Raw genomic sequence first — 72,089 nt, 5'->3', positions numbered from 1 at the left:
GGGTTTGGTGACACTGTTGTGAGAACAGCATAACGTCTCTCCATGCCACTGTTCATTAAACAGTGATCTTCAATTTTGATTTATCCCTTATACTTTTTGTGGGATATAATTTTTATATTTTATTTCCTTTTCTTTTTCTCTATTATGCTTTGAATTTGTGTTTTTCTCTTTTACTTTTTTTTGCCTTTATCACTTTATTAACATAATCTTTCACCTAATTCATTAACTAATATAGTTTTGCACATTAATAAAAGAATTAGTTGCAATGATAAATTTATTAATTCATTTAAATTTAACACTTTTATGATTATTGCTGATTTTGCTACTTTATATGTAATCTTTCACTTTTTTAATTTTTTAAATTAACAATTAAGTGTGAATTGTGAATTATACTAATAAATTTTGATTGGATAAACATTTTAATACTTATATTAATTAACCTATAGTTCAAAGCTTAAATGATGTGAACCAATTTAGAAAAAGAACATCTATGATCAAGTTAGTATTGAAATTATAAACATTTCTAAACTAAAATTTCATGCATTTTAAGAAAAAACTTTTTATTTAGTAATATCCACTTGTAAGTCAACAAGATATTTGTTACTTCAATCTTATTTCAATAATTGCAATTTATTACAATTAATTAACCAAAAAAAAGTTTACTTGCCACTGCTAGTGCAGCAAACCTAAGCTTGTTTAAACTAAATTATGTGCCACTACTTGTTATATTGGTGCAATAGATGACCTGCTGTTGTTTTTATCTGAATTGATCAGATTACTTTTTTCTTTTTTCCTGATTAGCTGACTGCAGGTCAGATGTCAGAATAATTCAAGGTGCCATTTAAGGTTGGTAACCCAAGACCCAACCTGACCCCAACCATTTGGGCCAGGCTCTTGGTTCCTTTTTTTTTTTGGATCCAATTAAGGGGGAAAGAATGGAAAAAAGAAGAAAAACTACTTTTTTTTTTTTGTTTTTGTGGAACTAAGAGCCAATCCAATCTGACTGCCTTGTTCTGAAGGAAATTAAATCCAATCTTGGCCCAAACATCTTTTGATCCGAATTTTATCCAGCCCAGTCCAACAAACTTTGTACGATAATTATCCTTCATCCACCAATATCTCATAATATATATAATTGCATTGATGCTAGGGTTTTAGGTTGATTCTTTCAAACAAACATGAAGTGCCCTCTTCTGTTTTATTCGCATATAAGCTTTCCGCTACTTATGATTTGTTGGTTATATCATAATGCATAAACTGAAGAGAAATCATCAAATCATTCCAAGTGAAACATGCACTTTAATTAATAGCCCTTTAAGTGAACTGCTTAATTTTTTAAAATTAAAGTTCACAATTTCCTTAGTGAAATATTCAAGGTGAAGAGAGGACTTAATACTGAATTAGGTCATATTTTATTAGAGGTTATTTCTATGTTAAAAGCTTTTAGGCATGGATGATATTACCCCTTAAGGTTGTTATAATTTCCTTTCCTCATGTTCTGTTAGTAGTACTAAGAAAAAGATCCTCATTGAACAGTTTTTAAATTCAAGATTGCTAATTACCAAATAATTTAATTAAATTGGTTATTTGTTTTATTAATTCATTGCTTATTGGTATTTGGAGCAGATGATTCTGTACTTAATTTTTAATACTAAATTAGTTTGATGTATATTGTCATGTAACTATGTTTCATGTTTGGATTATATTCTGATTTCTTATTTAGAAGTTATGTGGCTTTTTAGACGGGGAAATCTTGCTTCTACACACGAAAGTTGATCTTGTGATAACTCTTGGTGGTGATGGAACTGTTCTATGGGTATGTTGTTTCAGTTTAATCGAGCCCATATTTTTAAATGAAATGTCAAACTTTTGAGAATATCAAATTATCACTTTGGTTGGTGCAATTGACTTTTTGTGTTGGAACAAATGAAATTTACATTTATTTTTTTCTATTATATCTTTATGAAGGATGTTAAACTTTGTTAAATGTTTGTGCCCTATGCCTGTATTTTGAAGCTTGTGATATACCATCCTAACTGTGAATCCCCTTTAGAGCGTAATGAAAACATGAGAAGAGACAGGTAGTTTAGAAAGCCTATGCATTAGTGCAAGTGGAAATTAGTAAAATTAACTTTGACTGCAGTACGCAGTTGATTGTAAGATATCTTATTCATAAATTGGGACGTTGGTTTGCTAGAAAATATGAAGAACCAGTGTCTCTCTGCTTCTCTTGTTATTTCAACTGACATATCCTTGAAATACATTCTCAGTTTGACTGTTACTTACGTTGGTTGTTTTCATATTTATTTTGGATTTCTTCTGAATTCATGATTAGCATCATTTATCATCTAATTGTTCTTTTCAGGCAGCATCAATGTTCAAGGGACCTGTTCCTCCGATCGTTCCATTTTCTTTAGGGTCTTTGGGCTTTATGACTCCTTTTCGTATCCTTCCATCTTTTTGAAGTATATCTTTAATGAAAGATGATTAAATTGATGATTGAATATGGTTATTTTGAACATTGTTTTTGGATTGTAATTGAGAATGCTTGTTAAGTCTCATATCAGAATTAAAAAGAAAATTCTTTGACTTGTTCTAGATAGTGAACATTTCAAAGAATGCCTTGATTCTGTCCTGAGGGGACCCATCAATATAACATTACGACACCGCTTGCTATGCCGTGTTGTTAGAGATGCAGCTAAAAATGAGTATGAAACCGAAGAACCTATTCTTGTTCTGAATGAGGTTACAATTGACCGTGGAATATCATCATACCTCACTAATCTGGAATGCTATTGCGACAATTCTTTTGTCACATGCGTGCAAGGGGATGGTTTGATTTTATCAACTACATCTGGTAGCACTGCATATTCATTGGCAGCTGGAGGATCAATGGTCCACCCTCAGGTACATTCTGAAATCACCATAACTGCCAATAAATCTGAAAAAATCATGCTTTACCAAATATAATAAGAACATGTTAGATGACAAAAATTTCTAAGACATTATGATTTATTGCTTCCATTTAGATTGGTTTCACAAAAGATAATATTATATTCAAACAAAGAATAAGATTTATACTAGTAATATTTTTCTAACCTGTCAATGCTGCCTTGCTTTCTTGAAACACTGTTTCAGATGAACGGTTAGTTTTAAGCTATAGTTTAAAAGCTAATGAGCTATTAATATGTGATGAAGGCATTAAGTTGTTCAAAGGAAATTAGAAGAGTATATTCTCTGTGAACTCAGACTTCTGGACCTGATATTTTTCCTTTTTACAGAAACGTACAGCTGTCTTCTCTGTTTGTACTGTAGAGAAGTAAGGACGTGGAAAATTTTCTGACTACATAATATTTTTATATGACCATTCATTTGAAATGCAACTTCCATTTTGTTACATAAGGATATCCATTAGGTCTTGTATTTCATAACTCCCCCCTTGCTCTTGTTTGCTCCTATCAGTTTGAACTTAAGACCTCAAAGTCTCAAGATCGAACCATTGGGCTGGGGTGAAATTTAACTTTAAACCAGGTAATGGTGCTCATCCATTAATAGAACTTTGATAACGATGACAATAGCACTGTCCACAAGAACAGTATTTAAGTATGCTTTGTAGGTTGTACAATAATGATAACTACATTAGTAAGAAAAAGTGAACATCAACAATAAAAAATAATTTGTCATGTTCTGCAAATTATAATCTTTGCCCCCTTGCTCTTGTTTGCTCCTATCAGTTTCAACTTAAGACCTCAAAGTCTCAAGATCAAACAATTGGGCTGGGGTGAAATTTAACTTTAAACCAGGTAATGGTGCTCATCCATTAATAGAACTTTGATAACGATGACAATAGCACTGTCCACAAGAACAGTATTTAAGTATGCTTTGTAGGTTGTACAATAATGATAACTACATTAGTAAGAAAAAGTGAACATCAACAATAAAAAATAATTTGTCATGTTCTGCAAATTATAATCTTTGCCCCCTTGCTCTTGTTTGCTCCTATCAGTTTGAACTTAAGACCTCAAAGTCTCAAGATCGAACCATTGGGCTGGGGTGAAATTTTAACTTTAAACCAGGTAATGGTGCTCATCCATTAATAGAACTTTGATAACGATGACAATAGCACTGTCCACAAGAACAGTATTTAAGTATGCTTTGTAGGTTGTACAATAATGATAACTACATTAGTAAGAAAAAGTGAACATCAACAATAAAAAATAATTTGTCATGTTCTGCAAATTATAATCTTTGGTTACATTGCAGACTTTGGGAGGGGATGGATGCTCATGGAATTCCCTTATGAAAAATAAAACCATGATGAAGTCCTTTTTATCATTCATGATGCATGTGTATGACCATGGTTCGAATGTGTTTCAGATTTGGTTATCCGTTGTGGTATAGTATCTTTTGAGGAATTCCAGATGTTTTGACTGAGAAGTAACAATTTAAGGGATGTAAGGCTGATACACATGCTTCATGGACTCTCTTGGAGTAACAGACTAGCAAGTTAAGGACTCATTGTAACTGCAAGATTAACAAATTAAAGAAGCATTTTTTAGTATTTGGTTGACAAGTTTTCTCTTTCAGAGCATCAATAATTCATGATGCAGATTGGTTTTTAACCAAGTTAGATGTCTAGGAAATGAATATTTGAAATGACAGTTACGTTGAATGCCTGGCAATACTAAGAAGCATTTTGGTGACATATTTGAAATGCACATTTGGCAACATATCACTCGGGAATTTATCCTAGTTGTTGTTTCATAATGTTGTTTCATTGCCACTTGTTTTTTTGTTGACTTTCAGAATGCAATCATGATCGTTTAACTGAAAAATATATTACTGGTACGCTTGTGTAATTGCAGGTCCCTGGTATCTTATTCACACCAATTTGTCCACATTCATTATCCTTTCGACCTCTGATATTGCCTGAGCATGTAACAGTGCGAATAATGGTGCCTTTTAATAGTAGAAGCCCTGCTTGGGCATCATTTGATGGCAAGGACAGAAAACAGTTGGCCGCTGGGGATGCTCTTTTGTGCAGCATGGCACCTTGGCCAGTGCCTACAGCATGTCAAGTTGATTCTACTAATGATTTTTTACGCAGCATCCACGATGGTCTCCATTGGAATCTGAGAAAGACCCAGTCGTTTGATGGCCCTCGTGATTTATAGGACATTTATCCCAACTTCAGTTCAGCATTTCTAGTTGGAATTTAACTTATATAACATTCTTCAGTCATTGTAGGAAAGGGGAAAGCAAATTCAAAAACTGAAATGTCTAGTTCTTATCATGTATTATAAGGAACAGTACTCTATTTGTCCTTCTGCTGATGAAAACGAAAATTGTAGTCGAACAGTGTCTATGTTAATCATGAAATAAATAGATGGTTGGTTAAGTGACAAAAAAAGGGTATTTTTTTTTGTTGTTGTTTGGGTTAGAATTTGTTGAGAGGTTGTAGGAAGGTAATTTTTTTTTATAAATCGTCATGCCTATCGTGCTTAACATGAAAAAGCTTGCTTGGATTGATTCAAAAAGGAAATGTAATGGGTAAAATTCAAGAATTATTGCATTGGATTTGTCTGAAGAAGAGATCTACAGAGTAAAATTCAAAAGTTATTTGCCGTTTAATAGGAAATAATAAAAAAGCATTTTACAGTCAGAAGACCAGCTGAAGATTGGTTATACAAGATTGTGTAAAAGGACAAGGCCCAAAACATCAAGAAATTTGCATAGAGCACCAAGAGAGATTATCTAATTTTTTGCTGCATTGGACTGAAGTTGATAGTACTCGCAAAGAGATTATGAAAAGATTAAAGAAGAGGTTGATGAAGGTGACGAGAAATATTTGCATTTGAAGTAACTAAAGATTGATTTTAGAAATGGTTTATAAAGCATTAAAGCCATTTTCGTTGGTGCTTAATCATGTGAATTAAACTCGTTTTTATTATTATGAAATTGTAAAGATAGGGAGCGGTTTTGTTCGTTCAACTCATGATAAGGACAGTGGTTAAAGTGAGTGTGAAGTTTAGCATTTTTATTTGGAGGTGCCCACGCTATCAAGCGAGGAGCTTGAACATTGACCTCGTGAAAGGTTAGAAGGAAAATAAATGGCTAAAATACTAAATAAGTCCCTAGACTTTCTCGACTTTTTCAAATAAAGACATGTATCTGTATTCAAGGAAACCTACCGTGGGAGCCAAGCTTCCCTTCCCTGAACTATGATACCAGCAGACCTCCTTCCAACCTTGGGATATTTAACCAACATAAATCACTCCAATGCAGCGTTCTCCTCGTGAGCCTTCTGAATACCCACCAAGCGAGCGTAATCCACCCACCTATAAATGCAAATTGGAAATTGTGATAAGTGAGCAGCTGCGGGTGACAAAATGACTATCCTAGCAAGTAAAATATTTGCAGATTGATATCAAATCTTACAATAGCGAACCCAAGTACGTGTTGCCTGTTCGAACAGCAAAGCATATTGCACTCAACATAAGCTTGTGCTGGTGTAGCAAAGGCTCCAAAATCCGCTGTTCGATTACACCAGCCAGCATTTGGTACCTATTAAAACCAAACAATATCCTTAACAAAACATGCCAAAATGTTACTACTCTCAATTCTGAATATTTGCTGATCATGGGATTTGTATTTCAAACATGTTTGTTTAACAGGTATGAATCTGGAAATAGACAATACCAACTTCAAACATCAAAACTGCTTCTCTACATGCAGAGAACCATACTAAAGAATGAAATGACAAAGGCACCCTTATTGTACCACGTATTGACGACTTGCTCATAAAAATTTCAGCAGCTGTGGCTGCTGAAATAAAAACCATCCTTCTATTTATATCAATGACTGCATATATCAGTACAACGCAGGCTTGAAACTCTGCCTTTGAGATACATCCCTACTGGTTTAGTTTACCAAAATGCCACAATTCCAATGAAGCATACTACATTTTCTGTAAGGAGAATATCCACCTAAGATCTTTCAATATGCATACTTAAAAAGTCTCTTATAATAGCTAAATTTTATGGCTAAATAATTCAGTAGCTAGATATAGAGCTAGACACATACTCAGAGGAATCTCCCAAAAGAGCTGGTTTTCCTTCCTCTTTCTACTAAGCATATAACTGTATATTATCATGTTTCCTGAAAAATATCTTATAGTATCAATACATTCTTGCTACCTGTTAGCCTGATATGATGTTAGAAGCTAATGCTCCAACAAGACTTCAGACTTCAATAATACATTTATATGATTTTATTTGATAAATCAGCAATTCAGCATCAGCCCCCAAGAGGACACCCCAGTGGTTAGAAATTGAGATTCCAACTTGGAGGTTTACAATTTGAAGCTTAGAATCGGAGAGTTGGGGGATTATGGGATGGGCGAGGGCCACCTAACATTGTATAGCCCGGCGTTATGTCATATTATCAGAATGGAACACTTTAATGATAATAGTAAAAGCAATTCCATTAACAATAGCAAAATCCATGCCGTAAGAACTAATATTCACTAAAAAATTAAATCTACATACCTGAGGTTGCTAGAGACTGCCATATATACACCATAACCAACACTGGTGGCTAGTATGGGAACATTTTCAACTTCAGCTGCTGAAGACTTTTCAACAGCCTTTCTTGCATTAATTAAGGCATTTGTGACAGCTGTGCCAACCTACAAGAAACCAACTTTCATTAAATGCCAGCAAATCCAGATTTGGGTTTTCAGTTTGATAAATAAATTTGCAAAAAGCAATGATATTCTTCATAGAAATGGAAATTGAAAAGGGAAAATAAGCTTTATTACTGTATAGGATAGATTGCAGATAATCTTCTCAACAACTTGACAGAGATACCGGGGGAAAAAGAGTAAAAGCTGCCAAAAACTTACCAGCGAAGAAGTGGTGCCTACTGCAAAAAGCTTTGCCCCATTACGCTGCAGAGCACATACAATTAAAACACAATATGATGGTTTATTCTTACCTCAGATATTCGGATATCTTAAATTGTAAAAGTTCGGAAGACATGAAAGATCTCCTTACCATTACAGCACCTAATCTCTGCAAAAATGAATACGAAGTCCCAGGGAGAGCAACCTGCAGACAGAATTTCATGACCGTAAAACATTTGTATTTTAGAATCTTAGAAAGAATCTTTGCAAAATCTCCATGCAACTTCATCAGCAAAGATAAAAATAGAAACCTGAAAAGCGTTATCAGGGCAGCTATAGAAGAACTTGGAAATAGCTCCAGCGCCGATAGCAAGAGGAGGCCGCAGAGAGATGGTAGGAGCAGGAAGATAAACAAGCATGAAATCTGCAATTATGGCCATTGCCTAGGAAAATGAATTGGAAAGTTAAAATGATAGAAATAACAGAGTTGGACATGTAATTCACAATAATCTATATTTTATGTGCTAATTGATCTTCAGGGTCAAGGAAATATGAATTATACAGCCACAATTTCTTAAGCTAAAAAAATACAAATTTTCCAAAGAAGCCTCATTGCTCTTCAAAATATCAATTTCTGTAGATTATAAATATTGCTCACAAGAAAGTATCTATCTGCAATTAATTATATTGCTCAAAAACAAATGTAGAATATAATAATTGGTGCTAAAACCTGACATATTTTTAATTCTGAGAAAAGAAACAGATGACAAAAATATAAAAAAAAAAACAGGGTAGAGAAGGATCTTTCTTGATGTTACTTATTAACCAACAGCCTTCACTAAATCAACATAACAAATCATCACCTATTATATTAGTTCATACTGTTTCACAGTCAAATGAAATACTAGAATCTGCAGCTGTTTGATGTTGCAAATTTTAATCACTAGAAACGCATGACATGTTCACTTGGGACAAATTCCTAGATCCTCTTACTGTAAAGGCAAAAATCTGTCTTCTATTACTACATTGTGTCATTTAGTGAGTTGATAAAACTAAACTCAACAAGATCTGAATTCTCAATTCTCAAGAACCAATTTCTCTGACAAAACCTTAACTGTAATACAATCATATTATTTTCCCCTTCATCATTCAATAAAACTCCATCTCTAATCTGTATCAGATGATTGTTTAGCAGCCTAGTAGAGGATGAGCAAGCAAAACAACAGAAAGGTTTGGTTTAGTGTTAAAAGCTTAATACTATGGTTTGATTGCTAGGACGTGCATATGTGGAGTCATATGTTGGTTACTGGGGAGAATGAGACTCATTCATTCCCATTAGTATTGAACTACCAACTTTTTTACCACTATGCCCTAAATGGGCTTGGAGGGCAAGCTATGACTCAATCCCCTCGATGAATGGCATAGAGCATCTGCACCAAGAGCCAAGGTCTACAAGCTGTATGTTTTAAGGCCCCTCCTAGCATTGCTTCCCAAGTGGATAGGGGCTACCATACTCAAACCAAAACCAAATTAAGGCCGCCATGACTGATAAGTGGCAAATCCATCTATCTTTTTTTCTTGTTAGCAAAAATTATATATAACGCTTGAGCTGTGAATTCAGCATGTTCATCCAATTACACGAATGATGACAAATTTTTTATGTATTTATAATTACCAAAGCCTCATTTTGAACTATTTTAGTTAAGGTCATAACCAAAGAGAAATTTAAGCAGCTCATATAATTCATGTAACAATGATAAGTCAGCTGGCTTCTTATCTTTTATGGAAATCAGAGCATTAAATGGATGATAACAGATTTATTTAAGTCATGATAAGAAATTTTTGTTTTTGATTTTAAGATTGAAAAGCAATAGTTTGTCAATCAATAAATTCCAAAGGACAAAATAACAGCCTCAAAGTGGCATCAAAATTCAGCATCACCATGAAATCAATATGTTTGCACAAAGACATCCTCAAATTTATTCTTTGAATTTGACCAAACAAGTTATTATAAAAGAAGGCTGAGAAAGTGCATATTTAAAAGAACTAGTTATGAGGTAAACAACCATACCACATCTGCAAAAACAACTTCGAGCTCGTTGAAAAAGTTTTCTCTGCGACGTTCATATTCTGCAGCAGTCTGGAAAACAGAAAATAAACATAAGTAGGTAAAACTGAATGAGCCAAGCAGAATGGAGAAATAAAAGAGAGACAGATGTCATTACAGAAAACAATCCTTTAAAAGTAGGACACTGGACACTGCACAAGAGCAAATTTTAGATCATACATAATCATGGCTCTTGTAGGTTCAGTTGCTTAGGCTAAGACTTAACTAAGTTGTTTTACTAGCTTGCCCAGGCTGAGTTGCCAATTCGCCGTGACTCACAGCTGACAGAATCAGGAACATGTAATCCTAAAAAACTCATATACGTACACAAGCAAGACAGATGGACTTCAGCACGGATAAAACCTTCCAGCTCAATCAATTCAAGCACATATGCATTCCATAAGCCCTTATTTAGGCAGTTTTCTTCCTAATATACGTTCTATTTTATTGATGATTCCATCTAATTTTGACTTAAAATTCAAAGCCAACATAAATCACAGTACCCCCAAAATTTGGCTAAGATTCATCCTACAGGCAAAGATCACAAGAAAAAGTAACTTCAATAAATCATAGGTTCAAAAAAAGAAATCAAGTTTTTCTTCATCACTTATCCAAAATCTACCTATAATTGCTACAAAATACCCATGATATATACACCAAAGTACACTTTTACTTATTTCTTAATAAATCACCCATGAAAAACACCTTAGAATTAATTAATAAATGAAACCCGCATTATAAATTGTCATAGCAATAAAATGATGAAGTGAAAAAGAACAAAAAGAAAATCTTTGACAAATTCAAGCCCAATTACAAAAAAAAGGAACAAATCTAAACCATCCATTTATATCATCAATAGATTCTATACTAAATACGGAAAAACCAAAAACACCAAAACCCAAAAGGCAAAAGTAAAAAAGAAAAAACGAAAAAATCAAATGAACCTTGGTGAAGATCCCAACACCACACTCGATGCCAACTTTAGCTAAGAAAAGATCATCAGCCAAAAGCCTTTCTTTAAACCCACCAAACTGCATCAACCACCGCATAAGCCCCGACTTTTCAAGCCCCAAGAACCTCTCTATAACCGAGCCAGGAATCCTCCCAGCTTGGATCGCCGCCACCAAGTCCTTCGGCAAACTCTCCATTGATCTCCTCGCCTCCGCCAGTACAATCATCGCCTCTTTCCTGTTCTTATCACCCGCATTATCATCACCACCCTTGCCTTTTCCATTGTCATTGTTTCCACCGCCACCACCTGAGTTGTTGTTGCTGTTAATGTCGCCACCATCACTGCCGAGAAGGGTGGAGAAGATTAAGAACGGGGAAATTTGGCGTTGACGGTGGCGGAGACGGGTGGTGGAAGTGTAGGAGGACAGGCGGAGTTGGAGGTGGAGAGGGAAAGTGGTGGAGAACTTTGGGGTGGTAGGATTGAATGATTGGGATGAGGATGGGGATGGAGAAAGAGTGAAAAGGCAAGTGGCGATGGACATTGGTGGCGGTGGAGATGGTGATTGGTTGTTTCAGAGTTTGGAGTATTGTTTCTGCTTGCGCTGTTTTCGAAGTAGTGTGTTATGGTTCGTAGTTGTCTTGGCGGGCGTTGGTTAGTAGTAATGATTACCAAAAGTTGAGGGAGGATTTAATCAGACGACGGGCGGGCTTTCTAAAGGGGTTTTTGTCTGGGGTTAAAATTCTTTCCTACTTTATTTTTCTAGCATGTGAAACACACGCTCCTCCTTTATTCACCATTTTATCAATAAAACAAAATTATTTCCTATACTTTTATTTCAAGAAAATAATATTGTGCTGGTATTATTTTCTTTGTTACATACGGGACCAAACATTTAGAGCATATTATATAATTTTATATAAGATAAAAAATATTAATGTAATATGATTTAAAATTTTAATAAAAATTTTATATAAATTTAAAAAAATGAAAAATATTTTGTATTTTATATGAAATAAATATATAAATTATTATGATTAATTTAAATTTAACTTTTCGAAATTTGAAATGAGCATTCTTCTAACCAAAAAGAAGAAGAAAAGTACGAGAAGTCTGATGTAATTGCCAACAACTTAGGAAGTCTCAGTCAATTAAGGTCAAATGAGCTGTTGGTTACTGGTTGCCATCCAAGACGACAACTGTCCACGCTCTGGTCCTCATATTCTTGACAATATTTGGTTTTATTTAAAAAAAAAAAAAAAAAAACAATTTGACTATAACAAAACCTAATTCAAAATTTTTAACTGAAATTTGTGAATTTTTTAAAAATAATTTAATAAAAAATTTTGAATTAAAAAATTAAAAAATTATTATTTATAATTTAAATTTAATTTATGCTTATTCAATAATAAATATTAAAAATTTTATAGTTATTTTTGTTGCCTTAATTATACTTTTATGTCTGATAATTTTCTTTATCTATTTTTTTAGTGAAATATCTCAAAGTAAAGTTTTATTTTTATTTTTAATATTTATTTTGCTTTTAATATTTTAATTTTAAATTATATAATGTTATTTATCTTTTGATATTAAAAACCTTAAATAAAAATATTATTGAAAATTTTTAAATTTCAATATAAAATACTCTAAATTCAAAACGTTTTACCTTAATTTTCTTAAAAGTCAAAAACACGTTTCTTTTCATAAATTCACTACTGTTCTCTTTGAAAAAAAAAAAAAAGAGTCTCATTTTATATACATGCATACATACATTATATATATATATATATATATATGCTTTTAGTAAACTTATCCAGCAAATTCTTAAAATGACTTTTCTGGCAAATCATCAAATGTATAGACCACGCTATACGTTCTGAAAATTAGGCCCATGTAACATAATATCCAAAAATTAAATTTGCCTAAAACCCAAAAAATATTAATAAGGGTTTGAATTATCCATTTAAGAATGGGCTTTGATAGCACAGAAAAGAACAGACTTTGTCTATGGAGTATTAACTTTTGAGCATGGACAATTGTCTTCTGAGTTCTTTAAATATTTTTTAAAATTTTAATTTGTTTTTAAATATTCTAATTTTATATTTATTTAGTTGAATAAAATATTACGTATATAAATTTTCTTAAATCAATACTTTTTACATACTAACTTCAATGACATACAACTGATATAAAATGTTGATTGATAGATTGGACTACCTTTTGATGAGTCATTGATGAATTACATGACTATTTATATTTTAAAATAGAAAAGCAAAAAACTAAAGAATAAAAAATCTAGTAATTGAAAATTTGAAAAAAAAAAATTAAAAATTAAGAAAAAAAAAAGAAAAAGGGAAGGGAAGGAAAAAGTAATAAAAAAAAAAAATGAAAGGGAAGGTAGTTGGGCTACCAATCTAGCGGCCTAAGCTAAATCAACTACAAATAACTCAAGCTAACAACATTGGTGACCACCCAACCTTCATTTTTCTCCTACCCTAGCCTTTTTCCTTTTTACCTTCTCTCTCTCTCTCTCTCTCTCTCTCTCTCTCTAATTCCAAGCCTTTTCCAATTTCATTAATTACAAATCACCAATCTACTTTGGACCAACCAAATAAATGGTAGACTAGGCTTTCTCCCATTTTTTTGTTTGCGTATTTTTTTCTTTCATCATTTTCCTTCATTCTCTCTCATCGATTTTTTTTTAATTTTTAATCTTTTTTTACTTTTTTTTTTTATTTTCAAATGTCATATTATTTTATTATTTTGTTTTTTTTTTAGATTGTTTTATTTCAAGTGTTTTAATTTATAAATAAAAAAATAAAAAAATAAAATTTAAGTTTTGCTAACATGGATAGACCTCACTTATTAAGAGGTGGCCTGTGCTAGTTGACGATTCTTTATTGGCTGAAAAAGCCATATTAGTGTTTTATTAATGATGTTAGTCTTTTGGAGTGATCCATTTCTTTATCTTACCATGTTTTTATTCTTTAGGTAGCAAATTATGAAAAGTATTGTGATACAAAAGACAAATGTATATGTAATCTTTTTATTTTTATTATTTGTTTTTGTAAATAATTTTTTAACAAAAAATAAAAAAAATTATATATACAATAATAATAAAGTTCTAAAATTTTACAAGTAATTTATTATATAGTGTTGCCACTTGTCTTTTAGGCAATAACTAAAAAATTTTGAAAATTAGCATCATTATTTTTTATAAAAAAAATTAACATCATTATTAAATAAGCTTAACAATCTTATAAATTTATTTGCATACCAACAATACATAATAGGATGATAATCTAAAGATAAATAATAAAGTAACAATTCAACAAAATTTTTAGAGCAAATCTCACCTCTTAAGACTAAAAAGTAGGAAAATGGCATTTTGGCTTTTGTCCAATCTTGTACCTTTCAAAAATCATGAAAATTTCAAAGTTTATTGACCTTTTAGCTTGGATTGAACATTAGTCCATTCATTTGCACTCATAATTAAATATAATCATGTACAATTTCCCATCTCAACTTGACTTCAACAAAAGAAAAAAAAAAAAAAAACCTATACGGCATTACCACATCAAAGTAAATGAAAATTACAAAAATAAAGATGATTTTTACCGTTGCATTATGAGTCAATATTGAATTTTGGTGTAATACTTTAATCTATACCTTAATATAAAAGCTATCCTCTTAAAGAAGACAGCTCAGCGATGTAAAAACAAATGGATTTAGGGTAATTTTGAGTCAATTTTTTTTTTAGAAGCTTCATAGAAAAATATTCATAGCCGAGATCTAATCCCTCTTCTTTTCCTACTTTTCCCTTATTTCTTTTCTTATCTTTTCCCTTGCTTTTTCGCTAGTTAAATTTTAGCTCAAACAATCCAAATCTTTCATTGTTCGACTGAAACTTTTTATTTTTTTATTATTTATTATTTTTTGGATTCCTCACAATTTGTGAAGACTACGATTTTTGCTTTTTTTTGTGTTTTTTTGTGATACGTGGTAAATTGGAGTATTTTGAGTATTCTAGAGACTAAAAAATTAATCTTGATTGGGTGTATGCATCCTAATCAGCATGCATTTTGACATTGGTGAAGGGTGACGGTTGAGAAAATTAAAAAAAAAAAAAGAGAAAGAAAATCAAATAGGCTCTCTCCTCTATCAAGTCTCTTTTTTTTTTTCCATTTTGTTTTATTTTACAGAGGTTGGTTTTTTACCAAAAAAAGAACTAGGATTATTGAAATAGTATCGTTGGCATCTGTTGTATCAAACTCAACCTCTTCACTTTTGGATAATAAGAAAAATAGCAAGAATCTTATTATCGTTATTGACAATTATGATAGTTTCAACTACAATATTTGCCAGGTTTTGATTGCATGTATAAATTTTTGTGTTCTTGGTCCAATTTTTTGCTTTTTCTAAATTTCCTTATGGTTTATGGCTTGATTCTAGAATGTTATTTGATTGCCTACAAATCTTTAGGAGAAAAAAATAAAAATACTATTGTTTGGCTCATTGAATTTTATTATACTTTGTATCTAAGAGAATATATGTTGATTGTTAGGGAAGACTTGATAATTTAATTAAAGTTGAGAAATCCAATTAAAACTAGTATAATAGGAAAAAAAACAAATTGGTTAGATTGGTTTCTTCTTCTAAGAATTTAGATAAGATACATACACATGTAAGTATAACTAAAAATTTATTATTGCATGATTATTAGTTTTTAGTGTTTCATTTCATTTTCATTTTTAATTGTTTGTGGCCTTTGGTGGTTAAATTAGAGAATAATGAAATATGTCTAATAATGTGAAAAAAGGCATCTATTACTTATAATAAAAAAAAGTTCCTAACTCTAATTTTCAATACACCTATTAAATGTCTTTAAAAAAAATTAGAGGATAGATTTGGGTCATCAAATATTCTTTACAACTATTTCCCTAACCCTTTAATAAGAAGCTTTTATGGCAAAAACTTTGATGTGGGTACTAAGGCTAAAGTTCAAAGTAAGAGAAAACTCCTTACTCTTTCATTAGTCTTTTACCCACTGATTCCAAGCACCCGAACCAAAAAAATTTCAAAAGAAAACTCTTTTTTTTCTATGTATTACTTGTATGATTAGATGTTTCATCTTTGGGTTGTTGGAAGCTTTTTTGATATTCATTTTATGATTTGTTTTTGCATGATTTGATTTGATTTTTCTTTGATTATGTTTTGGTGATTTAATGGGCTTTATCTTTAATCAAATTTAGGCTTTTTTTGTCCATCAATTACCTTTGAAAATGAAAATTCAATACATTCATTATGCTCAACTATCCATTTTTTTATCGGAGCCGCCCACTATAATCCCACATGCCAAGTATCCAAAATCAAAATTCAATTAGGAATTTTGCAATAGCCTTTTTGATATTTAATTCTCTGCAAATGAGTAATTTTTTTCACCTTTTTTATTTTATTTGCATGTTTTATGTACTTTTTTTTTATTTGCTTTGCATGCAATTCTATATGCTAAAAAATATTGACTTCTACTCAAAATGTTCCAACTAAAGTAATAATCAGGTTCCATTTTACAAACACATAGTTGATCTTTTTGGTAAAACCTACTCAATCATTCTTGTCCTTACCTCCATAGTTATCATTGGCAAAAAACAATTTGAAAATTGTTTGCTTATTCAATTAAATAACCATCTTCTTTAGGTTTAAATTCTAAATATTTGCATTTAGTATTTTGTGAATGATTTTCTTGATATTCCATTAAAAGCATCTTGGAACATCCACAATCAAAGCATTTTTTTTTATTTTGATCCGTCAATTAGTATTTTTATGATATTCTTTTTTCATACGTTCATTTATATCATCCTTTGAACATTGGCTTACTTTTTATAATATAATTTTTACTTTAAAAGGTGTCATTACGCTTATGTTGTATATATGTTTATCTTTAAACTTTAATTAGATTAATTTGCAACTATAGCTATCGTGGCATTGGAAGTCGAAAAGCCATCGATGATTGAAGAGGTGGAGGTGGCACTACCACAGGCAATGGAGGTTTATTTGAAGATCTTCTTTTCCTCTTTCTGCCACACTGATGTTTACTTTTAGAAAGCTAAAGTACCTACCCTCTTAATGATTCATTGGCATTGTAAAATAATATTCACTAATCAGTAGTCATAGGAAAGAGACATTTTAAGCGTTAGAGAATTGTTTTGAGTAATGAAAATGAAAGATATCTTGCAAAAAGTGAAAATCAAAACATTAGAGCATGATTTCTTCCGATCTAGGCATCTGGTAGATAGATGCCTTTCTTGGACAGTCTGTTGTCATGGTTATAATAAGCTTTTTAGAACATAAAATAAAAAGCACTTATGCAACTGAATGCTTTATCCTTTTATAAGCTTCTGTTTTAGAAAATATCTTAGGTAGTTGGATGCCAAATACAGGCAATTGAATGCCTTAATACTTTTTGCTTTTTTTTTTTTAAATTGCCCATTAAGCAGTAGCAAGGTAGCTGTAAGGCAGTCGAATACCATAACAATATATTTTCTTTCTTCATCTTTTTCCAATTGCTTCTCCAAATAAATTTTACTTGATTAAACAATCTTCAATGATTATTCCTCTAGATCTTTGATCATTGGCTTTAATTTCAAGATGAACATCATCCACATTATGCTTCAAAGTAATTCCAACATCTTGCAACATTCAATTAAAAACTATTTTCATCTATTAGATTAGCCTTTCATAAATACTTGATTAAACTTAATCTTTAATGAAGTAGGATTTTCCTTAGAGTTTTTTTAAGCTTGTAAATGTGCCTTTTAGATTTAGTTTCATTTGTTTTTTTTTTTTTTTTTGGTTGTTCTTAGGAGCTTCAAGCTCCACTTTTTATTAGTGTTTACTGGTTTAAAAGATGAAAAAATAGGAGGTCTAGAACAAAAAAAAAAGGTTGGCAGCACACAAAAAAAAGGAAAAAGAAAGACCAAAAAATATAAGAAAATACAAAAAAAATAAGGTTTGAAAAGAAAGGAAAAAATTTTTTTCCTAGAAAGCTTAACGAAGGGGTTGTTCATAAGGTTTAGGACTCCTTTTATTCTTGTTATCTATCTTTAAATGCAGGAAAGTAGGTAGCAAGAAAGTGACTCCTTGGAAAAAAAAAAAATCTTTTGGTGAAAAAAGCTAAAGTAGCTTTTTTTTTATGCATTCTTCATTTTTTTATCATACAATTTTATTTTTCATACAAGTAGTTCTTGCTTTTCTTGGTCTTTGTGTTTTGATGTATTTGTGGTTATTGGTTTTCATGTTTTTTATGTGTTTGTGATGCTTGATATCTTGTGTTTAAATGCTTTTCCATCTTGTATTTTTTTTATGGATTTTGGTGGATTAAATGGTTTTCATTTAGGATGTTTGTTTTGTGTTTGATAAATGTTTTTGTTAATAAAAATGATTTTCTAAATATGCTTTTTAAGTGTTTGATAAAAAGTTTTCAAATAAAAAGAAGTATGTAGGAATTTTTTAAGTATTTGATTAAATGAAAATGTAGTGATTTACTATGCTTTTCAAAGTAATTTACTACGTTTTTCAAGTGTTTGTGAAAATACCATAGTATTGTCATGATAGTTTAATTTCATTCATCACTTGTAATACTTTAATTTCATATTTAGCATTTAATTGTCATAAGTATTGTCATGCATTAAGCATTCACTTACACATTAAAATGATAATTAAACAAGATTGAAAATCATGGTTTTCTAGCTTACTTTAAAAGTCCACATAAATGTTAAAGATTTTTTGAAAAGTTCATAAAAATCATAAAACCCCCTCAAACAAACCTCAAATCCTAAAACAAACCCCAAACCCTAAATCTAACCCATAAACCCAGTCGAAACCCTAAAACCGAAATCTTAAACCCTAAAACCCTAAACCAACCCCCTAAACATTAAACCTAAGACTAAACCTTAGACCCCAAAACCAAAACCCTAAATTATAAAATCAACTCCAAACCCCAAAATTAATCCTAAACCTTAAACCAAAGCCCTAAACCTTAAACCAACTTCAAGCCCTAAACCAACCTCAAACTCTAAAACTAAAAACCTTAAACCCAACCCCAAACCATAAACCAAACCCTAGACCCTAAACCTAGCCTTTAACCATAAATTTGACCTAAGTCCTAAATCTAACCCATAATCCCAAATTATTTAGACCTTAAAACTATTCAAACCCTTGATTTATACTAAAGCCATCCCAAAATTCAAAGAATTCATATGAAAACCTCATATAAAGTAATATATTCTAGAATACCGCCTAGAGGATAAGGTAATTAGGAAATTTTGTTTCATTAGATTTTTTGTACAATTCCTTAACCCAAAATATTAATAAGATTAAAGCAAAAAATAATAATAATAAAGATATGGTTTTAGATATAAATAATCACACTTAAACTCTGCTTAAAGATTAAAAAGTCTGAATAGTCTCTTTATATTTAAGGACTTGATCCCAAAATCGCATCTCATCAACATACACAACATCAATTTGTATTTATTCATATTTAAATTGTTGTTTGTATTCATTTTACATGTTTATATCTTTTGAATATCACTATTGATTTTTTGTTAATTATAGCATTATTATTTTTTAAAAAAAATACTTTTCATAGAAAATGTTATTTTAAAAGTATGGATTTTTTAAAAAATAAAACTAAAATAACATTTTAAGAAAAATAATTCTTTTTACTATACTTAGATGTTAGAGAAAGCCACAAACAATTATTTGTAAATAATATTATTTTTATTTTTAAGGAATGTAATAGTAAATTTTAGGCAAAAAAGTTATCTTTAAATTTTGTGAAGAATGTTAAAGTAATTTTTTAACCTAAAGATTTTCATAATATTCTTAAATAAAATTTTTTAATAAAATTTACTTTTTTTCAAAAAGTGAAATAATTATTATTAAATTTCAAATTAAAACTATTTTTATCCAATACCAAAGATAACGCATAATTAATTAGTACTATTTTTTAACGGGCGTTATAAGAGTGTTAATTCTTCTCCACATATAAACATACTCTCTTGAAGCCAGCTTTAATTTCAAAAACCAAAATGTCTTTTTAATAAACCTTAAATTTAATTTTGGTTTTTTTAAAAAGGTAAACTTTTTAAATAGCCAATTATGCCTAACGAAAAATATTGATGATAACTCTTTATTTTATTTATTTACAAATTTCTATGCCGTACGAACAGGTTCACGAATCCAGATGTTGCAACACATGTAGATTAAAGTTTAACATATATTTAAGTATTAGAATAATTAAAATCAAATTAACAAATATCTAATTGTGATTTTTTTTTCAACCAAACCTTTTTTCATATTATGTCCTTGAATTTTTTTTAAATTATTATATACCAAATTAATATTATATATTTAATATATTTATTTTATTATACACATATTTACATAACATATTTATAATTATAAATACTTCATCCAAACATAACTTAATTAATGTACATCTCAACGAGACTCGAAATTAAATTATTTGTTTTACTCCTAAGGTGAAAAAGATGGGCTTATAGAAGATAGTATGAATTAACTCTTTGTGTATATTTAAATTTATATATATATATATATAAAATCATTATTTCTTTTGATTAAAATGTCAATTAAATTATTATAACTTAATAAAATTAACTCTCTCCCATTCTCCCTCTATTCATTGTTGTTTTCGATTAATTGGACCTCATTAGTCAATTATTGCCAATAAAATATATATATATATATATATATGTTTTTTAAAGAAGAGAGTGAATTTGCAACATGATGCATTGTAATTGAGCCACATGTCCTACAAAGAAAGAACCAAATGTTAGTCAATAATTGAATGCTTTTAGGTTTTGTTAAATTATAAACTAGAGAAGTGAATATACGAGAAATGAAATAATTATATTTAATTGTGTTTCTAGTTCATATATACCAAAAATAAATTTAAAAAATAAAAAATATATTTTTAACCAAAAATAAATTAAAACAAATTAAATAAATATTTTTTAAACAGTGTAACTAACACATTGAGCCCTAAATTGATAACAAGTGTTTAATTTTTAAAAAATAAAATCACTAAATTTATATATAAAGAAATTTATATATATATATATGTATATTAATTACAAGTAAACTTATCCATGAGCCAAGCAACTCACTAGGTTTGTAAGTTTGACTCAACTTGAACAGTTACAACAATTTTTAATTTCACACTTAAAAAATATATTTTATAATTAAATATATAAACATATTAATATAAAATATTTTAATATTAATAATAAATTTAAAATAAATGAGATTATGTTGGTGAATTAGATCTTGAACAAATATCTAAAAAATTAATTCTATCTTAATCCCGCTCATAGAAACATATAGTCACTAGAGGAGTTGAATTAGATTTGTACCAGTGATCACCACAAGTTATTACTAGCCAAGTCCCAATATACATGATTATTTTGTTTAGGGTAAAGAAAAAAATCTAAAACTTATATAAGATTATAATTAAACATTTAAAAATAAATAAAAATAAAATATTTTAATTTTAATAGTTTTAGTATGATATAAATTTAAAATCTCTTAAAACAAATAATGTTTTTTTTTGAAATAATAGAAACAAAATTATCAAGTTTTTTTATTAATTATTTATATGTTTGATTTTAGTTAAAATTTTTCATCCAATACAATTTTTTTAAAAAAGGTTTTTGGTAAAAAATTTTTACTTCCTAGTAAAGTGATAATGTAAGCCGAATAAGAACTCGTGATCTTATAACCTAAATTGAAACTCAAGCCAACATTGATAACAACTATTTTGACTCATCTTGATATCTAATTTGTAACAGCTTGTTCTTCATTACTTAAACAAAGTCACGAATGAACTGTTACCTCCGAACAAGATTATAAAAGTTAACTTATACTGTCACAATTTTTGCCTCAGAATAAGATTATGAAAGTTAACTTGTATTGGCACGATCTTGAGAAATTTGCAGGTATTAGTGTGAAATAAGTTTTCTTAATTATATATTTTTATGATAGAGTTTAAAGTTTTCTATATTTCTTATTAAATAAATCTATTTTATAATTAAACATAAATAAATTTTCTTTATGATTTTATATTAATTGATGTGAAATTTAATTTGATTATATAAGTAATATGGAGAAAAAGAATGATATTTTTTCATTTTGAGAAGTAAAAAAAATGGAACACAACCTAATCGTGGAGTTAGTGATGGGATATTGGAAGGACAAAAAAATATCAAATTCATAGGTCATTTCTTCGGATGCGTTAAAAAATTGGTTTTTATATAGTTGGATCATTAATGGATATAGTCACCGAGTCACTTCCTTTACCGTGAAATGAAGGTACATATCCAAATTTTGATTTTTTTTTAATTACACTATTTTGGGTTTTATTATAAATTTATGAAATAAAAATTAATAAATATTTTTATTTATTGCAACTTATTTAAAATAATTTTGTTTTAAATTATTTTATTTTATTCTTATAGATTAATAATAAGTTTTTATTTTATTTATTAGGATGCATAAGAAAGTGAAAAAAATTATAAATCAAATAGAACTCAATGAAAGATGAAGCGTTATCTTTTAAAAAAAAAAAACTATGAATCAAATGTCTTTAGATTTGGATTACAACAGTGTTGTTAATTCAAAAATTGAATAATAATATTTGATAAATAATAAAATAAATAATAATTATTTAAAAAATTAATTATATTAATAATAAAATAAAGATAGTTATTTTAAAATATTAATTTTAAAATTAAAAATAATAATAATTTTGCATTAATTAAAAATGAATGCATTGATAATTTTAAAATTTTGTTTATAATTAAATATTAAAATAAAATATAAATTTACATTAATATTGTAATATTTTTAAAATTAAATTTAAACAAAAATAAGATTTTTATTAATAAAATAATAAATTAGATAGAGTCGAGCCATACAGCCTTAAAATTTCTTCTAAAGTCTAATCTGAGATAAAGGTGTAATCGATTGAATTCGAGTCGATATAGTATTAAATTTAAGCTCAAACTTGACTCAAAATTCAAAACTCGAAACTTGGTTCGAACTCAATCGAATTGTATTTTTTTAACTAAAGTTCGACTCGAAATAAAAATCGAACTATTTGAACTCACTCGATTAGAGTCTATTAACATGTAAAAATAAACTTAATTCTTATATTTGATAAAAACTTGACTATTTATACTCAAACTCAAACTCGATTTCAAGATATTTTATTAATTAACATAATTAAAATATATTAAAATATAAAAACTTAATTAGGCTCACGAATTACTCAAACTGGGTATAAGAATACTTGAATTCGACTCGATTGATAAGTCAAACTACTTTAGTTTGAGCTCAACTCGATAATAACCGAGTTGAATTCAAATTTTATTTGAATCGAATTCGAATAATTTATAAGTATCAATATATCAATTATATTTCTAGTCCGAGGGTTTGATAGACAGCTTAATCCAATTTTCGTTTTTTTTTTTTTTCTTTTGCTTAGTTTTTTCCCAATGATTCATAAAATTCAACCAATCCAAAAATACGCATCTTTTAGACAACAATAATAGAAAACTTATCATATTTAAAATTGTGTGAAGCTAATTTGGGATCCAATGCAAATGGCCTCTGTGACCTAATAAGCATAAAATTGGAGGAAATGGAATGAAATTAAAAGCTCATTTGGAAGGAAAAGATTTACTTGAAGTTTTTCAGATAAGTTTATAAAATTTTTTATTAAAATTAATTAAATAAAGATTTTGATTAAAAATTTTAGTATATAGATCTGCAAATTTTTAAAAAATTTTAATAAATTTTTTAAATAAATATTTTTAGTAAAAATTTTAACATAATATTTATTATTAAATAAGCACAGATAAAATTTAATTATGAACTGTATTTTCAATAATTATTTTTATATTATTAATTTTTTCATTGAATTCTAAATTTATCTGCTTAAAGTTTTTTATTAAAATTTCTATTAAATTATTTTTAATAAAAAAAAACATACACACGCACACACACACAAACTTAATTAAAAAATTTTATATAAATTCTTGCCCGTTTGGAAGCCTAATTGGGCACCAGGACTTTCCTTAATTAAAAAAAACAAATCCCAAGTAAACCTAAAACTCTTACCTATTCCTCTTGCCCTCGCCGCTCTCATAAAAAACCGCTAATTATCTTGTAAACACACGCCAAACAAAGAAAATAAACCAAAAGCAAAATGGCAGAAAGAGGCGGAGGAGAACGTGGCGCTTTCAGGCGTGGCTTCGGAGGAGGCCGTGGCAGATCGGACCGTGGGCCAAGAGGCAGGCGCCGTGGCCGCAAAGATGAAGAAGAGAAATGGGTACCCGTAACAAAGCTTGGGCGTTTGGTGAAATCCGGAAAAATAACTTCCCTGGAGCAAATCTACCTCCACTCTCTCCCCATCAAAGAGTACCAAATCGTCGACCAACTCGTTGGCCCTTCCTTGAAAGACGAGGTCATGAAGATCACTCCCGTCCAGAAACAAACACGTGCCGGCCAGCGCACCCGTTTCAAGGCCTTCGTCGTCGTTGGCGATGGAAATGGACACGTCGGATTGGGGGTGAAATGTAGCAAAGAAGTTGCGACGGCTATAAGAGGGGCGATAATATTGGCGAAATTGTCGGTGATACCGGTGAGGAGAGGGTATTGGGGGAATAAGATTGGAAAACCTCATACAGTGCCGTGCAAAGTTACTGGGAAATGTGGCTCTGTTACTGTCAGGATGGTGCCGGCTCCGAGAGGTGCGGGGATTGTGGCTGCTAGGGTGCCAAAGAAGGTGCTTCAGTTTGCTGGGATTGAGGATGTTTTTACTTCTTCCAGGGGTTCTACTAAGACTCTTGGTAACTTTGTCAAGGTATTCGCTTTTTTTAATATTATTCTTTTTACTTTTTTGGTTTTTGTTGTTATTTAAGATTGATTTTTTATTTGTTTTGATCTATGTGGAAATAGGTTGTTAATAGCGTTGGCAAATTTTTTACAATTCTGATTCTTCTATGTTGATAGTTGACTGTTTGTCCAAGTAGGCAAGTATCAGGATTCTTTTTGCTTTCTTTTTGATGAGCTATGGTATTCTTGATTTATTTGCATTAGACTTGGTACGTAGGTTATTGTCTTCTTGTAAGATGTATGGTGCTGGATTACTTGGATAGAAATTTTTTAGTGTTGTGCTTTTGGATAGTTGGTTACTGTTACATTTTTTAAATTTCTGGAAAGTTGGGTATTTTTTTGGTGTCCTTCCCCGTGTTACGGGATACTGGTTTAATAGAAGCATATTTCATCCTTTACTATTATGTTTTCACTATGTCATACCTGCCTGTGATTGTAATGGAATTGTTGAAGGCATCTTTTGTATGACATAAATTGGTAATTGATGTACGGTTGTGAATTTGGGATATTGTATGACTTGAATTTTTTAATTCTTTATGGGTATGGTTTCCACTGATGGTATTATTTTGTGTTTAAAGGTTTGATGATATGTCTATGGGGAGTGTGGGCATAGATGCTTGGCTTAGTTAAAACTGTGTGACATTTTTGAGGACAAATTCCCTAACATATATTGCTGTAGATTTTGTACTCATGGGTGACACCACCTCTGTAATTGAGGTTGAATGCATGTTTTTCCCAACTGATTATTTCAAGTCAATTTTTTGTTGCTAGTGGAAGTGTGGACTTGCTTGGCTATATGTTTGTAATTATTACCCAGTTCCTGAAATTATTTGTTCTTACTGAATGGAAAATCAGTGTACTTTGCTGCTAGATAGCTGTATATTTGCTGTATGATTTGTATTAGAGATGCTTTATTGAGTTATTTCTGATCTCTGATTATGTGTTGCTCTTGGAAATGTAAATTGCAGGCTACCTTCGAGTGTCTTTTGAAAACATACGGTTTCTTGACTCCTGATTTCTGGAGGGAGACTCGTTTCACAAAGTCTCCCTTCCAGGAGTATACTGATCTGTTGGGAAAGCCAGTGAAGACACTTGTACTTGAAGATGCAGAGAGGGTGGATGTTTGATGGTGATGAGCTATTATTTAAGACAGCGGCTTTAGTGCCTAGGGTAGTAATACGAAGTTCTTTTCACTCGTTTTAAGACAATTTCTATGTTTACGTTTTTTGCTTTTTGTCATCAGAAATTTAGCACTTGTTCACCAACTTAAGTTTTGTTTTGCTCAATCCAGATACTATATAAGCTAATGGTCATATGAGTTGTCTTCTTTTCCTAGTGCTGCTTGTGCCTTAAAGCATAGTTGCTTATGGGGCTGGTATTCATCGGCGATAGTTCGTTTTTCGGGTAGAGATGTTCATGACTTAACATTCAGTTTATTAGATCCCCAAGGAAATTTTGACCTAACAGAGTAAAATGAAATTGACATCCAGGACAGATTTAGCAGGCTGTACCTTGGGTAAAAGGTTTTTAGCTGCTTTACCACCGCCTATTTTCTTTGGCACTTTTAGTTTTATTGAAGTTTTACATTATTAATATTTTGAAATTTATAACTGATGTTGGGTATATTCATTTTTTTTCACGTCCATACCTTAGGCCTAGATTAACCCACACGCCGCAATGACCCATTTGCCCCAGCATTTCTGTGGGTAGGGAAATGGATGATGGATTACTGACACGCATTTCTCATGCTATTTCCATGACTAACTAATAATAATAATAATCAATTCCATCTCCTGAATCAGTAAAGAAACAGAACTTGCAGAAAATAGCAGTGCCCCTCCCCCCCACCCTCCCGACTAGACAGACATGGCTTCAACCAGCATGACAGCCTTTCACCTGCCTGGCTCAAGCTCAACTTTGACTAAACTTCCTTCCACGACTGCCCGCAGAGGGCAGATTGTGGCCAAGGCTGCAAGAGCCAATGAAGGAGAGAAGGCCAGCTGGGAGCTGAAGCAGGAGAGCAGCAATGGAAGGAGGGAGTTGATTTTTGCAGCTGCTGCTTGCTATGTTGCAAACAATGCCACGGTTGAAGAGCCAAAGGCTGGGACCCCGAAGCTAAAAAAGAGTATGCTCCTGTTTGTGTGACAATGCCTGCAGCTAGCATCTGCCTCAAGTGAGACTCTGATGTTCTCTAAATTTAATGTTGATTTTAACGTGAGATTCATGTAAAAGTTGAATGGGAATTCGTATCTTTTTATTGGAGAATACTTGTTATATTCCTCTTCTTCTCCTTCTACATTTACCAAATACTCATGATGTTAATCTCTAGCATCAGCTTGAAGCTCAACTACCCTAGTGGGTTAAAATTAATAATTCCAAAATGAAGGATTTGGAATTTGGAAATGTGGGAGTTCTGAGTCATATAGCCTGTATTCATTCTATGATGTTCTATCAAGTTCTTTATGTTCTATCAAGTTCTATCAAACTTGCCACTTTAAAGTTTTCTGGTACACGAGAAATTACTAGTGGTTTAGAAAATATATCTCTATTCTCCACAAGCAAATGATATAAGTTGCCAGAAAGCTTATGCAGCTAGATCCAATATAAGCTAAAACTATAACAAAACTTGAATATAAAATGATTCCAAAAACCCAAATTTCATTGGTTCCGGATGTTACCTAATAGAAACAAGTCCAAAGGAGACACCAACAATTCTGTCGGTGGATGCAGCAGCAGCAGCAGCAATTTCTCAAATGACTCGTTCTCTTTTCCCATTTTGCTGGGCAGCAACAAAATTGCGGATGACTTCTATTGCCAGCTGATGAGCATTCTTGTTCTGCAGCTTTGCAAGCTCATCCATGGCCTCATATGTCTCTTTATCAACAAATGGTTTTAGGTTATGCCTTCCTGGTGTTTGCACAGGACCTTCCCATTTGTCCACCAGCTCTTGAAGTTTTTCAAATCCCTGAGAGAAATCAACATCTTTATCAGTTGCAAGGCCATGAGTTCATTCGATCATAAAAGAATTTTTCAAAGAATGCAGAGAATAATTGAATAGGACTAGATTATTTCTCCACTAGGCCCAACGAGAATAAGAATGAAAAAATGCTAGTAGTTCAAGTACTTACCATGCGGGTTGTGAAGTGGCCAAATGATTCTTTGGGTTGTCTTTTTTGTTTCCAGCAGTAGAACAAAGGTTCAAAAATTTTTTCAAGATCCTGGACTTTGACTTTATTCATAAAACTTCTTGCTAATTGTGTTTGATTAGGTGTTCCTCCAAGCCAAATCTAATTTTAACAACAAAAACAAAATTACCATGTTATCCTAATACTTCCTTAAGATTTAAAGGCATCAAATCAAATAATTGAACTACCTGATAGCTGTTGGGACCATCACCAACCAGCCCAAGCTCAGCCATGTATGGTCTAGCACAACCATTAGGGCAGCCAGTTATCCTTATCACCACAGATTCATTGTACTTGAGACCAACCTGAAGTTAGGCAAGCACCTACATGTTTATTAGAGTTCCAAACCTGGTTTAAAATGAATTTATATAATAGATATGAAGGAGAATTGCACAACTGACTAGATATGAGAATTCTCACACATAAATGCATCTGGAAATTTGAAAATAAAATGAAAGACGTGCACAGTACATCTTTAAAAAAAAAATCATGGAGAAACATCCTCAAAATGAATTAAGTTAAATTTCAGCTTCCAAAGGAGTTGACAATTTCAGTTGAATGTGATGCTAACTTAGTTGTTGGGCCAGTCCTTTTGTCAGTAAATAAGGGGTAATTTACACTTAACAAAATTGTATTATTTAGAAAATATACCTTCTCAAAGACCGCTCGAACCCGCTTGAGGATGTCAGGTATGCCACGTTCAGCTTCAGTTATTGCCAGTGGGCAAAGTGGGAAAGCTGGGCAAGCCATAGCAGTTAAGTTCAGCGGTTCCACATATCTAGGATGCTGTTCACAGCGAAAACTAGTAAGCTATACATCAAATTGAAAGTATATACCATAACAATAACAAAAGAGAGTAAGGTGAACAAGTGCTGAGATATAGATCAAGAAGCAAAGGAAACAGTTCCAAAACAACCATAGAACATTATTGCAACCCAATGAATATTTTAGAAAAGAAGGAAAAAAAAAAAAAAACAAACAGCCTAAAGATTAATTGCAAACTAATTGATAGTAATTCCTGAAAAAGTTATTTACAGACAATGAAGCAATTGCTCCATGCTGTAACTTACAACAATCCAACGGTATATAAAACATGAGAATTTCTTGAGCAATTGATATAATTAATCAATCTGAAAAGACATTTTAAATATTAAGATTTTGTGTGATAAACCCACTCTTGCATTGTGGGGGTTTGTCTACAGTAAGGATACAATATATCGACTTTATTTTAATGTCATGAGATATCATTATATTTCATGATACATCATGATAAATTGTAAGAATAATATAATTAATAATAATAATAATAATAATAATTTTTTTATATTGTCAATTTAATTATTTACGTTAAAACAATATTTTTACGTTTATTCTTATATTTTATTACGTTTAGAATTATCACAATTCTTTCTTGAGATATTATGATAATTCTACCCTATTTTACACCAAATAATACTAAATTTACGACTATTTTCATCTTTTTATGTTACGATACTTTTAACACACTTTACGTTAAATTATACCAATTTTATGATTATTCTTATCATTTTACGTTAACATTCATTTTTAGATTTAAAACTATTTTTATTTATAACAATTTTTTATGTTTTTAATTTAATTATTTATGTTAATTACGCTTGTTTTTATATTTTATTATATTTAAAATTATTACAACCTTTTTTTAAGTATTACCACACTTCAAACATATTTTACACCAAATTATACTAATTTTACAATTATTTTAATCTTTTTATTTTCACACTTATTTTTTTTATTTAAAATTATTTTTATTTATAGTATTAATTTTTATACATTACAAATTTATTACGTTTCAATAATTTTTTTTTTATGTTTATTGTAACTTTTCATTACATTATTACAATTTTTTTTATTAAGGTGTAACATTACTTCAAACTATTTTACGTAAAATAATACCAATTTTACAATTATTCTCACCGTTTTATGTTTATTTTTATTTTTTGTTTAAAATTATTTTTTATTTGTAATAATAACTTTTTTTACATCACCAACTTAATTATTTAAGTTATAATAATATATATATTTACATTTGTTATTATCTTTCATTATGTTTAAGATTATCATAACTTTTTCTTCAAAGTGTTACAATCTTTCTAATTATTTTACGCCAAATGATATCAATTTTACGATTACTCTCACTTTTTTTTTATATTAACACTTATTTTTCAGTTTATAATTATTATTTATTTACAATAATAATTCTTTTATGTTGCAAAAAATATGATTTATATTACAATACTTTTTTTAATACTTATTCCTACTTTTTATTATATTTAGAATTATCATAACTTTTTATTAAAGTGTTATGATACTTTTAATCCAATTTATGCTAAATAACACCAATTTTACAACTATTCTTATCATTTTACATTACAACATTGTAAAATATTTTACACCAAATAATTTCAAATTTTCAATTATTCTCATATTTTTACGTTAACACGTATTTTTTTGTTTGTAATTATTATTTATTTATATTAATAGTTTTTTTATATTGTCAACTTATATTTATGTTACAATAAAATTTTTTACGCTTATTTTTATATTTTATTATGTTTAAAATTATCACAAGTCTTTCTTAAAGTATTACGATATTTTTAATATATTTTACGTCAAATGATACCAATTTTACGATTATTCTCACCTTTTTACGTTAATACTTATTTTTTATTGAATTATTTTTTTATTTATAATACTAATTTTTTTACGTTACCAATTTATTACATTTCAATAATATCTTTTTCATTTATTATTATATTTCATTATGTTTAGAATTATTACAATTTTTTTTTTAAGGTGTAACAATACTTCTAACTATTTTACATTAAATAATATCAATTTTACGATTATTCTCACCGTTAACTCTTAACGTTTTATTTAAAATTATTTTTTATTTATAATAATAGTTCTTTCTTATTGTCAACTTAATTATTTATGTTCTAATAATATCTTTTTACACTTATTCTTATCTTTTATTCTATTTAGAAGTTTTATAACTTTTATCTTAAAGGTGTTATGATGCTTCTAACTATTTTACGTGAAATAATACTAATTTTATGATTATTCTCACTCTTTTTATATTAACACTTATTTTTTTAGTTTAAAGTTATTAATTATTTGTAATATTAATTCTTTTACGTTATCAAAAATATTATTTATATTACAATAATTTTTGTACACTTGTTCTTACTATTTATTATGTTTAAATTTAGAATAACTCTTTGTTAGGGTGTTACCACAATTTTAATCAAATTTATGTCAAATGACATCAATTTTACAACTATTCTTACATTTTTACGTCACAATACTTCTAACACACTTTACGCTAAATGATTCCAATTTTACAATTACTTTCACTTTTTGTACATTAACACCTTTTTTTTTGTTTAGAATCACTTTTTATTTATAATAATAATTTTACAATTATTTTCATCTTTTTATTTTCACACTTATTTTTTTTATTTAAAATTATTTTTATTTATAATATTAATTTTTATACATTATAAATTTATTACATTTCAATAATTTTTTTTTTATGTTTATTGTTACTTTTCATTACGTTATTACAATTTTTTTTATTAAGGTGTAACATTACTTCAAACTATTTTACGTAAAATAATACAAATTTTACAATTATTCTCACCGTTTTATGTTTATTCTTATTTTTTGTTTAAAATTATTTTTTATTTGTAATAATAATTTTTTTTACATCACCAACTTAATTATTTAAGTTATAATAATAATATATATATATATTTACATTTATTATTATCTTTTATTATGTTTAAAATTATCATAACTTTTTTTTTAAAGTGTTACGATACTTCTAACAATTTTACGTCAAATGATATTAATTTTACGATTACTCTCACTTTATTTTATATTAACACTTATTTTTCAGTTTATAATTATTATTTATTTACAATAATAATTCTTTTATGTTGCCAAAAATATTATTTATATTACAATAATTTTTTTTATACTTATTCCTATTTTTTATTACATTTAAAATTATCATAACTTTTTATTAAAGTGTTACAATACTTCTAATCCAATTTATGCTAAATAACACCAATTTTACAACTATTCTTATCATTTTACATTACAACATTGTAAAATATTTTACACCAAATAATTTCAAATTTTCAGTTATTCTCATATTTTTACGTTAACACGTATTTTTTTGTTTGTAATTATTATTTATTTATATTAATAATTTTTTTATATTGTCAACTTATATTTATGTTACAATAAAATTTTTTACGCTTATTTTTATATTTTATTATGTTTAAAATTATCACAAGTCTTTCTTAAGGTATTACGACAATTTTAATATATTTTAAGTCAAATGATACTAATTTTATGATTATTCTCACCTTTTTACGTTAATACTTATTTTTTATTGAATTATTTCTTATTTATAATACTAATTTTTTTACATTACCAATTTATTACATTTCAATAATATCTTTTTCATTTATTATTATATTTCATTATGTTTAGAATTATTACAACTTTTTTTTTAAGGTATAACAATACTTCTAACTATTTTACATTAAATAATACCAATTTTACGATTATTCTCAACGTTTTATGTTAACTCTTAACTTTTTATTTAAAATTATTTTTTATTTATAATAATAGTTCTTTCTTATTGTCAACTTAATTATTTATGTTCTAATAATATCTTTTTACACTTATTCTTATCTTTTATTATGTTTAGAAGTATTATAACTTTTATCTTAAAGGTGTTAGGATGCTTCTAACTATTTTACGTCAAATAATACTAATTCTATGATTATTCTCACTCTTTTTTATATTAACACTTATTTTTTTAGTTTAAAATTATTAATTACTTGTAATATTAATTCTTTTACGTTATCAAAAATATTATTTATATTACAATAATTTTTGTACACTTGTTCTTACTATTTATTATGTTTAAATTTAGTATAACTCTTTGTTAGGGTGTTACCACAATTTTAATCTAATTTATGTCAAATGACATCAATTTTACAACTATTCTTACATTTTTACGTCACAATACTTCTAATACACTTTACGCTAAATGATTCCAATTTTACAATTACTTTCACTTTTTGTACATTAACACCTTTTTTTTTTTGTTTAGAATCACTTTTTATTTATAATAATAATTTTTTTATATTCTCAACTTAATTATTTATATTATAATAATATCTTTTTACGATTATTGTTATCTTTTTTTACGTTTAGAATTATCATTATTTTTTCTTAAAGGTGTTACAACACTTCTAACAATTTTACTTCAAAAAATACAAATTTTACGATTATTCTTATTTTTTTTACGTTAACACCTATTTTTTGGTGTAGGATTATTTTTTATTTATAATACTAATTTTTTTAACACTACCAATTTAATTATTTACAGTTTAATAGTATTTTTTATACTTATTACTTTTTATTACTTTTAAAATTAGTACAATATTTTATTAAGGTATAACAATATTTGTAACTATTTTACGTCAAATAATACTAATTTTACGATCATTCTCACTTTTTTACATTAATTTTTATTTTTTGGTTTAAAATTATTATTTTTATTTGTAATAATATTTATTTTACATTATCAACTTAATTATTTTTGTTACAACAATAATATCTTTTTATATCTATTGGTATTTTTTATTACTTTTATAATTATCACAACCCTTTGTTAGGGTGTTACTACATTATTAACTCATTTTATATTAAATTATATCAATTTTATGATTATTCTTATATTTTTACATTAATACTTATTTATTTGTTTAGAATTATTCTTTGAGTTTAAGGTAATAATTATTTTATATTGTCAACTTAGTTATTTATGTTACAATAATATTTTTTTACACTTATTCTTACCTTTATTACATTTAGAATTATCATGAATTCTCCCTTAGGATGTTACGACATTTCTAACACATTTTATGCCAAATGATACCAATTTTACAATAATTCTCAACTTTTCACAATAACCAATTTTTAATTAAATTTTTTTAAATATTACATTATCTTATCCTCTTTTTTAGGAATTTAAAATAGATTGTATTTATCTGTTAAAAATGTCTTTTATTTTATTTAATTAATAATATTTAATGTTAATTAATTAAAATTAAATTAATAGGTTAACAGGTAATTAATTATTTTTACAATTAAAAAAATCAATGGTTTATATTAATTTTTTATATTTAACGGTTATTATTCAATGACCTTATAATAAGGTCAAAAAATTTAAACTTATTGTAGAAGTTCCATGCATTGTGGTTTTGTAACTTAATTACTTAAGCATAGACCTGCAATAAATCCAAGGTTTTTAGAACTTTAATAGATTGACATCTTCAATTCTTTTAATCATTACTTTGTAGGGTTAAAATAATCATGCATGCAACTAATTGTCCTTCAGGCAATGATTGGGCAATACTTCACAGATCATATAAGAATTTTTTTGATAAACAATTATATTTAACATATTACAGCTAGATGAGACCAAGCACTGACAAGATATGGAGAAACCAAAATAACCTAGAAGGCTAGAACTTTTAAGCTATTATCAAAATAACCCGTGTGAGAGTGTGGACACATAACATAAGTTGTTAGTACTCGATCTGTTCCACCTCAAGGGATCAAAGAAGAAACATCAGAGTCATGAACCACGTATTAAGTGATGGAACTTGAAAGGCGACAAAATGGCAGCGTTTACGGATAGACTAGTAAAAGAAATTGATTGGAAGCCTGATAAGGATGTAGAAATAATGTGGGAAAATATTACAGTCGGAATTTAAAGGGTTGCTAAAAAGACACTTGAGGAATCTAGGAGTAAGGCACCATTAGGAAAGGAATCTTGGTGGTGGAACGAGGATGTGAAAAGGCAATTAAAGCTAAGCCCAGAGCATGATTCTCTTATTTGGTTTTTCATACAACCAACCCTAGAGCATGGGATATAAGACTTAATGTATTGTTGTTGTTGTTATAAAAGCTCTAACTGCCACTACTACTTCTATCGAGCCAGCATCCTAGTTAACCCACCTTGAAGTTTATTATTTGAAAGGGAAAAAGAAACTGAAAGATATAATAAACTGCAGCTTCATATCTGCTGTCCAATCCAGTGGCATAACTGGTTCTTATGATTCCAAATTACCAAACCAACTTGTCTAGCTACTAATATGCCATGAAATCATGTAACTTTCAAGTGAACTATCAATGCCAGCAGCTAATTCTTAATTAATCGATTTCATTATTTATTTAAAATCTGAATTACATGTCATATTGGCAACCAAACCCAACCAAATAGGCAAGGCAAATATTCTTAACCATTATATTAATATGCTCAACTCTAGAACTTTTGCAGAGATTGTAGACTGCAGATTCAGAAAATCAGATAGGTATAGTAATAAACATCTTACCAGCAGGCCTGCCTGAGCAAGAGCTGTGGTAATGGGACGCCTCCATGCACTATGAATATCACACAAAATAATGTTTTGGTTTGGGGTGATTCGCACATTTAAATTATACTTCTCTATTACTTCCCTCAATGTCTTCTTCATTTTCCCACCAACACGACCATTATCTACATGGAGCCCGCAAAATAAAACACCATCCCCCTGCCAAAAGTTTGTAACCAGTCAGAAATGTGACCAAGAAGATCAAATGCACAGGATTATAAGCTAAGGATCATGTTTGAGTTTAAAACAATACGATTGAGCACAATATCAAAAGATTACAACACAATGAGTTACTAAGCAATACAAAGTTAAGATCATAAGCTGAAACTAAAAAATCATGCATGCTATCTCCAAATTCAAAACACAAACCTGCTCGTGCCATCCCAAGTAACTCTTAAATTCCCACTCAGGCAACCCATGGAAAGGTTCAAATTTCTTTCCATAATATTGCTCAACAACACTTCTAAACTTTTCAATCCCCCAGGAGCTGATCAAATATTTCATTCTACTATATTTACGGTCATCTCTTCTGCCATGATCTCGTTGTGTAACAACAATAGCTTTAATAGCATACAAAATGTCCTCTTTTGGAACGTAACCCAATGGTTCTCCCAAACGTGGGAAAGTGGTCTCCAGCCTATGTGTTCTTCCCATGCCACCACCAACCTGCAATGCCAATTACAACAAATGGATGCTTTTATGTGTAAAAGTACATAAGAAAAAGATATAATTCTGTCATACGGTAGTCTTACATATATGTTGAACCCCTGAGGCTCCCCATTTTCATCAGAAACTACCACAACACCAATATCATTCGTGAGAATATCCACTGAGTTATCAGTGGGCACAGTTACAGCAATCTTAAATTTCCTTGGCAAGAACTGAGTCCCATATATCGGCTCAGGAGAATCAATGAAATTCGTTCCATGAGAATTGTCTTTCCTGGCTTTCACTACTTCTGGAGGTTCCGAAGTCATGAATCTCTCCCCATCGACCCACACATCATAGTAAAAACCTGACTGAGGAGTTAACAGTGCAGCAATGTTGTCAGCAGTTTCCTGTGCAAACAGGTACTCTTTTGTCATGAGAGGTGCAGCAGGAGCAAGCACATTCCTATTGAGATCCCCACACGCACCAAGAGTCGAACCCATGTTTCTAATAATGGTGCTCATTACGGTCTTGAGGTTCTTCTTCAAAACACCATGGAGCTGAAACGTTTGCCTTGTGGTCAACCGTAGTGTTCCGATACCAAACTGATCGGCAAGATCATCCATTGTCAAGTAGAGTTGGTTTGAGACTTTCCCACCGGGGTTTTTAGTACGAAGCATGAACGAGTAAGACCTTGTACCACGCTCATCTCTGTTATACTGTTGATAGCTCCCATGGAACTTAATTAATTGCGTTGCAGCCTCGTTTATATTGGGTGCATCCGTCAATATCTCCTCATTAAGAGGATATCTAATGAAATTGCTTTGTTCTTTGAATATCTCCACTTTACTTCGCTTTGTCTCTGTCGTAGTTTCAGGCTTCACTGGCTGAAACGGGATTCAACAAGTTATTCAAAAGAAAACCTTTTTACTTTTTGCAATTTTAGATTTAACTAGGAAAATTGCTAAAATTATTCCAGCATAAATATATGCATTGCAATGAATCTTATTTCACCGAGGAAAATATATCCATTTTAATAGAAAACACTTGTGCAATGCAAGCACCATTTTCTTTGTTTTTATTTTTTTAAAGATGGAAAATGAGATATCATTCAAATAAATAAAATTTAAAGAAAAAACAAAGGGAAAAATGGCTCAATTGATCATTTGATGCTAGCATTTTTCAAAAAGCAATAAATAATGAAACAAAAAAGCAATCTTTAAAGAAAACAAAAAGCTGAAAGAAAAGAAAATGAAAAGGCATATAAGTTGTAAGACGTTATAAAATTTTCTCAGGCTTTCTTAGCTTCCAAACAACAAGTAACGTTGAAAATGAAATTAAAAAAAAAATTTCTGAAAAAAATGAAGAAAAGCAGAATTAAACTGACCGTGGAGACGTCTCCAATGAGAGAAGGGGTGGAGATGGGAATCGAAAACACGCGAAGATTCCTCGATAAAACTATAGAATGCGAAGATTTCAACCCCGTCAGGCTCTGCACTCGATTCTTTGGATCGTTCGGTATCACGGTACCCGTTGCAATTCTAAACGACGTCATCATGGCTTCAAAGAAAAGCCAAAGCCTAACGCCCTTCAGCTAGGGTTTTTCAACCTTCTTTTCAAATGAAGAAGAAAAAAAACACAGTGGAACGTCAGTGAAGGAGGAAAAGCAGAGACTTTGATGTAGAAATGGAAATGGAATTTATTCGTTTTGGCTAAGGTGCGCCATCGCGTGCCTGACACGGGACTTTCTTTTATCAAATCTGGAATTTGATAACATGCCCACGCGCAATGTTCTAAGGTATATGATGTTGAATTGCAGTTTTTTGTTTTTTTTAAAGAGTTTAAATAAATCGAATTACTCCTTGATTTTTTAAATTTCCTACTCCAATACAGTCATACAAGTTAAGTTGACGTGAAAAAATGTTTTAAAACTCGATTCAACACATTAATCAAAATTTAATTTTTTAATTATTTTAAATAATAAAATATTAATATTTTTTATATATTATCTATTTTTTATTTTTTATTAAATTTTTATCGATTATGAAATATTGATATTTATTTATAAAAATAACATATTTATATTTATTATCTATTACTTCTCCGTATATCCTTCAAATGAAAACACATTTTGACGCATGCGTTATGAAAGTGGCAAAAGAAAGCGCGTGAAAGAGTTGTGAACAAAGATTTGGATTTTAGTGGTACATTGAACTTGGATGGAATTTCGTTGTACCCATTGCAACGGGGAAGGGCTGGCTGTTGAGGTAACGGCGTTCTGATTTAAAAATTAAAATTTAAAAGGAGGAAGGATTAAGCAAGTCGAGGTGTCATGATTCTCACTGGAAAATGAATAGGCTGATCTAAGATTTGTAGTTTATGAGTCTTTCTGTATAAAATATATATATATATATATATGCTTTGAGGTAAAACGTGAGTCCATGATATATGATATTAAAGTTTATTCAATTTTTTACTAATGCAAATTTTTTGAAAGATATCTATTACTAATGTAATAGGTAACAAGTCGTGTCACTTTTAAATCACATCAAGTTCCAGAGGTGGCTTTGTTGTTAATAGATCTGTCAGCCAGTTAAGGTCACAAAAATTTTTTTCTTTTTTTTTTGTTTTAACTCATTAACCTGACCAGCTCCTTGTTTGGGAACTTATCAAATTGGCAGACTGTAACATCAGCTAATACTAGTAACTGAGGGCAACAATGATTTAGTTCGCAAGACATAGAGCCAGCCTGTCTAGGAACATCTCTTCACGAAAGCTTTTATAGATGGCAATTGCTGCCGTTTTAGGAAAATGCAACTGATAAAAGTAAAAACAGACAAATTATTACATAAATATTTTTTTACCATGCACGTCATCTCTATGCAAGTATTAATGACATGCTATCTGTTCTATATTGATTGGTTATACTTAGAACAAAGGTGGTAAGAAAGTTGTATTTAATTGTTACACCTTAATGGCCAGGTAGTCAGCATCTAGATTGTCAGATTATTAATATTTACAAATAATCTCAAAGCAAACACGTGATCAACACCTTAAAGGTAAGTCATCAACACCCACATATGTTTTTAGGAGTTTTTTCTTAAACTAAAATAAATTAAAATCTTTATTTCAATAATAATATATTTTTATTTTTATTTTTTTGTGTAAGATATTTTAAGTCGATCAATGACATGTCATTTTTTACATGATAAAATTATGTTACGTGACAATTGAGTTTCGTTTCAAGTTCCTTTATATATATATATATATATATATATATATATATATATATCTATTTTATTTTTTTCTTTTAACAATATAGTTAGTCAAAAAAAAAAAATTCAACACAGTTGCTGACAAAACAAAGTCTCTTCCCTAGCACATAATAACTCAGTTAGGATATTAATCCTCTTGCTCGAGTTGTCTGAATAATTGTCAACTACGAAATCAAGCTTTGCACTAGTATGACTAGGATTTAACTTTCTCCTCCACATTTCAATAGTCCCTTTCCAGCATTTCAACTTCATTTTTCATCTTAGCCAACACAGCGTGACCTGGCAATCGTTTTCAGACTAGGAGACGTAGCCTTTGACATTCTAATTCTAGCTTAGCATTTAGCAATTTTCTTCACACTTTCTAAATATTGTTTTTGTGATGCTTCAGCTGTTCGACGATTGAATTCTCTTTCTTCATTCCTGACCTCAAGTTCCTTCTCAAGCACTCGAGCCTCATATTTCAGAGAAGCATTATCTTTTCTTATGGATTCTAATTTTGCCATTAGTGCACTAAAATCTATCTCCATTTTGAGCTTTTTGCTTGTTGAAACCATCAATCGCCTTTTCCTTTGCCAAGAAAGCCCTAGATTAGTATTCTTAACACCTAATTTGGCAAGCCTTTTGCTAGTCTCTGCCAATTGCTCCTCTAAAATCGTCTGCGATTTCTCAAACTTTTTTGAGGCCTTCATTATAGCATCATGAATCCTTAGTTCCTGCTCTTTTAAAACAATGCGTAGTTGCTACTGCATTTCTTGAAGACCGCATGTAAATGAGTTAACCTTTCTTCACATGTAACTTTCTTCTGCAAAGCTTCATCTAGTTCTTGCTTTAGAGAAAGTGAGAAACTGCTTCTGCTTCTGCTTCTTCCTTCTCCCTTCCTGCATATAACTTGTTGAAAAAACAAAATTAGCTAAATATAATCTATAGAATAAAAAAAAAAACTTAAAAAGCACGTAATTAACTTACAGCAAAATCTAAGAGGGAAACAAAACTATACCTGCAACAGCTTTCAATGCCATCTTCTCGTAAATTGCTTTTGTATCCCTCCTATAATACTTTTAATTCTACTGCAAGACCACGGGGGTATTCTTAGATTTCAAAATCCTCATTTGGACAGCAATAGAAAGGAATTAGGATGTGCGTATAGAGAGCCTATCTGTTTCGTTGTTTCTTTTGCTAGAAAAATTGTAAATGATTTTTAACTTTTTGAGTATATTTTCAGATTTTTGAGATTTCAAAATGCTATATTAATGTTCATTTGATCAACTGCTCTTAGCTATTGGTTTTCAATTTTCATTGCCTGTATAGAGCAGGTTTATGATTAATTATTAGTTCTTGTTATTTGCAATCATAAGATTATTAATGAATTCGATTACCCTAATATACATCTTTTAGGGCTTTTGAGATTATTGCCTGTTTAAAAGTTTATCAATTTAAATTGTTTCTGGGTAGTTTTTCTTCTTTGGTTTCATGTGGATGCTAAATGAATTTTTCAATTAGTTGATGGATATTTGAGGATGACACCAGATTGAAAATGTGTTTGTTTCTTGATAAAATTATCGGATAGATAAAAAGAAATTGAAAGAAAAAAAAAGAAATAATAAAAAATAAACTTAACTGTCATTTAATCAATATTGACCACATAAGCAATGATATGGCATTGGTTAGTTGAAAACACCTTAGTCAAGGAAAAAAGATTAAAACTACCCCTATTTAAGAATAAAGATTTTAATGTACTCTTTTTGTAGGAAAAAACTCATGTTTTTAGTATATACGATCATATGTTTGATTAATCACATTAGCACTTATAAGATATATAATTTTAAAATAGATAATTGTATATTTAATAATCATATCATCATATATAAAAAAATCAAATTAAACATGCAGTTATTCTTTACATTCTTTCTATTTTCTTGTACTTTTTTTCTTCTTTCTTTATCCTCAAACACATTATTCATTTAAAATTAAAATATTTAAAAAAAAACTCCAAACTATCAATTATTTTATTTTTTAATTAAATTTTTATATTTTTATTGTAATCAAATAATTTTTTATTTTTTATCTGTATCCAAATATATAAGTCTTTGTTTTAAACAAAAAATTGATTTATATTAAAAATTTATTTAAGTATAAATTAAAAATTAAGAGTTTATTTAGATATAAATTAAAAATTAAAAATTTATTTAAATATAAGTTAAAATTTCAAAAATTATTTGAATATAATAAAAATATAAAATTTTATTTAAATAAAGTAGTCAATTTTAAAATATTTTTGTTATTTTAACCTCGATTTAAGCATCAAAACATGTTTTTACCGACAAATTGATTAAAACATCGAAACATACTAATCACATCACCAGTCGTCATCATCTATTTGTATTATTAATTTTGCAAACTTTGACCTTACCAAGACCTTTCAAATGTCACTTTCTTTCTTTCTTTTGTCCTTTTCTTTTCCTTTCTTATTTCTTTTTTTTTTTTTATTTTTTCTCTTTTATTCTCTATATATTTAACAAATAATCTATTTTTATTTTTTAAAAATTTTAAGATTGTTCCATTTGATATTATTGATTAAAAATATTTTTTCATTTTTTCTATCTTTTAGTTTAAGCAATTTTTGCATTTTTAATTATTTATTTTAATATTTCTTAATTATGTATGAGATTTTGTATTGAATCATTTAATGTTATTAATTTAAAAAAATTTTCAATTATTTTTTCATTTTTTAAATTATATGATTTTGAGAAAAAAAAATCAATGATAATGTTAACGTGGTACTTGGATTTGGTTTTTAATTTTTTAGTTTTTTTTAGTTTTTTAAATTTATAATTAGAATTTTGTTAAAATAATTTGACCGATAAAATTGTCACCTCATAACTTCATTAGTTTTTTTTTGCTCTTTTTTTATTTAATTTTTTTAATGAGATAAATTTTGTTAAAAAAATGATAAATGAAGATAAGAATGATAAAATAATTTATTTTTAATTAGTTTCAACCCGCTTCAATCCAATAGAAACTTTTTTTAAATTGAGATTTGATAGGAGGCGAGGTGATTTTTTTTTTTAATTGTTGTTGACTCAAGTGGGTTCGGACATATACAAAAATATATTTTATTATTTAATTAATTTTATACATATAGATGTATTATATGAATAAATTTATTTTTAATATTTTAATTTTAAAAATATTATATTTATATATAATTAAAATATTATTTATATTAAAAATTATATTTTTATGTATATTATATTAAATTAAAATTATTGAATTAATTTCATATCAAGTTAAATTAAATTAGGTGCATATTAAACATATATGTTTTGGGTCAGAGTCAAATATAAAAAAAAATTAATGCTAAGTTAAATCGAAGTTAGATAAAATTATTAAAGAGTCGGGTCGATGTTGAGGCAAGCTTAAACCAACCACGGCCTAATCTGTTACCTTTTATAAATAGAAACCTGGTATCTCTATTTGATTTCATTTTTTTTTTTTTGCTTTGACTTTTTTCTTTTTTATTATTTATTTTAGTATTTTAATTTATGTTTGAAAAGATAAATTGTCAATAGAAATATTCACATGGCACCCTTATTTTACTTCATTTATTTTTTTAATTTTGGCATTTTCATTTTTCTAATTAGATAAATTTTATAAAAGTATATATTATTAGAAGTAAGGATGGCAAAATAATTAATATTTAATGGGTTTTAACCTACCTTGATCAAATAGATACTATTTTTTTCTTTTGAAAATTGGGATCAACCGTAATGAATTTTCTTTTTGAAAAATGTGGTCAAGTTGAAAATGCATTTAAAATGCTCTGTCTCAACCTTTCTCAAAATTTATAAATAATAACTCAATGTGATGTTTGAGTTAGAGTCTGAGTAGTGTTCGAAATGTGAAAAAATTCATTTTGATCCTATCCATAATCATGCCCAAGTATTATTGTCCATGTGGCACTCTAATTTGATTTTTTTTTGTCATCTGGTTTTTTTTTTTTAGTTTTAATTTTTTTAATTATTTATTTTAATATTTTTAATTATATTTAAAAAGGTAAATTTAAATTTTTTATATAAATTGTGATAATGAAATGAACAAATTATATATAAATTAATTGATAAATTTTCATTGATCATTATTTTTGTTAAAAAATTATAAACAAAACTATACTCATTTATTAAATTTATTAAATAAAAAATTTAAACCGCAACAAAACGCGCGGACCTATTTCTACTTGGATATAAAATGCTAAAAGCGGTTGATGGCAGCTGTCGAACAGATGCAATGCCAAGCAAACACTTTCGAACGAACATGACCTGTGAAGCCCAATTCACATATTTACAACTACAAATTGTCGACCGTAATGACCATCACTTAAAATTTCCACACTTCTCTGATTCTTTTTCTGATTCTTCTCAATTCAACTTCTGCTCAATTGGCTAATTGCAATGAACCATCCCTCATCAACTTCAAGCTTAGACTGTTGAATCTTTCCCGTGAATATTGTCTGGATGCTTTTCTCCAATCAGCACTAGCCTTCATCGTCGCAACAAACTCCTTGTAACTTATGCGTCCATCCTGCAACAGAATAATAAAGGCTTTAACTTCTTGTAGATGTTTTGGACCCTATCGTTTTAGGCTGAACCACATCAAGACTTGTATGCAAGCGCTAAACACAAGACATATAGGATTTGCATATATATAAAGTGAAAAGATGCACATAAGTTGCTGTTTCTATATCTAAATTCAATAATCTATAGCAGAAAACAAACCAACTTCAAAGGGATAGGGTTTGAAATTTCATGGCTTAACCATAAGATCAGCCCTTGCCATGGATATTTCGAGGAAAAAATGTTAAGATGAAGCTTTGTTAAGTTCAAATTAAATCCACCATTACAAAACATGAAATTATGTTTATGGCGGTAATCACCTTGTCAGTGTCAACATCACGCATAATGGCATTGATAACTTCCTCACTACTCGTGTCAACTTCATCATTTAAGGCATATCGCAGATCTTCTATCTCCAAATACCCACTTTTATTTAGATCAAAGAAAGCAAAAGCTTTATGTAAGTGCTCATCATTTGCCATTTTCTTTAGTGAACGAAACTGCTACAAACTCTCCATAATTCAGAGTTCCATCAGCATTAATATCAGCCTGTTAAAACCAGGTTGCTGTTATTCCATTGATGAAACAGGAAATTGTAAATATGAAACTTTAGTTATAGAACATCATACGGTCAAACTCTGGGAACTGACTTTCTCCCTCTTCAGGATTTAGAAGTGAGGAGCAGAACACAGAGTTTATCCAACAAGTGTTTCCCAAATGGAGAAGAATCAAGTAGGAGAATGTTAGAGAATAACGAAACCTCAGCTCTTCCCCCCCCCCCCCCCCCCAACCAAACATCAAATTCCATGTTCTCTTCTCTTTGGTTTTCCTCTCATGCAAAGTCAAATTAATTACAGATTTCAAATCTTTAAAGACAATATAAAAGTTTAAAGATATCAGTTGCATTAGTCGTATCATTTGTTCTTAGATCGAGGGATCAAAAATAAAATTTTGGTGTCAGGCACAAATAATCTTACAGCTTCCACAAGGATCTGCAAATCTGCATCAGGAATTTGTTGACCAAGCCTTTGCAACCCCATCCTGAGCTCCTCAAAGTTTATTTTGCCTCGTTTTCCAGTGTCCATCATTTCAAATGGCTTTGTTATGCCAGCTACTGCTTCCACTGACAAATGCTTAGCAATCACCTGGCAAACCAAGAAACCTCCACAGTATGGTGTTTAAAAAAGAAAGTAGAGGTGCATACAGCCAACAACGAGCCAGTTCCTAGGTAGCCCCAAAACATTGTATCATGTTAATGAAAAGTAGATAAACTGTAGAAAGAGATATTTGAATTATTACCCTTAGAGCTCTCTTCTTCAGCTTGTTCGTTACAGAAAACTGTTTAAGCCTAGCTTTCCAGTCTCACCCAATGGAACATTGGGAGCTTTCTTGGCATTTTGTAACCATGGATGTTCTACATACAATAGTTTAGATGATTTTTATATAAAGGCAATACATATCAACATAAATAAAGCACGTAAGATAGATTTACAGAGGGTTACCAAGCACTTCCTGAGCAGTAAGACGTTGCTTGGGATCAGGATTAAGCATCTTCTTTACAAGGTCCTTTGCATTGTCAGAAACCTTAGGCCATGGGTCCCTCTTAAAGTAAATAACAGAGCGAATAATTGACAGTGCCATCCCCTGCTCAGTCTCAGCATGAAAACACAACATATATTATTTACATCCATTTTTCTAAAAACATAAGAGTAGATAGAGAAAATGTAAGCAAAAGAATACATTAAACTCTTGATCACATAATAAACAGTTCTAAAAGAAAACTTTATCTTGATATCTCTCTTATCTTTGCCCATAGTCTCTGAAAGCACACATTGCCTCTACAGCTATCTTGAGCTCTAATCTTCATGAAGTTAAATGAACAAAACAAAATTCCTGGCAAAGTGAAATATAAAGGATAACTGTAGCACTCCAAACATCAACCTCTGGGCCATAATGAGGTTTAAGAACCTCTGGAGCCATATAATATGGACATCCCATGATCTCATTGAATCGCTCACCTGTTAAAAAAAGATACTCTCGAGGCAAACTTGAGCTGTCTGAGCATAATATAGAAAAGGGGATAACTAAAACAATCCAGATTTAACTTCCAAAGAAGGAAAAGGGGAAATACAATTATATAGCTCAAATGGTCAATAGTTAATATGCAATACCAGGTTTAAAAAAGACGGACAACCCAAAAAGGTTTCCTTCTTATTAGCAAACAGAAGATTCTCTGGTTTGAGATCACGATGCATGACTCCATGTTTATGACAAAACTACAACATAAATTGCATTAAGCATACTAGGTTATTTATCTTTATCTGAAATAAAAATGCTATCATCCAAATAGAGAAAAGAGAGAGTAATTGCATACAGGTATATAAACAGTGAAATGTGAAGGAAAAAGGTCAAAGTCCAAAAAAGTACAGAGTTCATTTTTTATCAACAGCAATTCCAGACAACAACAGGTGTAAGCTACTTTGAAACATCCTTATTACTTTGTTAGCTACCATGAGTTTATGCAAATAACTTTTAGAAACATCAAGAGAAGCAATCAGCAGAAATGCCTAAAATTGTCCAAACATGTGGGTTTTATACCAAATGACAAAATTCAGTCTACCAAACGGATTATTAAATGCAAAAGATAACATCCAGAAAGGTGAATTATACACGAAACCAAAAAAAATTCAACCAAGCAAATGGATTGAGTTTACCATTTGACTTCAGAGAGGTTAAAGTCAATCAGAAAATCTACTCATTTATCACTAACAAATATAACTAAATCAAAAGGCATAACTGAAGCTTCTTGTGCCTAATTCAATTGAGCTTAGAAACAAAACTGCAAGAACAGGACTGGGGCTCCTGTAATGCTGAAACCAATTTTTAAGCGAACATATGAGGAAAAACGGTATGGACCTCAAATAAGAACATAAACATGAAATGCAAGACTATATCAATTCAACAACAGAAAGGATCTTTCAGAATTCAACCTGAACAACTTGTACAATTGTCCTAATAACCTCAGCAGTTGCTCGTTCGGTGTAGTGTCCCCTAGTAATAATCCTATCAAACAACTCTCCTCCCTCACACAATTCCATTACAATGTGCAAAGCATTATCATTCTCAAAAGTATCCGTCAATGTAAGGATATTAGGATGCTTAGGCAAATGCTTCATTATTTGTACACCCCCCCCCCCCCTCTCACATCCTCGATATCAACTGCAGTCCTAAGTTTCTTCTTAGATATCGATTTACAAGCAAATTTATCACCTGAGTTCACATCAGTACATAAATATGTTACACCGAATTCACCATGCCCCAGCTTACGCCTAGATCATATTTAGTTGAAATATCATGCCCATTGGGTTCCTTCAAAACCCTTAGCTTGAATGTAGTAGCAGATCCATTGGTGATACCATAATCATCTCCATAAAATGTGTTAGCTTTATTCTTGGGTTTTCCCCTTTTTATTGTTCTCAACTAGAGAACCAGGGGTAGCAGAGCAATTTCCCATGAATCAAAAAATCCTGCAAAACAAGCCACAGCTTTCAACTTTCCAAAATTTTCTTAAAGGGCGTTTAGTTTATAAAATCTTAGATTCCGAGAGAAAACGTGATTTTAGAAAAGTATGAATTCTTAATAAGGATGATTCTTCATGATCCTAGTAAGAGTGACTTTTAATGGCACGAGATTGTTAAATTTTTGTGTTTGGTCTGGAAAAAGTCAGATTACTTAATTTTGTATTTTTATTATAATATCTTTCATTATATATCAAATATAACAATTTATCAATAAAAATAATTGATAATAAATGTATTTCAAATCTTAAAATCACAGTATTCAGTGATGAATTATCAAAATAAATAAATAATGAATTATTGCGCTAAATTCATCCAAAAAACGTAAAAAATAGTACATAATTACTGCATTACAAAATTTACAAACGTAATATCAAGTGGAATATAAAAAAAATTTCAAAATCAATTATGTAAATACAACAATTACTATATTTGAAAGGCTTGAAATGCAGTATTAGATTGCTCATTTTAAAATAAAAAAATGATAATAAACAATTATTACGTTTAACTTCAAAGAAATATAGTTATAGCCATATCCAAAATAAATACTCATTAAATCAAAAGCCATCAAATCAAACAGATGAAAAGAAAAAAAATGTCAAGTATTGCTTTTCTTTGAAAAGAAACACAGTAATTACAATATCCATAATAAATACTCATTAAATTAAAAACCATCAAGTCAAATAGATAAAAAAAATATTAAATACCAAATACCAAAATGTAGTAATTGTCATACCCATAACAACTATTTATTAAATAAAAAATCATTAAGCCAAACAAATGAAAAAAAATTAAATGCCAAATACTGTTGTAGACATCAATTTTGTCCCAAAAATAAATAAAATAAAATAAAAATAAGTGTTAATCAATTTAGATATTTTGATAAATCTAATTTAATTTTTTATTATTATTTTTCACTTGCCTTTCCTTTTTTCTTTTCTTTTTTCTTCTCCCAAAGTCATATATGCATTTATTGTATTGCTTACTAGTCGCTCTACTCTTGCCTAACTTGACAGTACAGAATCCGACCGTCGAAGTCCACTGATAACTTTGAAAAATTACCATAAACTTTTTAAAATTTGAGATCTCAATCCCATAAAATCTAGGATTTGAATCCTAAAAGCTCTATAAATAAAACTTTTCTCTACAAGTAATGAGAGAAAAAAAAAAAAAAAAAGAACTCACAGAAAGAGTTTTTACCCAAAAAAAAATTGTAAAAAAAAAATATAAAAACAATATACAAATACAAAAAAACATAACTCTTGGAATGGGAACCTAATGCCAAAAGGAAAAAAAAAATACACCATATTGGCCTAAACTTTAGGCCTTCATCTATGCCGATTGAGGCCATTTCTTACAAAACGGAAGTTGGATTCATGTTTAGAAGAAGAAAAAAATGGGTAGGGAATTTTTTTTTGAATTCTTTTGACCATTTTTGATAGTGATCGATTGTGGCACCAACTGTGGCACGATGTTGATCGGCTAGTTTCTAAGTTTTTTTTGGGTTTTTCAGTGGGATATTTTTATTTTAAAGAGAAAAGCTCTCTTTTTTATAAAAATAAAGCCTAAAGAGAAATGAAATATTTTTTTTGTTTACCTTTTATAGTTTAAAAAAAAAACCAAATTGACACTGTTTCAAGCTCAGAAGATCTACCCATGGACTTGGATTCAACTTAAAATCTATGCAACTTGACCTAGCTCCAATTCCATTCTTCAACTATAGACTGATCTGACTGAACGTAGGTGAACTGCTCCAGTTTTACCAAACAACAAATTAAACCACTAAAAACCAGGTTGAATCGTGAAAAACCCTTCAAAAACCATTTGAATTGGTCTAAACCATGACAAACCATTTACTAGCCTTTGACCAGCTATTTTGAGTAAGTTTTCTTCATTTTTAAAAACTTTTTTTAAAAAGTCAATTTATTTTTATTTATTTATGTTGAATATATGCATGTTTAAAATTTAAATTTTGATAGAGTATAGAAATTTTTTTATAAAAAATAGAATAAAATAAAAAATTTTAATAAAAAATTTTATTTACATAATAATAATTTTACCCTAAAATTTAATAAATCTTAAGAAAATTTTAAAAAATGATAAAAAGGAATAAATAAAAAAGAAATAAATATATATTTTTTTAAAAATAATAAATAAAAACAAAAAGTTGCGAATGCACAATTGATGAAAGAAAAACTTTTAAATTTTACCAAAATGATGGTAAATTTTAAAAGAAAATTCTAAATGTATTTATTTTGAAACAAAAATAAAAAATAAAATGAAAAATAAAAATTAAATTAAAAATAGGATAAAATCAACAATAAATTTTTTTAAAAATTACGAACAAGTCTTTTTCTAAAGAAGATTATTTTTGAATTTTACTAGAATAATAGAAAATTTTTAAAAAATAGAATAAAATAAAACAAAAAAGATAAAATAATAATAATAATAAAACAAAAAATTAAGCTTAGGAATAATGAAAATTGCATAAATCATGAAATTATATGAAATCACAAAAAAGTGATTTTTAAAGGTTCTTCTGAGTGAATATTTATCCAAATTTTATCAAAAAATTGAAAATTTTGAAGAAAAATTTTTAGATCGACGATTTACATTTATTCTTGAGTAAATAATAATAATAATAATAATGATGATGATGATAAACATTATAAAATTTCAATAAACCAAAATAAAGAAGAACGATCATATGATTCTAAAAAAAAATTATGAACGAGTAAATTTCTAAAAGATAAAGTAAAATAAAAATATTTTGATCTAAATTATTCTAGAATGATGGAAAATTTATGATATAAATCATTTTTTTAAAATAATAAAAAATCTTCATGAAATTCTAAAGATTACAAATGAGAAATCCTTAGAAGAATTTTTTAAAGAATAAAATATTTCTAAATTTTAGCAGAATGATGAAAATTTTAGAATAAATTTTTTTAAAAAAATAATAAATTATAAAAGTTTTTTATCAATTTGACAATAAAGCCTCTTCAAGAAAATGAATGAGTTTCTTGAAACTCTTGAGGTGAGAAAAATTTTCTAAAGATTTTACTAGAATGATGAAAAATCTTACGAAATTTTTTTTATATTTAAATAATTAAATTAGATAATAATTAAAAAAACAAAACAAAAGACCATTTAACCAATTTAGTGTAACACAGAGTTATTTAGTACCATATTTGAATGGGCATTGTGGGTATGCTAATCTTTCTCCACTAACTGTACTTCTGAACTTAGCTCTTCAATGTAGATCAAAACTTATCATTTTTACAAAATCTTAATTGAATTTAAGATTTCTTTAAAATGGGTAATTTTAACTTGGTAGTCAATCACATTTTAAAAAAAAGATTTGTGGTAACTTTTGATTTTTACATTTAGCGATCGAGTCCTTGGACCAATATGTTATGACAACTTGACGACTCTATCAGGGAATCATGGCCAGAAAGTCGAGCCAATGAGTAACTTTGTGTTGCCTTATGACTTATTTGATGGTCTAATTTGCTATTATTTTTTTTATCTTATTTAATTTTTCAAGTTATCTTATTTTACTAATGTTATTATTTTCTTATAGACTTATATTTATTATGGGAAAACTCAAATGTCTAATTTGGTTCACAAAACGATTACATATTCCTTCACACACACTACATGTTTATATGCATGCATAAGCTCTCAACCCAAACTCAATCTTTCTTAAAAGGAAGTAGAGTACTTACCACTTTTGTGAGGTAATAACCTCTACATTGGTTAACGAAATACTTTCACTTAGATTGAACTTTTTTCGGTTGTAACTTATAATGGGTGATGATCGAAGTGCCTTGCAAGTCCAGTATAGATGATAGTGAAGAATAATCTAAGAGCCTTTCAGATTGAATCTTTTTCGTTTATAACCTATAATGGGTGAGGATCGAAGTGCCTTACTAATCCAGCATAAAATGAAGGTGAGGAATAATTTAAAAGCTTTTTAGATTGAACCTTTTTAGTGGGATATTTTTATTTTAGAAAGAAAAGCTCTCTTTTTTAGAGAGAGAAAAAGTCCAAAAAGAAATGAAATAAATTTTTTTTGCCTTTTATAGTGATATAAAAAATTAAAAGATGTTGTTTCAAGCTTAGAGGATTCGCGAGTGGACCCAGATCTAACCTGAGATCCACTTAACCCAACTTAGCTCCAGTTTCATTCTTCAACTATTGATTGGTTTGACTAAATCGTAGGTGAATTGTCCCAGTTCGACCAAACCACAATTAAAACAGCCAAAATTTAGGCTAAACAATAAAAAACCACCAAAAATTGTCTGAATCGATATAAATCATAGTGAACCATTAACCAACCTTTAACTAGCTATTTTGAGTAAGTTTTCTTCATTTATTTTTTTTAAAGTTATTTTTATTTTTATTTATTTATATTGAATATATGCATGTTTAAAATTTAAATTTGTTAGAGTATAGAAATTAAAAAAAATAAAAAAAAAGAAAATTTAATAAAAAAAATTATTTACATTGTAATAATTTTATCGAAAAATTTAATAAATCTTAAAAAAATAAAAAAATAATAAATGGAATAAATAAAATAGAAATAAATATATTTAAAAAAATAATAACAATAAATAAAAACAAACAGTGGCTTATGAGCAATTGATAAAAGAAAATCTTTTAAATTTTACTAGAATGATGGTAAATTTAAAAGAAATTCTTAAAATATTTATTTTGAAAAAAAATTAAAAAATAAAATAAAAAATAACAATTAAATGAAAAATAGGATAAAATCAACAATAAAAAAATTTAGAAAAATTACAAACAAGTAATTTTCTATAGAAAATTATTTTTGAATTCTACTAGAATGATAGAAAATTAAAAAAAAAAGAATAGAATAAAATAAAACAACAAAGATAAAAAAATTAAAAATTAAACTTAGAAATAATGAAAATCGCCTTAATCATGAAATTATAAGAAATCACAAAATAGTGACTTTTAAAGGTTCTTATGTGTGAAAATTTATCCAAATTTTATCATAAAATTGAAATTTTTGAAGAAAAATTTTTACATTGATAGTTTACATTGATTCCTAAGTAAAAAAATAATAATAAAATATTATAAAATTTTAATAAATCAAAGTAAATAAGAATGATCATAGGATTCTAAAGAAAATTACGAACGAGTAATTTTTTAAAAAATAAAATATTTTGTTCTAAATTTTTCTAGAATAATGGATAATTTATTATATAAATATATTTTTTAAACAATAAAAAATCTTCATGAAATTCTAAAGATTACAAATGAGTAATTCTTAGAAAAATTTTTTAAAGAATAAAATATTTCTAAATTTTTCCAAAATGATGAAAAATTTAGGATAATTTTTTTTTAAAATAAAAAATTATAAATTATAAAAGTTTTTTATCAATCAAACAATGGAGCCTCTTTAAGGAAATGAACGGATTTTTTGAATATTCTTGAGGTAAAAAAATTTTTCTAGAGATTTAACCAAAATGATAGGAAAATCTTGCAATTTTTTTTTTATATTTAAGTAATTTAATTAAATAATAATAATAAAAAAAAACAAAACAAAAGACCATTTAATTAAAGACTAATTTAGTGCAACACAAAGTTATTTGGTATTATCTTTGGACAAGCGTTGTAGGGGTACTAATCTTTCTCTATATGTAACTGTACTCTCAAATTTAGCTTTACAACAGAGACCAAAATTTATCATTTTTACAAAATCTTAATTGAACTTAGGATTTCTTTAAAAGGGTAATTTTAACTTAGTAGCTAATCGCACCTAAAAAAAAAGATTGGTGACGACTTCTAATTTTTATGTCTAGCGATCAAATCCTCAGACCGATACACTATGACAATTGCATTTATGTTCGAAGAAATGCATTAAATAATCACAATTATTGTATTTTAAATCATACAAATGCAGTATTCAAGTGAAAAAATATAAAGAAAATTTACAAACAAAAGCAATCCATAATTACTTGATTTTCATATGTTGATTTTCATAAGGTAAAATAGAAAGAAAATATTTTTATTCAGGTTAAATGTCAGACAAAAATAACTTTCTCCTAGAATATTAGAAACTATAGAAAAAGATAAGTTTTTTATTTCAAGACTTTTGTGTACTGTTGAGAATCTCAAAAAACCTTAGAAATTAATTACCCTAGAAATCAAATACCCATGAACCAAACGTGAGAATCACATTCCCATAAGCAAGATTCGAGGAAAAAATCTCAAAATTTTCTAAACCAAACAGCCTCTTAGAATTCATAAAAAAAAAAAAATAAAGAAGGGGACTATTTGCATCCCAACATTTTCTCTTCTCACCTTAGCTTTTTTTAAAAAAAAATTTTGTAAATAAAATTACTTAATTATTCTTTTTATAACTTTTAAAAATCTTATAACTTTTCTAAAATGGATTTTTGAAAAGTTATAAACTTTTCAAGAAATGAATTTTTAAAAAGTCAGGATTTTCTGAAAATCTATTTTCAAAAAGTGATATAGTGAAAATTTAAGAAAAATTACAAAAAATTATAAATTTTTTTAAAAATTTTCACTATCTTACATTTTGAAAATGGATTTCCAGAAATTCATATTAAATTTTCACTATCTCACCTCCCGGATATGGATTTCTAAAAAGTCATGACTAGAAATGTAAAATATAATCCACAATTATTGTGTTTCAAAGCTTAAAAACAAAGTATTTGAGTGGGATATAAAAAAAATTTCAAAATCATTTAAACAAAATAAATATGATAATTACTATGTTTCAGAGCCTCGAAACGCATTATTGATTACTCATTTTAAAAAAATGAGAAAGAACAATTACTGCGTTTAGTTTCAAAGAAATGGAGTAATTGTCATACCCATAATAAATGCTCATTAAATCAAAAGCCATTTGAAAATAAGATAGAAAAAAAAATAAATGTCAAATACTATGTTTCTATTCAAAGAAATGCATTAATTGACATACCTATAATAAATGCTCATTAAATCAAAAGCCATCAAGTCAAACAGATGAAAAAAAATACGAGTTGTCAAATACTACATTTCATAGCCTACAAACGCAATATTCGAGTGGAAAAGTATTTAAAAAAAAGAGTACTCAATTAAAAAAATTTCAAAACAAAAGCAATCTACAATTACTTAATTTTTATATGTTGATTTTCATTGGAGTAAAGTAAAAAGAAAACATTTTTTATTCAAGTCAAATGTGTGACAAAAGTAACTTTTTTTTTTAGAATATTAAAAACCATAAGCAAAAGTGAGTTTATGATTCCAAGACTTTTAGGTACTGTTATGAATATAAGATTACTCCTGATAATCAGATACTTGTAAACCAAACATGGAAATCATATTCCCATAAACAAAATTTTAGAGAAAAATCTTAGATTCTTTAGAACCAAATGTCCTGTAAAGAGATTTCACATACAAACACAAACCTAAAAAAGTAATATTCTCTAGAAACAACCATTTTTAACAAAAAAAAAAAAAAAACCAAAAAATCTTCTTAAAAAATGGACCACCTTAAACAAAGACAAAAAACTTGTTTCAAAACAAAACAAAAAAAATTTACCAACCCACTTTTCTTCAAACAATTTTGTTACTCAAAAAAGACTTTAAGAAAAATCTAGAGGGGTTTATGAAATGAAACTTCTTTTAAGTGTTAAAGTAAAATGAAATGTGTAAGGAATGAGTTTCAATGTGTGAGAAAAAAAATAAATTGAACTTTTATATTTGAGTGAAATGTGAAAGGAATGAGATTCAATTTGTGAGAAAAGAATAAAAGAGATAATAAGAAAAAGAGAAAGGAAGAGTCAAAGCTCTTTTCTTGCAAAGAGCTTCTCTCGTTTTTTTCCTTTTTCATTTTTCTCTTGAATTCAACAATGGAAAAAAAAGGTAAGAGAAGAAACCTCTTGTCTTTTTTTTTTTTTTTCTTAAAATTATTTTCATTTAGAATTCCTAAACAAACTTCAAAATAATAAAAAAAGGTAAAAAACCAATTTTGTTTCTATTTTGGGTTTTTCTTTTATTTTATTGTTATTGGTAAATTATTAATAAAGCTTTTGAAACATATACAAAATTTTTTTAAAAATAGAAATGCATTTGCATGCATTTTGAACACAACATATAATGTACTTTTCAAAGATTTTATTTGAAAATTTTTTTTTCTTTTTTTTAAAGAAAATTTGGATTACTTTAAAGAAAACAAAAGATAGGTGATGCTTATGCACTTACCAGTTACCAAGCAAGTTGAAATTTGCAGGCTTACAGAGATTATTAGAGTTTAAAACTTTAACCAACATTTTTTAAGTAATAAAAAAAGTATGTTCTATTATAAAAATTATTTTTTATAAATTTATTTAGATTAATTTAAAAAAATGTAATGGACAGAGCTAAAAAATTTTTAATGCTAAAAAAAAAATTGAAAACTTTAAACTTATTATAATTGTGAATGATTAAATCACAATCAATACTTTAATAATGCAACATCTATATAACACTATATAAAACATATCCTGAATGGTATAAGAGTTTGACATGTGTATTATTATTATTATTATTATTATTTTTTGGCATTTTTTGTTGTGGGATAGTTTTAGGTTAGGCCTTAATAGATGTTGGAATTTTAGGTCCTAAATCATGTTTTTACATAGCAATAACCCCAACAATCCTACAAGTGACAAGAGTATTTGTTTTTATTGAGTTTTTCATTTGAGCTGTGGGTTTATACGGGTGTTTGATGTGTATTATAAATGTTTGGGCTCTAATTTTTGGTAAGTTTATACTTTAAAGCTAGCTTTCCATTTAAAAGTATTTAAATTAGTCTAATCATTTTCATGGAATTAAATTTGGTATTCATGAATGATATCAAGGGTTGCATTGCAAGTCCACCAAAAATATGTTAAAAGGCTCGAAAAAAAAAGGTAGGGAATAGAACATGTGAAAAAAAAGACGATAAGAAAATAAAAAGAAAAGGATAGCTAGAAAGATAATGAAATTTTGCAGGTTGAGATCGTCTATAACTATATGAAAGCTTGATTTGGTCTTGGTTTTTTGAAATTATTGAGTTCATTTTTTACTTTTTTAGAAAATGAAAAAAATGAGAGAGATTTGAAATGTTTATGTTATTTCCAATGATTTGTTTATTTGTTTGCTTTTTTTGTATTTTTTTATTGTTACTTTTATTTTTTAAGTTTTAAAATTCGATTACAGTTGTAATTGTTTAGATTATAAACATAACGTGCATGAACTCTTATTTGATTTATATTTTTATTTCTTAGCTATTTTTACATTGCTTTTTCTATTTTATCTATAATTGAATTCGGTTTTATATCATTATAATCTCATTTCGTTTTATACTTCGTACAATATAAGAAAATACAAATTAAATCTTCCAATGGTTTTACCTAAACCAACAATCAATTTTTTTTTATTATTTTTTCAAAAATTTGTACTACAAGCCAAAAAAACAACCTTAAATGAATATGGTGGAGCCGAGTTACCACCCTAGTCTATATAATTGAGCTCTAGTAACAATACACATGTCACTTAATAATTAATTGTTCAACTATTTTTTAAAATCTACCATATTTTTAAAATTAGTTGCACGACAGAATGTGAAGTTGAAATTTTTGAATTTATAAAAGGTGATTTGTGCATTTATGACTTTTTTGTCAAATGTTGGGCTCATTTAGGTTAGCTGAAAACGTAAATCCAAATTCAAAATGAGATTTTTTTTTTATTTGTGAGGTATAATTTTATTATATATTTGTGAAGTATTATATTTAAAAATAAAAAATTTTTCATTAAAAATTATAATATTTTTTTGTTTTCACAAAAAAATTTTATAATATACGATAAATTGAAAAGATTATACAATTGAGAAAATAATTTTGAAAAATCACAAAACTTCTAACATAACATGAAAATTTAAAAACAAAAAACAAAAAACAATAATAATAACATATTAATTATTATATTTAATTTTTTTAAACTTTTAATATTTTATAATATTTTATGTTTATTAAAATTTTTATTATTTTATATTAAAATGATAATAAGTATATTAAAAATAAAAAAAATCGATGAAAATATCAATCCCAGAATGGGGGGCCAAATTCTAGTTTTAGATTAATCCAAACCCAATAACACTGGTGAGGTCAAAAGTTAGTCAAAGTTTGACAACCTTGTTTGGATATTTTTGTGCTTATATTCAAGTCAGGTTCCTGTGAAAATCTCAATAGAAACGAAAGATAATAGGAGATGACAAAGGTTTTTTCTTTTTTTTTTTTTTAATTTTTTTGATAAATTGAAAATTAATTCTTCATGTCATTCCAGTATGTTTCTTTTATTGTAACTAAGTTTTCCTTTTAAGAGTAAAAAATCAACATTTTAACTCTAATTTACTGCTAAGTTACAAATGTCAACTCATCTAAAAAGCCTCAAATTCTCATCCAGAAGTTACAAATGTGTTCAATAAGGTGATATGCTGAAAATTTTTTAAATTTTTATGGACAAGCTCAAATTATCCTACATTATCAAATCTTATATGTATATAACAATATAAATATATAAGTTTGCCACATAAGCATTTATATGGACAATTCTCTTAAATAACACATATGATGGTTTTTTAAAAAAATAAGATAATTTCTTTTAATTACAAATTAGATAATTTTAAATTTATTCAAATATCAAAATTATTCAAACTATAATTGAAAATCAAATTATTTTAGAGATATATATTATAAAATTAAAAATATGAAATATGAATTTTATTTTTTTAATAAATAATTTTAGTTGTTTATCAAATAACCTTATTTAAAAAATTATTTAGTTATCAAAATCTTTCAAACATATTTAAAAATTACAAAGATTAAGTTTATCTAGATTTTCAACAATCTTTTTTTCTCTTGATTTAAAAATTTTGATTTAAAAAATTATCTTTTCAAAAAATTTACGTATAACATTAAAAATTCAAGCAATTTTATGTAAGATTTTGAAATTTCAAAAAATTTTCATTTTAAATATTTAAATAATAAGATTATCAAAATGATTATATCCATTTGAACTTTAATTATCAAATTTATATTTCAAATAAATGCAAAAAATTTAATATTATTTTTATCACTTATTATATCCATTTTAAAATTTTAAAATTATCTATTTAATCCTAATTGCCACTAAAAAATTAGTCTACAAATTTAAGACTACAAATGCAATGTGTTATATATCAATATTTTATTTGTTCAATAACTTTTTTTAAGGTATATTCTATTACTATTGCAATTTTTTTTTGTTTATAAATTTTTTCTAAGATATATTTTATTATTATTATTAAAGTTTCATTCTTATGGAAAATAATTTTTTTTCAATTTATTTTTTTTCATATATTTTTTAACATTTTTTTATATTTTGTATAATAATTTAATCAAGATTACTAAAATGAAAATGTGGTAATACTTCTTTTATTATTTAATTTATCATTCAAAAATATATATATATTTATTTTTTAAAAGAAGACATAATTTATTTTTATTTGATATGATTTTATAGGTGTATAAATATTATTATAAACAAAAATATTCAAAGGAAAGACTTTTTTTGTTGTTTTTAAAAAGTTTATTTTTTAATAACAAGTCAATATATATAAATTTTATATATGTTATGAATTTTAAATATTTGAATATGATTTTAAAAAAATTAATTATATATATTCATATTAAATAAATAAAATCGATTTGTGCATCGCGCAAGTTATAATTTAGTTTCATTTATATTCCACATCTTACATTTCCAATTGAATTTCACTTATTACATTCCTAACTTTCAGTTTCAAATAAATGAGCGAACCAAAATATGTTAATACATCAAAAGCCCTTTAAAGTATGAATATACGGTGAAGGCGCAAAAAAAAAAAAAAAAAAAAGTAGAAAAACATATGAGGTGGTGGGAAAGGCATTAGCAATCTCTCTGATCAAGATTTTAATGTGTAGAACTTACAGATTGTTGCCCTTTGGCCCATTAATTAATTGAAAATAATGTGGGCTTGCATCTCATAGCCCATAATAGCACAGAGTTTTGAAAGAAACTTGGAGGATTCCTTTATTTTTCATTATTAAGTGCCTTGATTGATTTATCTTCTACTTCTTCCTTTGATTTAACTTCCTTTATTCTCTTAATTTATTATTCCCAGAGCAAGTATGCTTCAAATTTTACATACTCTTTTGCTTTGCATCGCCTTTTGGTTTATATATATATATATATATATTGTTTAAAGTATGCTTCAAGTTTAACTACATGAATAAAAATATGCTCTTAAGCTCTAAACAACATTGAAGAGAAATTAACTTCTGGTATTAATGGTGGCAACTACTGCAAAACTGCTGCACCCCTTGACTCACTTTGGCTGCTAGATTGTGGAGCTGACTCTGGTCCATCAATGGATGGCTTTATCACCGCATAAAAACAGATATTGTAAAAGATTGTGAAAGTAAGGAGAGCAATAGTTAAATATGCCAAGAAAGACCCTGAAACTTCTGGGGTATCTTCCACCATTTTGTCTCTTGTAAGTTTTACATCTAATGCTGCAATTAGTTTACAAAAAAAAAAAAACGTGTTACCACATTTCGCCAACGGCCATTGTTGGTATGCCAGTAGATGATCTTTTCAACTAAGTTTTTTGCTGATTCAACGTGTTAGAATACGGTTGAATCAAGTGTGCCAAAAACTTATAACCAAATGGGCATAACCTAGTAAACGATTTTGGGAATTCAAATTGGCATTGGAGATTTGGAATAGGTCAACCTGAAACCTATTACTTTGCCTTCACAACACTTAACTGTTAACACAGCTTTGCTTTGTCCATAAGCATTTCTAAAAAGGGAACCATAAGCATTTTCTTTATCATTTCGTTCTGCTACAATTCTCTCCTTTTTTTTTTACATAAAAGTTTAGAGTGAGAGAAGACTATCTCACTCAAGAAAAGGAAGAAACTTGTCACTTGCCATTTGCAATTGCATAAATCAGAAAATTAAAGGAGCTTAAATTAGTCTTCAGAATCATGTTTCACAGTTACATAGTGAAAACTAACTCCTTGATGATTCAGAGGGAATTAGGAAATGAAGGCATGCTTACAAGGGTAGCCAACACTAAATAGTCAAGACCAGGGTTTTATCTAAAGAAGCCACTCAATTCAACAGAGCAGATGCAATTTGATGCTACCATCCGGGCAATTTATGACAAAACAACGGTAAAAAGACATGATTTGGTATTTTAAATATTTTGTTCATTTATGCTTCTTCTGGATTATGTCAGTTCTAACTAGATCACAACTGAGCTCATTTATTACTTGAAAAGAAGAAGCAACAGCGCAACTAAGAATTGAAGACTATAAAGATAAACAGAGGGAGAAAGATTACCTCTGATCTTAGGAGTGCTGACTTGTTTGTTAGAGAGGGTTTGCAGCTGCTGGTCAAGCTTTTGAAGGGCTTCTTTAGCCTTTTCTGGGTCTACTTCAAACTGCTTTGAATCTTTCTCCACTGCACGAACAATCCAAGAAGAAGATGATAAGTTTATTGTTTTCTTGGCATTATTATTCCCACCATGTTCAATTAATTGAGAGATAAGTGCTGAATGGTTGGTGTTAAAAAGTGGGAGACGCTTTCTTTGAAGCGAGCAAAAATGGAGAGAAACCATTTTTATGTTGGCAAATGGAAAGGGAATAGTTAAACCATATCCACTTGAAACATGAGTTTCTTTCAAGATAAAACTTTCAAGGGGTTATTACAGTCTTTTCCTTTGTTTGAATGCAATTGGTTGCATGACATTTTGCTTCCAATTATGTGCATCAATAGAACTTGAATTGAAAATTTTAAGAGTGAAGTAATTGGGTCAACCACTTTGGGATATTTTTATTTTAGTGTTCATATTTGAATTTTAATTATTAAAATTAAAATTTTTATAATTTATTAACAAACCATGCCACTATTAGTTTTTGTTTTTAACGTTGCTAGCATTAGTTTAGTATTTTTTTTTTACATGTAACGTTCAATTAAATTAAATTATATTATAGAAGCTATATCTTTCTTATCTAATCTACTAGTTAATTTTGTAGAGATTTGAAAATGAGAAGGGTGTCCATATAGTATCTCTCTTTTTTTTATTAGATTTTTATTTTTGTTTTTAATTTGTTTTTTTTTCTTTTTTAATATCCATTCTTCCTTTTTATTTTTTTTAATATTTTGCTATTCTTTATTTTTTGAGTTTTTAACTTTAATTTTTTAATTAGATATATTTTGTAAAAAAATTATTGAAGGTAATAATCAAAAAATTCATATTCGATGGATTTTAATTTATTTTGATCTAATAATAGATATTTTTTAATTTGAAATCTTTTTTTTTTTTTTTAAATTGAGGTTGAATTGAAAGTAGATTTAGAATATTTTACCATCCTATAGGTATATAAAATTTTTTTTTTTATTATTCATTTATCTATCTATTATATTGAAGTTGTAGATTTTGGAGAGATGAGAGAGTCCTCACGTGACACCCTATCCCTCTTCCAAAAATTTACTTTCTATTTTTTTAATTTTGTTTTTATTAAATCCACTTTTTAACTTTTTATTTGGTTTTTTTAATTTTAATTTATTTATTAAATAAAATGTTGTATTAAAAAGTCAATAGTAAGAATGACAAAATAATCCATTTTTAATTGATTTTAATTTGTATTAATCTAATATAGATGTATTTTTAAAATATAAAGTTCAGGTCAATTTTTTTTAAATGAGTTCGAGTTGAAGATGGATTTAAAATATTTCGTTCGATCTCAGGTATCCATGTGGCACCTCCTTTATTTTGGTTTTTTTTTTTTAAGTGTTTAATTTTTGTTTCATTTTTTAAAATTTTTTTTACTTTTAGTTTTTTATTAGATAAATTTTTTAATAAAAAAATAATTAAAATAGAGGTGACAAAATAATCCGTATCAAATAAATTTTGGTTTACTTCGATCCAATTAGTGTACTTTTTTTAAATTTTAGATTTTTGAATTAAGTTTTTATTTTTTTAAGTTGAGATCGAATAATAATAAGGTTTTTGGTGTTAGACCTTGATCTTGATATATAAAAGAAGTATATATTTTATTATTATATAATTCTATATTTTTATATGTATTTTATTTAAAATATTATTTAATATTTTAATTTAAAAAATTTACAAGGCCGTCTCATTTGATTTTTTTGTTTTTATCCTTTTTTTTGTTCTTTAAATTTTTTATTAGATAATTTTTTTTTAAAAAAAATTAAATAGATGTAGCAAAGAAAAAAAAATCATAGGTTTCGATTTTTTTATTTAAATAAAAATTAAATTAATTTTTTTCTCTTTAAATAATTTGGATTAAGTGAAAATCGAGTTTAAGACGTTTTACTCCAACTCTCGTAAGGATTTATATTTATATATGTATTATTTTAATAAATATATATCTTAATTTAATAAAAAAATTTATTTATATACAATTAAGCTATAATTTAAATAAAAAAATAAATACATTTATATTTATCTGTATATTATCATTAATTAAAATTTGACATAAAAATTTTAATTCTCTCGTATTTAAAACATAATTCAAGAAATTAAAAAATAATCACGCAACAAAAACACGATTTAATTCTAGTAAGTTTTGATTCTTGGTATCCCATTTTCCTGAGACTGGTTAAAGAATCTCTTTTTAGTTGTCCAAGAACAATTGGGAGATTGTCTAAAAAATCCGAGATTCCGCGTTTGACAGTAATATGCTATGAGGGGATGGTCCCACTTCAAAATCTAACTAGATACGGCTTCATGTGACATTAAGATGATATTGATACAAATGAATTTTGTAATTGATATATTATATTTTTAATTTAGTGATAAATGTATATTAATGAAAATTCATTTAAAAAAATATACTCCGTCCCAAAATATTTTTTATGTGTAGATTTTTAAGAAATAAAAAAAAAATTTATTTTTAATGAATTTAATATTAAATTTTAATTTTTTTTTTATAAAATTAAAGTTTCATGATTTTTAATATTAAAAAAATTATAAAAATTATAAAAAAATAATTTTAAAATATAAAAAGTAAGAGTTTTAAATGTTTAGAAAAAAATGACATAATTTTGAGATATTCAAAATAAAAAAAAAAGATGAACAAAGAAAATGAAAAAGAGAGTGTGACCATTTAACTAGCTTTTATGATTATATTTATAATTACTCATTAAATTTTTTTTTTATTTTGGATTATTAAATGATAGAGTTTTTAAATTTCATAAATGATGATATATGATTATCATACGTCAATATAAGCTTTCATTATAATTAAAAAAATTACTATATTAACATATAATTATTATATATGATTATCACATGGTCATATAATAATTATATATTATTTGTGAAATTTAAAATTTCACCACCTAATATAATAGAGTTTCTTTTTGTTTTTTTCCTTTATATAAATGTGGGAAGTACGAAGATAGAAGTTGGATTTATTGGATTTTAATTAGATCTTATAAAACAATTTTAAATATGGCAGGTTGATATTATATGAAAAAATAAAAAAATAATGTCATTTAAATTTTTAATAAAAATTCTATAAATTAAAAAAATAAAAAATCTTGATATTTAACATGTCACATAAATTATAATAATAATAATTTTTATATTTTATATGCATGAATATAAAACAAATAGATATAGATACAGTAACGATAAGATCTAATATGGATTTCAAAAACAAAAGAGAAAATTTACGTCATTGTGATGCTGACATAGCTGAATCCTATTGGCTCAAGGGTTTAAACCTAAGTCACTAACCAAAATTGAATGAATCATTTCCAAAGTATAACTATAACGGGAAGTACCGTTCCCTTATACTCATAAACAAGTTCGAAAAAGGAAAAAGAAACAGAAACAAAAAATAAAATAAAAACTGAGAAGGAAAACATAAATTGAAAGCAAAAGCCAAACAAAATATAGAGAAAAAAAAAAGGAAAATTGGAAAAGGAGAAAGAAAATGAAGAAATCAGGAGGAGTAGAGAAGAAGAAAGCTCGAAGATCTTCGGCGTCCGTACAAAACGGCAGCAGAGATCCCAGCTCCGACACTCCTCCTAGGGTTCGCCTCGCCCTTTTCATTTCTCTGATTTACAGTTTTCTTTTTTAATTTGACATTTTTTGAAAAATTTTTTCTTTTGATTTTGATCCGAAAATTTTATGTCATGAATTTAGTGTAGACACTACAGTCACTTTGTTTAACAAAGAAAAATATAATTTTCTTTGAATTGCTAAAAGGAAAAAAAAAGATGGATATTGATTCGTATTAATTGTTGGGACCGGCTCGATTACTGCACTACATTTGTTTTTGTGAGGGAATTGGGACAAAAAATTCGATGGGATATTATTTTGAATTTTCTGTTTAATTATATTTAGCACTAAAGGAAAAGGAAGGGATAGATTCTCAGCATCGGGCACCCGTATCCGACGTCTGAATTGTTCATTACGGTGGGAGGGTTATGTTGTCCTAGAATGTTCTGTGTCCTATGTTTCCAATTTTACTTTAAAAAAGTGAAGGGTTTGAGTGATAGTATGGATATTTTTTCGCCTAAAAGACTCAATGTAGAGAACATGATAGAATTAAAGTGGTAATTAAAAAAAAAAGAAAAAAATTGAGGAAATTTTGTTGACTTAGGTTCAGATTAGTTGGCCCAACAAATTCAGAAAATGTTACTTACTTGATGAAACGAAATTGCCTTTTAGCTTACTAATGCTTTAAATATCTATGTTAACATATTGTGCTTGCCTTTTTATGATGCTATTTTTATTTGTGGTCAATATGATTTCTACTCATAGTTTGCCTGATCAACTGATGGTATTGCCTTTTAGGCTTGATGCTGATCATTGTGTCATGAATTTTGGGTTTACATGTGTTTCAATGTGCTTGTACTGGCCAATTCTTATAGTTAATCGTAATTCATGAATTTTATATACAGTATTGTTATCTAATTTCTGTATCATTTCCTTTATAACCAGAAACAAGCTGCCAAGAAGGATGTGTTTCAGTTGTTTGCTGAGAAAGTGAGGGACCATAAAGATTTGGTGTCTAGATGGGCTGTCTTGCAGGAAACTCGTGTCGAATATTTTAGAGGGAAGGATTTTGTAAGCTTTATAAAAAATCATCCAGAGCTTAAAGAAATACTGGAGTCAAATAGAAATCTAGAAACTGAAGATATTGCCAATAGTTTGTTACAGAAAACACTTTTGGTGCGCTGCGACCGTGTGGTGAAAACTGTTCGTCCGGGGAAGAAAAAGTTGTCTACCTGGCCTGCAAATTTAGAAATTTTTCCTGTGAGTCTTTTAGTTGTTTAACATTAAAATATTTTATAAATCATTTACTGCTTTTGCTCTTAGGTGGTATAGCTGCTTGAATTTCTCATACACAAACATCTATATGTGTATATGTAATCTATGTCTGTATGTGTTTATCTTATTGATATATGCAAAGAGTTATCTTTCCACAATTACTAAATGCAGACCTAGATCTGTATAGGTACTCTTCCTTATGAGACACCTGATCCAACTTTCTTTTCTTTTATTATCATAAATGGTTATTTTGTTTTTTAACATTTTTCTAGAGAAACCTTGAAATTTCACCCTTACTATTTGCAAATACCTTAGGCCTAGACTTGTGTATACGGTCTGCCCTATGATATCACCTGTTTGATTTTTTTTTTTTATTTTCTCATGAGCTTTTTGTATGTTTTCTGAAGAGAAGTCCTAGGGGCTTGTTCCATCTTATCAGTCATGCCTCAAGCCTGAAGTCTCCTATGTACCAAGGCTTGGCATCTTTAACTAGATCTCTTTTTTAATCCTGATTAATATAACAACTTTTGTTTTATGTGGTCTTTGATGCTTTTCTGTGACATACAGTGTTATATTTATAACCATTCACCATCATTTTCTTTCCTACAAAGTCATTTTAAACAGTCCCTTCCCAACCTCCTGCCCCCTAATTTCAGTGCCTTTGATGCTATGGTGCATTATTTCATATTAACTCTTGAAGTAATATGCATTTGTTGTTTGGTTAAACTTGCATTATTCATTTTATTTCATCATTACTTCTTTTAATTATTACAAAAAAAAAAAAAAAAACACTATGCCTTTCATGATCTGTAACCAAAGCAGAAATGTTTTGATTATTTGGGAAGACAAAAAGTAGATTGCTTTAAGATGAAACGGAGTCCCAAAATGCTTTTATTTTGGAATGCTTAACATTGGCATTTCAAAGCATTTCAAACAGCCTTTCATTTGTTCTTGAAATTGGCTATGGGTACTTGGCTTATACTTTCTCTTTTCTTTGTGATTATTTTGCAAAATCAAATGTCTTTTCGCCTTTGAAAAGCCACAATCAAATTTCTTCTGAAACTAATGCCTTCTTTTTATATGAATTTATCCATGTGCTGCCCCTTTTGCAGGAACAAGTGTTCTCTGATAATGATGCCTTTTTTGCATGGACGTTTGTAAAACGGCGGCCATTATGGCAAACACTTCTCTCATTTTTCTGGCCTGTGTTGACACTTGCAATTTGCTTGTTTCCTGTATATCCACATCAATGCAAATTACTAATACTCTACCTCTGTGCGGGAGTTCTTCTACTTATTCTCTCCTTGCTTTTATGTAAGTTTTTCTGTGTTAATTTTTTTCTGGATGTTATTTGATATTAATATGCATTGGATCCTTGTTTATGTAATTTGATTAGTTCTTTTACTATGTCAGGAACATTTTAATGGCATTAAAAACTAAATTTTCTTTGGTTAACCATGTTAGAGAAGCATAGTTGGATAATGCTGGCTGAAGAAAGCAGTTGTTAGTTTGATTTTGGAGTCCGTGACTAGCATTGTGGATGATGTTGTTACAATTCCACACCTATTGAGCAAGGTTCTGCTATTGTTGTCGTCCCAGCCTTTTTCTGTCCATTCAAGGCTTTGTTTGCTAATTAAAGATTACATTACATTTAAACCCCTGTTTTTAGTCATTGAATCCTGTTGGCATGTATGTTATTCTAAGATTGTGGTGTTATATCATCACAGTTCCATCTCATGTTAGTGTAATTATTTGCTCAGGTTGAAATTTTGGCTAATGTAGAGACAAAACTGAACTTTGGCCTAATAATGTCACTTGACGTAAGCAGTTACTTTGACACTCAGTCACATGGGTTACTGCACATACAACACAGACATACGTGTAGGTTGCATCCTTTCTGTTTTAGTTGGTGGATTTGTATGTCTTGCCAATAAGCATCTGTCTTAGGTCTTAGACACATAATATAACAACTTAAGAATTGATAGAGATTGTATATTCTCTCTTTCTCTCTCTCTCTCTCTCTCTCTCTCTCTCTCTCTCGTGTGTGTGTGTGTTACTGAAATAATGATAGCATATGATATGGGAAACAAACTGAACTATGGTCTTTGGAAAAAAATAGCAAAATTCAAACTGGGTATAACTCACTTTATGCAAGAAGAGGAAAAGTCGCACTATTGGTTCACTTTCCACTAAAGATTCCCATTAAACTATATCACTAAAATAGTGATATATCACCAAAAATTCCAGTAGGAATAAAATAGTGAGCCTAAGATACATATTGGACCTAGAACCCACTTTTCAATCAAATGTAGGGGAGAAGTGGAAGTGTATTGGTAAACCCCTTATGTATGTGTCACAGGTCGAGACTTAAGCTCCGAACCCGCGCGGCTCCGGGCCCGAGCATTCACCCTTCCGGCGTCCTAGATCAGCCTTCCTGTCACGGTTCACACCCTTGTGAGGTATTGTCCGTTCTGGCCCCCCTGGTCTCACGGTTTTGTCCTACAAAAGACGCCTCACAAGGCAGAGGTGGTGTGAACCCTTTTATACCCTAATGACCCTCCTATTATGTTCGATATGGGATTCATGACTCTTCCTTAGGTCTGTGACATTCTTCCGCACCTAACCTTGTGACGCCCTCGTCACAGAGGCTGGTCACCCTGCCTACCTCCCTCGAGGTACTTGGCATGGATCGAATGGTTTAGGGCTGGCTCTAATACCACTTGTCACGGGTCGAGACTTAAGCTCCGAACCCGCGCTGCTCCGGGACCCGAGCATTCACTCTTCCGGCGTCCCAGATCAGCCTTTTTGCCACGGTTCACACCCTTGTGAGGTATTGTCCGCTTTGGCCCCCTGGCCTCACGGTTTTGTCCTACAAAAGGCGCCTCACAAGGCAGAGGTGGTGTGAACCCTTTTATACTCCAATGAGCTTTCTATTATGTTCGATATGAGATTTAGGACTCTTCCTTATGCTGTGACATATGCACTTATTGTTGAGTTAAAAGTTTTGAATTGCCTGACTGTGATCCCAATCTGTATAAGGTTATTTTCGCATAACCAGTTTGAGTTATAGTTTAAATCACCAGTTCTATGTTTCTGTATTTGGTCTGCTTTATACCATTTGTCAATTCATGTTTTGCTTTTTCCTTCCTTCTATTTTGTTTGAAATTTTAAAATTTGCAGTGAGAGCTACGATATTTGGTGCTGCATGGGTCATTCTTGGAAATCGTGTTTGGTTCTTCCCCAACATCCTTGCTGAGGAAGCAACATTGCAAGAATTATTCCGTTTTTGGCCCAAAAAAGATGAAGAAGAGCGGCCAAAATGGACAGCAAGACTGTTCTATGCTATTGTGGCTGTGTTGGTCATACTGCTGCTGAGGCACCATGCCCCTGATGAGGCTGCTAGAGCAAGGTCAGTTCCGAATCTGCTCTTGTTCAAATATTTACTTAAGAAGGAATTTTTTCCTGAGAGCAGTTCAATCATCTTTTTGTTTTAAAAGGCTGAAATGGTTTTTGAAAATCTTGAATGTATTTGCATGATAATATTCTCAAATAGAAATTGGGTTATTATCGTCTATAGGTATTTATTTTGGTGGTGAAAGACATTTTCATTCTCAATCTAGAATTATTAGTTTTGATTATATTGTAAACAGTTCAATCATTCTGGACCGGTGTTCTTGGAGTCATTTATCTTTATACATCTGGAATTGATTGTCTTCAATCATTTGCAGGTATCAGAAGCGGATGTCAAACATAATTGATGACGTCCTTGAATGGTCTCCCAGCCTGGCTCTGTCTGGGATGATGGAGAAACAGACTGTGGTTAATGCCACAGAAAATAACAGTAATTTTTCAAATGAAAGCAAGGCAACCTCAGAGACTGTAATCTCTGACAATGAAACGGGGAAGTTTGGAGGAAACCGATCAACATCAGAATGATACCATGTTGGTAGGTGGATTATAGTGCCTCTATTGGATTTTGTCCAAAAAAAAAAGGTGTAATATCAGCTGAAAAGATACAGGCATTTGGTTATTGAATTTGTGTTTTTAAAAGATAGGTTACACCACTAACTCTAGGGCAGTCGAGTCATTCAAAGTTATAACTATACATCCATTAAAATATTTGATGTGCTTTATGTTGTGGTAACCTTTGATTAAGTGATTCCATGTATTCATTCTTATTTTGTTTTTAAGAAAAGAACTCGTAACCTAAAAAGAAGTAAAAAAGATTTACAGACGTTGATATTTAAATTCCAAATTTGCTAAAGTTTAAACTTGTTAAATGTCTTCTGCATGACACAATCTGAGCTGATCTTTGGATTTGTTTATATAGTTATCTGTGCGTTATGTCTACAATTATCCAGGGAAAATAATCTGCATTGAGCAACACCATTATTTGACATAATCTAAGAGTGCTATATTTTCATATTTCCATGTTTTTACTACTAGGCCATTGGAAAGCATACATTTTAACGTTCGAACATGCACACTAGTTACATCAAATCTATAAAGTGCATTAGGTACAGATTTGTAAAAGGAATCGTCTCAACTACGAACGACAAAAGGAAAACCCAAGTACAATCTACTTGTCATGGAATCTGTCCCACAAACTACAACTACCATTGGGTTTATTTAACAGCATCTGTACAAAAATGCAACTTGGGAAAAATGATGAAGCAGCGACAAGACAAAAACGATGTCAAGAGTCCCATGCAGTCCCTTCTCCCCTTCCATTCACAAACTAGGCACAAGAGGAAAGCCAAGAATGATTTGCCGCCTTGACAATAGTTGCCAAGATGTAATCACGGACAACAGTTCGGAGTAAACGCTTCAGCTTTTGAGAAGGCGTCCTACATTCACTGGATAGCAAGAGGCCTATGTGAAGCCTGGTTAGAGGAGATGCTATCACCTCGTTTCTGAAATTGACTGCTGCCATTGACTTGAGGCCTGTTATGCACACGGGACCCTCTTGCTTCTTGCTGAGTGAGAGAGGAGTTTCTGGTTTCAGCAGAATCAGATGGCAATGGTTCAGAACCTGATGAACTCGCAGACTGAGATGATAGGGCAGGACCTGAACCCGTTCCTTTTTCTTCTGCCATGGGTTTTGTAGTATCAGCATCTGTTTTCTTTGCAAAACGTCCTCCACTACCTCTTGCCCTACGCATAGCATGCCGGTGCCTTGATTCATGAAGATATGGCTGTAGGATATAGGATATGGAACCACAATAACCCACAAGTTAACAACAAAAAGAGAGTTTCTCACTATTCAAACTCTAATAGTCAGTCACATGATGCAATGTGAGACATCAAAAAGGAACAAAATATTTGAAAAATATCTCTTGTTTAAAGTGCAATAATCAATAGTGATCAATGTTAATTTTGTTGACTGTAGTGCAAAATTGACCAACTGAAAGCGTATGTAGTCTTATGTTTAGTTTAAAGTGCAATAATCAGAAGCGCGGTGTTAATTTTCCAACTGTAGTGTACAATCAACCAACTGAAAGAGTACAGTTTTCTGTTTACCTTTCGGGCTTTTACAACCTTCTTCTTAAGTTCTGCTTTGGCACGGGCCTGCCTTCGCCTCAGAATCCCCTGGTACTGCTTGGCATTCACATAAACTGGTTCTTGTTCCATCTCAATGGGCAAAGCCATTCTTGGATGAGGCATTCCAACAAATGAAGGATAATTCTGGTCATTGCAAGCATTTATTCGTTAAAAGTGTACCATGTTTTGACTGTCATGTATCAAAAGAGGGTTCTTAAATAAAGAATCTTATTACAATGAATGGTCTTGCTTTAGAAAATTCTATCACATTATATACAGTGGCAGATCGACCTTATGAGCAAGGGGGTCTCAAAACTAGAAAATAAGAAAATTTGAAGGAAAATTTTTCATTAGACATCCCCAAAATTTTTCAATGGACACCCCAAAGATTAGAAAATAAGAAAAATTGAAA

General features: G+C 28.8%; 6 protein-coding genes and 3 pseudogenes across 22 annotated transcripts in view; 4 read left to right on the top strand and 5 right to left on the bottom strand.

Annotated features, from left to right (window-relative positions):
• The window catches only part of LOC111301157 (NAD(H) kinase 1-like), a 16,438-nt gene extending 11,028 nt beyond the window's left edge, over positions 1 to 5,410 (top strand). For 7 of the 13 annotated variants that reach the window (XM_022896623.2, XM_089744644.1, XM_089744642.1 and 4 more), the window contains 4 exons: positions 1,743 to 1,816; positions 2,366 to 2,444; positions 2,600 to 2,907; positions 4,866 to 5,410. In XM_022896623.2, the coding sequence (XP_022752358.1) occupies positions 1,743 to 1,816; positions 2,366 to 2,444; positions 2,600 to 2,907; positions 4,866 to 5,174 (770 nt within the window). In that variant the 3' untranslated portion in view covers positions 5,175 to 5,410. Of the gene's footprint in view, positions 1 to 1,742; positions 1,817 to 2,365; positions 2,445 to 2,599; positions 2,908 to 3,462; positions 3,532 to 3,734; positions 3,804 to 4,006; positions 4,077 to 4,865 lie in introns of all 13 variants that reach the window. The other 6 variants (XR_016328234.1, XR_016328237.1, XR_016328235.1 and 3 more) reach the window with 5 other exon arrangements.
• A 606-nt stretch (positions 5,411 to 6,016) lies between these two features.
• On the bottom strand, positions 6,017 to 11,646 carry LOC111301158 (protein RETICULATA-RELATED 4, chloroplastic-like). The gene is made up of 8 exons (XM_022896629.2): positions 10,955 to 11,646; positions 9,975 to 10,043; positions 8,215 to 8,346; positions 8,055 to 8,108; positions 7,904 to 7,948; positions 7,548 to 7,687; positions 6,439 to 6,564; positions 6,017 to 6,338 (listed from the first exon to the last, which is right to left on the bottom strand). The coding sequence occupies exons 1-8, from the start codon at positions 11,501 to 11,503 to the stop codon at positions 6,272 to 6,274; spliced, it is 1,182 nt and encodes a 393-aa protein (XP_022752364.2). The 5' UTR covers positions 11,504 to 11,646; the 3' UTR covers positions 6,017 to 6,271.
• A 12,453-nt stretch (positions 11,647 to 24,099) lies between these two features.
• On the top strand, positions 24,100 to 26,271 carry LOC111301155 (uncharacterized). Its single transcript, XM_022896622.2, has 2 exons — positions 24,100 to 24,904; positions 25,905 to 26,271. The coding sequence occupies exons 1-2, from the start codon at positions 24,248 to 24,250 to the stop codon at positions 26,061 to 26,063; spliced, it is 816 nt and encodes a 271-aa protein (XP_022752357.2). The 5' UTR covers positions 24,100 to 24,247; the 3' UTR covers positions 26,064 to 26,271.
• On the bottom strand, positions 24,913 to 37,939 carry LOC111301154 (sulfite reductase [ferredoxin], chloroplastic-like). Of its 4 annotated transcripts, none has more exons than XR_002691470.2 (9): positions 37,659 to 37,939; positions 36,376 to 37,158; positions 35,993 to 36,289; positions 35,585 to 35,782; positions 28,773 to 28,907; positions 28,310 to 28,426; positions 28,065 to 28,223; positions 27,615 to 27,901; positions 24,913 to 27,093 (listed from the first exon to the last, which is right to left on the bottom strand). XR_002691470.2 is itself a non-coding variant. In XM_022896621.2 (8 exons), exons 1-8 carry the CDS (start codon positions 37,827 to 37,829, stop codon positions 27,686 to 27,688), a joined length of 2,076 nt encoding a protein of 691 aa, XP_022752356.2. In that variant the 5' UTR covers positions 37,830 to 37,939; the 3' UTR covers positions 27,463 to 27,685. The 4 variants fall into 4 exon arrangements, 1 of the variants encoding a protein (XP_022752356.2); XR_002691471.2 differs by having other exon boundaries at positions 26,941 to 27,087; XR_016328233.1 differs by having other exon boundaries at positions 26,991 to 27,100.
• LOC111301156 (photosystem II 5 kDa protein, chloroplastic-like) lies at positions 26,803 to 27,212 on the top strand (annotated as a pseudogene).
• Positions 37,940 to 44,491: 6,552 nt separating the features above from the next.
• On the bottom strand, positions 44,492 to 48,474 carry LOC111301153 (calcium-dependent protein kinase 8-like; annotated as a pseudogene).
• Positions 48,475 to 59,985: 11,511 nt separating this feature from the next.
• Positions 59,986 to 61,543, bottom strand: LOC111301151 (uncharacterized). Its single transcript, XM_022896618.2, has 2 exons — positions 61,165 to 61,543; positions 59,986 to 60,330 (listed from the first exon to the last, which is right to left on the bottom strand). The coding sequence occupies exons 1-2, from the start codon at positions 61,439 to 61,441 to the stop codon at positions 60,116 to 60,118; spliced, it is 492 nt and encodes a 163-aa protein (XP_022752353.1). The 5' UTR covers positions 61,442 to 61,543; the 3' UTR covers positions 59,986 to 60,115.
• Positions 61,544 to 64,632: 3,089 nt separating this feature from the next.
• On the top strand, positions 64,633 to 70,280 carry LOC111301152 (uncharacterized; annotated as a pseudogene). Its single transcript, XR_016328232.1, has 5 exons — positions 64,633 to 64,892; positions 65,807 to 66,121; positions 67,249 to 67,450; positions 69,317 to 69,545; positions 69,865 to 70,280. The product of XR_016328232.1 is annotated as an uncharacterized LOC111301152 (transcript).
• Positions 70,281 to 70,525: 245 nt separating this feature from the next.
• The window catches only part of LOC111301149 (nuclear transcription factor Y subunit A-1-like), an 8,288-nt gene continuing 6,724 nt past the window's right edge, over positions 70,526 to 72,089 (bottom strand). Inside the window, exons 5-6 of the mRNA XM_022896617.2 lie at positions 71,657 to 71,821; positions 70,526 to 71,331 (exon numbers count right to left, since the gene is read on the bottom strand). Coding sequence (XP_022752352.2) covers positions 70,990 to 71,331; positions 71,657 to 71,821 — 507 coding nt within the window. The 3' untranslated portion in view covers positions 70,526 to 70,989. The remainder of the gene's footprint in view (positions 71,332 to 71,656; positions 71,822 to 72,089) is intronic.

This window comes from Durio zibethinus, chromosome 15, assembly GCF_047325235.1.
Source record: "Durio zibethinus cultivar Kanyao isolate XHJ-2024 chromosome 15, ASM4732523v1, whole genome shotgun sequence".
In the NCBI taxonomy this organism is placed as follows: Eukaryota; Viridiplantae; Streptophyta; class Magnoliopsida; order Malvales; family Malvaceae; genus Durio; species Durio zibethinus.
This window is presented reverse-complemented; position numbering and strand designations above follow the sequence as displayed.

Excerpts from the sequence above, each read along its gene's own strand:
- LOC111301151 (XM_022896618.2), bottom strand. The coding sequence starts at position 61,441 with ATGGTTTCTCTCCATTTTTGCTCGCTTCAAAGAAAGCGTCTCCCACTT. Across the intron at positions 60,331-61,164 it reads CAGCACTCCTAAGATCAGAG|CATTAGATGTAAAACTTACA; the intron begins GTAATCTTTCTC and ends AACTAATTGCAG.
- LOC111301154 (XM_022896621.2), bottom strand. The coding sequence starts at position 37,829 with ATGATGACGTCGTTTAGAATTGCAACGGGTACCGTGATACCGAACGAT. Across the intron at positions 37,159-37,658 it reads TCATTGGAGACGTCTCCACG|CCAGTGAAGCCTGAAACTAC; the intron begins GTCAGTTTAATT and ends ATCCCGTTTCAG. Across the intron at positions 28,427-28,772 it reads TTCGAGCGGTCTTTGAGAAG|GTTGGTCTCAAGTACAATGA; the intron begins GTATATTTTCTA and ends GCCTAACTTCAG.
- LOC111301155 (XM_022896622.2), top strand. The coding sequence starts at position 24,248 with ATGGCAGAAAGAGGCGGAGGAGAACGTGGCGCTTTCAGGCGTGGCTTC. Across the intron at positions 24,905-25,904 it reads CTCTTGGTAACTTTGTCAAG|GCTACCTTCGAGTGTCTTTT; the intron begins GTATTCGCTTTT and ends TGTAAATTGCAG.
- LOC111301158 (XM_022896629.2), bottom strand. The coding sequence starts at position 11,503 with ATGTCCATCGCCACTTGCCTTTTCACTCTTTCTCCATCCCCATCCTCA. Across the intron at positions 10,044-10,954 it reads GTGTTGGGATCTTCACCAAG|ACTGCTGCAGAATATGAACG; the intron begins GTTCATTTGATT and ends TCTGTTTTCCAG. Across the intron at positions 7,688-7,903 it reads TAGGCACCACTTCTTCGCTG|GTTGGCACAGCTGTCACAAA; the intron begins GTAAGTTTTTGG and ends GGTTTCTTGTAG.